The 72089-nt window shown below is 37.4% G+C and overlaps 6 protein-coding genes and 1 long non-coding RNA gene across 23 annotated transcripts; 5 read left to right on the forward strand and 2 right to left on the reverse strand.

Annotated features, from left to right (window-relative positions):
* Positions 1-6613: 6613 nt before the first annotated feature.
* Positions 6614-9621, reverse strand: LOC131014370 (DNA-directed RNA polymerases II and IV subunit 5A-like). The gene is made up of 5 exons (XM_057942332.1): positions 9492-9621; positions 8897-9104; positions 8007-8186; positions 7124-7237; positions 6614-6938 (listed from the first exon to the last, which is right to left on the reverse strand). Exons 2-5 carry the CDS (start codon positions 9095-9097, stop codon positions 6813-6815), a joined length of 621 nt encoding a protein of 206 aa, XP_057798315.1. The 5' UTR covers positions 9098-9104; positions 9492-9621; the 3' UTR covers positions 6614-6812.
* Positions 6835-7560, forward strand: LOC131014379 (uncharacterized). The gene is made up of 2 exons (XR_009098186.1): positions 6835-6974; positions 7157-7560. It is a non-coding gene; the product is annotated as an uncharacterized LOC131014379 (long non-coding RNA).
* Positions 9622-9717: 96 nt separating the features above from the next.
* Positions 9718-14026, forward strand: LOC131014362 (histone acetyltransferase of the MYST family 1). The gene is made up of 9 exons (XM_057942319.1): positions 9718-10003; positions 10422-10510; positions 10728-10787; positions 10922-11131; positions 11378-11446; positions 11870-12031; positions 12604-12697; positions 12922-13064; positions 13557-14026. Exons 1-9 carry the CDS (start codon positions 9718-9720, stop codon positions 13758-13760), a joined length of 1317 nt encoding a protein of 438 aa, XP_057798302.1. The 3' UTR covers positions 13761-14026.
* A 681-nt stretch (positions 14027-14707) lies between these two features.
* On the forward strand, positions 14708-17425 carry LOC131014385 (proteasome subunit alpha type-4-like). Its single transcript, XM_057942348.1, has 2 exons — positions 14708-14935; positions 16546-17425. The coding sequence occupies exon 2, from the start codon at positions 16546-16548 to the stop codon at positions 17290-17292; it is 747 nt and encodes a 248-aa protein (XP_057798331.1). The 5' UTR covers positions 14708-14935; the 3' UTR covers positions 17293-17425.
* Positions 17426-21277: 3852 nt separating this feature from the next.
* On the forward strand, positions 21278-23862 carry LOC131014396 (uncharacterized). 17 transcript variants are annotated; one of them, XR_009098204.1, is made up of 8 exons: positions 21283-21663; positions 22310-22391; positions 22550-22595; positions 22790-22865; positions 23063-23113; positions 23218-23296; positions 23407-23473; positions 23573-23862. XR_009098204.1 is itself a non-coding variant. In XM_057942364.1 (7 exons), exons 2-6 carry the CDS (start codon positions 22356-22358, stop codon positions 23458-23460), a joined length of 291 nt encoding a protein of 96 aa, XP_057798347.1. In that variant the 5' UTR covers positions 21284-21663; positions 22310-22355; the 3' UTR covers positions 23461-23473; positions 23573-23862. The 17 variants fall into 17 exon arrangements, 2 of the variants coding, with proteins under 2 accessions (XP_057798347.1, XP_057798339.1); XR_009098201.1 differs by having other exon boundaries at positions 21284-21663; positions 22992-23113; XR_009098196.1 differs by lacking the exon at positions 23063-23113 and adding an exon at positions 22992-23062 and having other exon boundaries at positions 21293-21663; positions 22310-22396.
* A 2609-nt stretch (positions 23863-26471) lies between these two features.
* Positions 26472-27277, reverse strand: LOC131014446 (uncharacterized). Its single transcript, XM_057942429.1, has one exon. The coding sequence runs from the start codon at positions 27118-27120 to the stop codon at positions 26674-26676; it is 447 nt and encodes a 148-aa protein (XP_057798412.1). The 5' UTR covers positions 27121-27277; the 3' UTR covers positions 26472-26673.
* Positions 27278-54830: 27553 nt separating this feature from the next.
* On the forward strand, positions 54831-59251 carry LOC131007877 (uncharacterized). The gene is made up of 3 exons (XM_057934791.1): positions 54831-55070; positions 55135-58921; positions 58986-59251. Exons 1-3 carry the CDS (start codon positions 54831-54833, stop codon positions 59249-59251), a joined length of 4293 nt encoding a protein of 1430 aa, XP_057790774.1.
* The last annotated feature ends 12838 nt before the right edge of the window (positions 59252-72089 follow it).

Genomic DNA, 72089 nt, shown 5'->3' on the forward strand with positions numbered 1-72089 from the left:
CAATCCTATAAAGGAAAAAAACTATAAGCTCGAAAATATTTTATAAGAAAAAATATTACCCAAACCGAACACCCTCTTTAGTTGCAAATGAGATCCTTTGTCTCAAAATATAGTGTGTATCAACGTGTAACACTCTTATTATGTTATAATTTTTAATTATTTTTTATTCAATTTTAATTTATTATGCTTTTATATAATATAAAGATAATTAACAAGGGTTCACTCATCCATTTAGAGTTTATAATTATTTTTTTATATTTATTTGAATTAATAATAGTTTATTTGGGTTCATTAATTCAAAGTTAGGGTATATGATTTTTTAAATTTTAATTTTTCAATGATAAATACTAATTAGAGTTTATAATATAATAATAATTTTTATTTTTATAAAAAATAATTTATAAAATAAAGAAATGAAAAGTGGTACACGTAGTACACACTATATCTAGGGATAGAGGATCTCATCTGCTCACCCAGCCCTATAAAGGAAAAAAATTGTAAGCTCGAAAATATTTTATAAGAAAAAATATTACCCAAACCGAACACCCTCTTTAGTTGCAAATGGTATCCTCTGTCTCAAAATATAGTGTGTACCAACGTGTACCACTCTTATTATGTGATAATTTTTAATTATTTTTTATTCAATTTTAATTTATTATGCTTTATATAATATAAAGATAATTAACAAGGGTTCACTCATCCATTTAGGGTTTATAATTATTTTTTTATATTTATTTGAATTAATAATAGATTATTTGGGTTCATTAATTCAAGTTAGGGCATATGATTTTTTAAATTTTAATTTTTCAATGATAAATACTAATTAGAGTTTATAATATAATAATAATTTTTATTTTTATAAAATGAAGAAATGACACTACAAGAAAACGAGACTCTAACGACCGAAAATTCGGTCGTTAAACTCGAAAATTCGGTCGTTAATATTGTAACGACCGAAATAACGACAGAAAAATGTTGTCGCCATTTTGTTCGTCGTGCAGCCTTCATCGACTGATTTTTTCGGTCTTTAAAATTCAACGATCGAAATTTATTATTAACGACCGTTTGTTAGGTCGTTAAAACAGTAGCAAAGCAATCCGAGGACGACAGATGAGGATATGCAACGACCAAAATTCGGTCGTTAATCAACGACCGAAATGGAACGGTCGTTGATTTCCAGCGACATTTAACGACCGTTTATTTTCCGGTCGTTGATTAACGACCGAATTTCGGTCGTTGGGTATAGGTTTTCGGTCGTTAATTACTGTTTTTTCTTTAATTTTCCATCGAATTATAACGACCGTTTACCGATTATCGACCGTAATTTCGGTCGTTAATTTAATTATTATTTTTTATTTTTTCAGAATTTATATTTCCTATTTTCAGTTATGTAGCAATATATAAATTATTCTAAATAATGAAAATGATCAAATAAAGTAGAAAGACATCAAATAACAAAGTAGCAAATCATAAAATATGTCTACAAGTTTAGAAATTCAGTATTCAAAGTAGCATCTACAACAAACGTGAGTAAATATAATCACAGGTCAGGGTGGGTCCCATCAGAGGCGTTGGAGAGGAATTGTGCTCGATATCCTCGCATGAGGAGCGCGATCTGGGCTTGCATCTCCTGTATCACCTTGCTCTGAGCCTCCTCATTCGCTCTCCTGGCCTCTAGCTCCCTTTGTGTGGAGCTCAGCTCTTCCCTCAATGTAATCAGCTCATCTCTCGAGGCAACAGGGAAAGGAAACTGGGAGGTGCTAGTGGAGTGCGTGCTCGACGACTCGCCGCTCTCAGTAATCACCTTGGACATCATCATGCCTAATCCCATGATCCACCCCCTCAGATCAGGAGTGACAACCTCTCGGAAGATGCGATCTACATCTGAGGACGTAACCTCTTCCTGTGTTTGGCGAAGCTCTGCCAATCGTCTCTCGACCTCCAACTACAATACAAAAAAAGTTAGAATAGTTGTAAAATAAATTATTCGAACAAAAGAATTTAAAGACAGTAAATTAACATCATACCTCGTGCTGCGCAGGTCGTCCAGCGGTATACTATCCATTCTTATAATGGATCCGTCGAAAAGTAGCACAAGAAGCCTCGTCAAAAGGAATATTGCTCTTCCGAGTCTTCCAAAACACATTAAAGATAAAATTAACAATTTAGTAGGCATAAAAACTTTAAATAAAAATATCTACAAGTTACCAGATGCTCAGCATGATCTATAGCACTACGCGACCCTCCATGATGGATGGCCATCCCTGTACCCGAACCTCATGGCTCTGAGCGACGATTCCTGGACGCCTGAGCAGACCTTGCCTGAGTCTCAGGCAAAGCCCAATAAGCCCTCCAAGCAGCCTCAATGTTAGGCTGAAGATAATCAATCTTCTTCCTCTGTATCAAAAGGACCTTCTTGCAATTGGAGATGTAATCCTTATACGCCACTCGAGCCGCCTTAACCCACGCTTTCTTAATAGCCTGCCTGGTATGTTGCGTTTTATCCCAACAAAATGCTTTCTGTTTAAAGATATTGCAAATAAGAGTAAAATTAGTATTGTGATTGTTAATTTAGAATATCACATTATTATATATCAGATGATCGTACCTCAAACTCTTTGAAATAAAAATCATTCATCTCCTCAGTTAAATTCTTCCAATTGGTGCCACTTTCATGTGGCATACCTTGAAAGCTATCAGTCGCCCTAGCCCGAATAGCTCCAGTCGACCTCAGAACACTTAAAGTTTTGAAATTAAATTTAGAATTAATGTACATTACATTTTGAAGTTAATTGATACATTGTGAAACGTACCTACGAGTGAAATACACCCATGTCTGGCGATCTCTAGCAACACGTTCCTCCTCCACATTAGGGTTTTCATCCTCGGGCGGCGTATCAGTGGTCGAAGGACCAGAACCAGATGGAGTAGAAGTAGACATCTATATCCAAATTTGAAGTAATTAATATATTAGTTTGTTTGTTTTATTGTTGACCACACTAAATATATAAAATTGACAAATATGTTTTATGTGAAGTAATTAATTAATTAATTAGATTTAGTGTTAGAAGACTCGGGGGATTGTAAGATAAGGTCTTCATCATCATCATCATCATCATCATCATCACATCATCATCATCATCATCATCATCATCATCATCATCATCATCATCTATGTCCACCTCGCCTCCATGTGGATGAACCATTGTTGGAATGTCATCTATATTCGTAAGAGATATTCTGCCTACGACTTCCTCTTGAAAAGGCAAAGACATTGTTGGAAGTTCAGTTGTGGAAACTTCAACAACTGGCCTTGCTTTCACTTTACAAGCACGCCTCCTTGTGGATGAACCATTGTTGGAATGTCATCTATATTCGTAAGAGATATTCTGCCTACGACTTCCTCTTGAAAAGGCAAAGACATTGTTGGAAGTTCAGTAGTGGAAACTTCAACAACTGGCCTTGCTTTCACTTTACAAGCAGCAAACCAATTTCTTCTGTTGTTACTTTGGTGATGTCAAATCTTTGAAAAAGAGACAAAGATCTGTAATTGCTTTCCACACATTGAATGGTAGAAGTTCTTTTAATGCGACCGGCAATACTTGTTGCATCATCACGTGACAGTCATGACTCTTCATACCAAACATTTGAAGTGTACTCAAGTTGACCCATCTACCCAACGAGGATACATAGCCATCAGGAAATCTAAGCCCTTCAATCCACCTAAGTAAGATTCTTTTTTCATCATTATCAAGCATATAACATGCTTTGGGGTACTTTCCTGTTTGTTCATTGGCTTGTAACTCGGGTCTGCGACAAAACCTATTCAATTCTTCGCGAGATTTGCCCGTATCCTTTGTTTTGCCTTTAGTGTTCATAATGGATAAATACTTCCAATCCATCCATGAACTCTTCTGTTAGACTACCTTGAGCATATCGCCTATACATCCACCCTCTATCTAAACTCATGTTTATATTTCCTGCATTCATATATTATTAATGTTTTAATTAGTTCACACATTTGATTTAAAATTAAGATTATGAATAAGAGTAGAGATTAAGATTAGAAATCAAGATTAAGATTAAGATTAGGATTAAGAATTAGGATTAGGAATTAAGATTAAGATTAAGATTAGGACTAGGAATTAAGATTAAAATTAAGATTAAGATTATGAATAAGAGTGAAAATTAAGATTCAAATAAGGATGAAGATTATGATTAAAGAAGGATGATTGAACATTTGACTTAAAGAAATATGAAGATTATGATTTGAAAATGATGACGATTAGGATTTGAAGAAGGATGATTGAAGATTGAAGATTGAAATTTCAACACAACAACAAAACCAGGGTGGTAGTCATTGCTAGTTACCGCCTCCGCCTCTTCTCCACCGGCGGCCCAAACTCCAATAAATCACAATCATACTTAATCGCCTCTTCCCCACCGACGAAACTATCATGCTTAATTATAATAAAACATGCTCAACGTAATTAATCATGCTAAATCATATATTTCGCCTCTCCCCCACCGGCGATAAAGCGAATAAAATAAATTTAAACAGTCTAAGGTAGAGATTAACCTAACTAAGTTCTTTAAATAGAAATGAACCTAACTAAGTTCTTTAAATAGATATTAACCTAACTAAGTTCTTTAACTAAATCTAATATATAGAAATCAACCTAACTAAGTTCTTTAAATAAATCTAATATTTAGAAATAAACCTAACTAGGTTCTTTAAATAAATCTAATAGAATCATACCTAACTAAATTCTTTAAATAAACAAATCTAATAGAAATTAACATATATAATTAGCATATAATTTCACATTTCATTCAAACTAAATTCACATATAATTCACATATACCATATAAATTTCAAACTAAATTTCACATTAATTCATACTAATATAATTAACCTAAATTTCAAACATATATAGCTTATAAATTTCAAACTAAATTTCTCATTAATTCACATATAATTAACCTCATGCATACTAATTAATTTGAATTCCAACATTAATTCACATATAATTAACCTAAATTCATATACTAACATACTAATATTAACCTAAATTCAAATTAATAGCCTAGATTATATAAGTTAGACGAACTAACCTACAATTGCTAATTCCGGCGACGGCAGGAGCGGTCCGGCGAGGGCAGGGGCTGCGAATTAGGGTTAGGGTTAATAATTGGTGAAATGTATAAAAATTAATTAGGGTTAGGGTTAATATTTAATTAACTGGCGTCGGACGACGAGCAGCGGCGTCGAGCGTCGGATGGAGAGCAGCGGCGTCGGGCGGAGAGGCAGCGGACGGGCGGACAACGTCGGACGGAGAGGCAACATCGTCGGTGGAAGTGGGCGTTCGTCAGCCAAGGAGGCGGCGACGTCGGGGACGGAGGGACAGCGGCTATCTCGACAACAATGGTGAAATCGGCGGCGAGAGGCGTAGAATCGGAGGAGGAAATGTGGAGAAGAAAATGGGGGAAAAATTAGAAAACCTAAGTTAAACCCGTAAACCCAACGACCAAGTTTCAAATTAACGACCGATTTTCGGTCGTTACAAAATTTAATTTATTATTTAAATTTCCGAAATCCAACGACCGAATACTCGGTCGTTAAAAATAATTATTAATTACTTAATTTTTATAAATATAATTTTAAGACCGAATTTCGGTCGCTAATATAAAAAAATATTAAAATAATTAAAACTCAACGACCGTTTTAAAAACGGTCGTTACAGTTTTGCGAAAAAATAAAAATTCATTTCTAAAATTATTTTAACGACCGGATAACGGTCGTTACATTAAAATTATATCGAAATGAAAAAAGCTAACGACTGAAATTCGGTTGTTAAGACGGTCGTTAATTATTAACGATCGTTTTTTTTCGGTTGTAAAATTTAAATTTAAATAAAATTGAAAAAATTAGAAAAATCGATCGTTATATTTTAATTTTCGGTCATTACGCCCGCCTTTTTTAAGACCGAAAATTTCGGTCATTAAATACGGTCGTTAAAAGCGCAGTTTCTTGTAGTGTGAAGAGTGGTACACGTGGTACACACTATATTCTGGGACAGATGATCCCATCTGCTTTAGTTGGAACTACACTTCATCAACAACTATAACATCTATTTTGGTGCAGGTATGTTTGGAGTTCAACTCAAATATGGTACGAACCAATAAAATTACGTGTAATTATAATTTATTATGGTTATATAATCTTCTTAGAAAAGTACTACAATTTAGGGCACTTTGTTGCATAAGTAGTGGAGCAAAATTGGTATGATATCACAACCACTTTTTCCCTATCACTTAGACATCATGATGGAATTCCAACTCAAATTTATTCTTTTCCCACGTCTCATATGGATTAATGAACATGATCACAATAATACTTTTTCACTACTTACATGTGCTATGTTATGCTGCCTTTGCGGCTTTGCCTATTCTTGCCGGTGCTAGTGTGAAATTGGTTCGCGATAGTTGAACTTAGTCGAATCATGAATTTCTTGTGAAATTAATCACTTTGTTATAGTACAAGATAATATCAAGGAAAGGATTACTCGCCTTAATTTAATGATGAATTAATAATTTATAAGGGACGATGAGATAATTAATTATATACTATGTTATATGATCGATCAATGATAGACTCAATGCGTCTCAAGTTAGCATTCTCAAATCTAAATTGATAAGTTTTTCCAACTATATAAGCACTACTGAGAATGAAACCAAGCAACAAGTCCCCACTTTTTCTCTCTACTACTCCTAAGTTTTCACAAGCTACGCTACGGAAGGTTCTAGAAAGTTCAAACGACAAATCTGTAAGTGACGTATCTTCCGGCAGTCTCACTTGGGCGGATGATCTTCACAACATCCCCACGTTTCAGCCCGTGATATCTGGCAATCGGGTCGGACATCTGAATACGAGGCAGCTGGTGCAACACAGAATGTTAAAATAGTGTCATTAGGTCAAGATCTCATATGTCAAGATCAAACTTGTGAATTTAACACAAGTTTGATGATTATGATTGTTTATGACATTTACAGTAACTATAGTAGTGTTCAAAAATGATTATTCCAGATGCTTATATGCATGCTACGATTACCATCCACTAACCTGAGTATCTTTGACTGTGTATCTTTCAAGCAGAGTTTTCTTTTCTTCAGGAGTGAGGACTTGATGCGTGGGGACAAGTACGTGTTGGTTTATGTTGACTAGCAACTCAGCCTCCTGCACATTGCAATATGCAGACATTAGTATCACCAACGTCCAAAAATGCTAGCTGCACCAGTAAAACACATAATATCTAAACAAGCATGTGCGGAAGGTGTACAAACTGACATCTCCATAAGTACAAATTGCTTACAACAGTCACAACTAAAGAGCTAATAACTCATTTACTTTGGTGGATAAGGTGAATTACTAGAACTTATCCAGTTGTTCAGAGTGATTACTTATCTTGATCTGGGACTTTGTTCTCAAATATCGTACAATTTGCCATACAGAGGAGTCCTATTCAAACTTCTTAAGAAAAAATTATCATTATACTTCCATTTCTTCTGGTCTTGCCTTTTTTAACTTTCATTTTCAATTTTGCATTTAAGCAAAAAGAATAAAATCAAGGAAAGAAGAAAAGAAGCATAGCAGTAGCAGATAAAATCTAGCAAAGCATAAGAAACGTATAGTTGTGAGTATTTGGTTCCCGGTACACAATTTCCAATAAGAATATATAAAACATGTGTGAACACAAAACCTACTTAGCAACTGCATTAGAAACCTGATATAGGCATACATAACCCTCAGAACCTCATCAGCTCATGGGGGGGGGGGGCACAAAATATCATGCTGTAGAGTTGTAATGATATGAAAATCAATTCATTATGGATCCCCCAAAGAAGCTGTGAAAGGCAATCTACCAATAAAAACTAAACCACATATATTTATCCAAAACATGGCACATATGTGTATTAAAGAACAATGGAAGCAGAGAGACATTTACCTGGAAAACTTCTAAGTGAAGTTTTGAGAATACTTCATGTATGGCGTTTTGGGCAAAAGAAGTTAATTTCTGCTGTGCAACTAGGATTGCCCTAGTAACATTGTCCTGAACCATTCGATTGACTAAAGTCCTTACTGTCGCAGCTCCAACCTTGGCCTCATCAGGAAAGAACACATATATCTGGAAATAAGTAGAATAACCTATAAATAGGTGGGGCAAGAATTACCCAGCAATCCTCAAAAAAATAAACAAGAAGAGAAATTACAGATTGATGTGCTCAAACACACCAAACAATACCGACCCATTTAGAGCCAAAATATCTCCTGAAAACCATTGTGTGTGCAAGGTTTGAAAGTGTACTGGAAGTCTGGAACACAAGTAGAGACTACAGATTAAAAGCCTAAAAGCCAAAATCCAAAAGACACCAAAGCTTTTTGACATCTCGCAATTTCACCCAATTTGAGAGGTTGAGCAGAGTTAAGAATAAGATGTGAAAATCTGATTTTATGGGTCAAATATCCACTGGCATTGCACCTTATGTAATATCCACTATTTACAGGACCACAAGAACACGACAAACAATACCCACAAGCGGAGATTATTGGCCCGATGCATTGCTGAATGTGACCAACTCAAAAGGAGGGCTCATTAGAAATATGTATCCTCAGGAGAAAAAAATTCTTCCCAGCCTGCCAGATCATGGCCAAACTCACAATTTTAAGAGGATTAACCAAACCAATGATATATCTCAAGAGTTCGGAATTTTTCTACAAAACAGCCAGCTTATTACATTTAATAGACATCCAATGCCTCAATCAAATCAGCATACATGGATATGTACTCTCAAGAACTCAAAAAATAAAAATAAAAAAACAGATCACAAAAAATACCTGATGTGCGCTGTTATTACGCATGACTTTGATAAGCATAAGGTCCTCTCTCTTCATATTGTGACCATACTTATCAATAAATTCAGCCTTGGTCATTCCAATCTCATCATCAGTCACCACATAACCCCTGTCCCTCAACATGTGCAGCAGCGTTTTCATGGTTCTGAACAACCGAGTGATCTCCTCCTCGGACATCACCATTTTTGCACTGCAATTTTCACATATTAGCCGAAGAGTCGTAGTTCGATAGTTTCCACAAAACACGGGCAAGAACTAAACAAACAGCAAGTAGCGTAGGCATGTCTTATTCCTTTGAGAAATCTAGCAGTGTGTTGAGCAGACCCGTTGTTCATAACCACAAATATTGAATAGTCTGTGTTAATCATCGTATGAAAAGTATCGGAACTGGGAAATTTTTCAGATACCCTAAAATTCTTGGTTTGTGATACAGCCTAAGTTAAAGTTGAAACAGATTTCCACACCATCAGGCGATTAAAGGACTTTGATTAACATTATTAAGAAAACAACGTATTAAGCTTTGTCCCGCATTGAATTGAGAAAGCGTTAGGATTCCGGCGGTGATTAAGAAACTAACCTTAGCGGGAGAGCGGCGGTGGCGGCAGCAGCGGTGTGGGAAGAGGGGTTTAAGGATTTAGGGGTTTTGTTTTATGTATATTTGAAAATTTGAAAATATGAGGGGTACTTATCAACAATCAAGGCAAGGGAGGGGCCTTTCTGGAAATACAAAAAGTAAAGGGTCCAAAAAAAAATAAACTCTATTCTTTACACCAATTTTACGCAGAAACTCAGGTGCCGCGAAAATGGTTTCGATCGATAACGGCGTAGCCACCGTCGCCGCCGCTAACGGCCATGCGATCGCCGCTGCGGGTGGCGGTGCATTTGCTCCGGCTTCACAGTCCAACGGCGCTCAGCCGGAGAGCGACGCTTCTCGGAAGAGGAAGATGTTGGTTCTGCCGCTGGAGGTCGGGACTCGCGTCAATTGCCGGTGGCGCGACGGAAAGTACCATCCGGTGAAGGTCATCGAGCGCCGCAAGCTTTCATGTGATGGGGTTAACGACTACGAGTACTACGTTCACTACACCGAATGTGAGAATTGTGTTTGATTATGTTTTTCATTTGCTGACAATCGTTAGGGTTAGGAATGGGGCTGAATTGCCTTTTCCTTATAATCGTGCCACTGCCTTATTTTTATGGTTTTTTTGTTTATTAGCTTCTCGAATTTTTTATTGAATTTTTGTTCAAGTTCAGTTATATTGAACTCCCGCAATTTTGACTCTATAAATAGAATTATGATCAAAATGCTTCTTTCAGTTCTAAAGTTTCAAGTGCTTTTGTCAGTTTGTGATAGCCTCTATGCTGATGTTGGCGGATTGCTTAACGAGATTTTGAATGATAAGAGCTGGAATGTTTTGCTTTCTGCAGGAGTTTGGATGAATACTGCGGTGCTGTATGTAAAATTTGATTGTGTCCTTATAATGCTACTTGTGTTTATTTTGTTGTACAGTTAACCGCAGACTTGATGAATGGGTAAAACTTGACCAACTTGATCTCAATTCTGTGGAAAATGATGTGGATGAGAAGGTTGAGGACAAGGTAAACTGCTGTATATATATTTAATTTCTGGCTTTCCCCCTTAGTTCCTATTGCGCTTTTATTTACATATCTTGGAAGGTTTTTGTGTCTTTGTGTAGATGGAAACTAATTTGTTGTTTGCCATTGCTATACATGATAAGATATGTCTGATTCATATTTGAACATCAATGCATTGCTTTGGTTTTCCATGTTCATCTTTGTTGTTTGAGCATTTCAGGTGACTAGTTTGAAAATGACACGGCATCAAAAGCGTAAGATCGACGAGACACATGTGGAGGTAATCCTAGATTGATTTTTGTGATGTAATCAATCAAAATAATGTTGATCCTACTGTCTTTGTTTGTACCTCTTCTTCATGAGGATTGTCAAATTTTCATCTGGATTATTACAAGGTGTTGTCGAATTATACAGGGTCATGAGGAACTTGATGCTGCTAGCTTGCGTGAACATGAAGAATTTACGAAAGTAAAAAATATTGCCACAATAGAACTTGGAAGATACGAGATAGAGACTTGGTACTTCTCCCCCTTTCCCCCAGAGTATAATGACTGTACAAAGCTGTTCTTTTGTGAATTCTGCCTGAATTTCATGAAGCGCAAAGAACAACTTCAGAGGCATATGGTAAGCTCTACATCTCTCCCTCTTCCTCTCTCCGATCCCTTTCATTACATAATCTTTTGAGTTATGATGAAACTCTAGTTTTCCTTACAAGAACATTAGTTTGTTTTTCAGCCTAGTTAAAAGATTCACTTTTGGCTCAGCTGATTAATGTCTCTTAAATTGTGTAATTATATGTGCTTTCTTGTATTTCTCAATTGAACGCAGCTTCAGTTGTGTTCTTTTAAAGTAATTACTTCTTACCTGCAGAGGAAATGTGATCTCAAGCATCCGCCCGGTGATGAGATATATCGAAATGGAACCTTGTCAATGTTCGAGGTGAAATGTTATTCCATTGTCTTTTCAGCCTGTAATGTTGGAAAACAACCATGTTTCTTAAAATGCAATGCCTTGGATTCTGAAACAACTTTATGCATGATGATGGCGTCTAAATATTTTTATGTACTTGAAGTTTACCCACATATTTCTTTTTGGAACTTGCTACCCACAAGGGGGTGAATCATTTTGTACAATTTTTGGTCGTATTTGATTTGGATTTCCCTCGCCTTTGTATTTTTGGAATGAGGCCAATAAGAAAAATCCAGCATCTTTTAGTTCTTCATATGTATTATTGTCCTTGCATTTACTCAAATCTTCATGACTTTGTCTGGTTTGTTGGGTGGGCTGTAACCGTTGGCCTGACATTTCTCTGGGATCTTATTAGGAAAAGGTGTTGTCTAACTTTGAAATGCATGGAAACAGGTTGATGGAAAAAAGAACAAGGTGTACGGGCAAAATCTTTGCTATCTGGCTAAATTGTTTCTTGATCACAAGACCCTATACTACGATGTCGATCTGTTTCTGTTCTATGTGCTGTGTGAATGTGATGATAGAGGATGCCATATGGTGGGATACTTCTCAAAGGTATTCTTTTTAGTGTTCAGGGTTTGCCTGATCTTTAGCTATATATTACTACTGGCATTTTTCTAGTTAATTATTAACATATTGCAAGTCCACTTTTACAAGTAAGCCTTTTGAACTACTTAATATTTTTGGATACAAGCTTGATACTCATTTGACATTTCCCATCACTTTTCAAAGGTATTCTTTTTAGTGTTCAGGGTTTGCCTGATCTTTAGCTATATATTACTACTGGCATTTTTCTAGTTAATTATTAGCATATTGCAAGTCCACTTTTACAAATAAGCCTTTTGAACTACTTAATATTTTTGGATACAAGCTTGATACTCATTTGACATTTCCCATCACTTTTCTTCCTGTGCTGTTGTTTAAATTTATCATTGAGAAGAAGAGCTGTTGTCTCTTCCTACTTTTGACATAGGTGCAATGAAACTTTTTAACACGTGATGCATGATCGGTTGTTGGGGATGTGCTAGCTTGACATTTCTAAACTCGAGGATGCCATACTCTTAATAGTAGCCCAAGAAAAGTTCTCATTATTCCCCTAACTTCTCTTGGATTCACATGATATGCAGGAAAAGCACTCGGAGGAGTCTTACAATTTAGCTTGCATTCTCACTCTTCCTCCTTATCAGAGAAAGGGCTACGGAAAATTCCTGATTGCCTTCTGTAAGCTTCTCGTTTATCATCCTCAGTCCAGTTCGTTGCATGCCATTATTCTGATTGCAGTAAATACATTGGCGTTGGACACGTATTATAATCACTGTGTATACTACCGTTTGGCATGATCTTTTATACTAGCATGATGAACTGTAGGAATGGGAAATATTTATTGCCATTTGGATTTATTTTTCTATAAAAATTGCATGTGATAACTCTGACCATCTGTACAGCATACGAGCTTTCAAAGAAGGAAGGTAAAGTGGGGACACCCGAACGGCCACTATCAGACCTAGGACTCTTAAGCTACCGAGGATACTGGACACGTGTACTTCTAGATATACTGAAAAAACACAAGGGCAACATCTCTATCAAGGTTCACATTTAAACTAGTTCTATCAAATTTAAAACTATGGTCGCTGGTAGAGCTCATACATGATGATACTCATAATATTTGTATTTGCTTTATGAATTCATAATCTAGTAATCTCCACTATAACTTATATTGGCTCTGAGATATTGTAAACAAAGGTGGATGGAACAATTAGTAGTGGCAAGATATTTTCAAAAAATTCTGACAATAAAAGATTGAAGTATGATATTCCACGTTGCAGCTGGCAACGGAGTGCCTAAGTCTTGAAGCTTTCAAATGGGTTGGGCTGTATCATCATAACTTAAGATAGAAGACCTCTTTTCGTTTTCTGATAATATAGCTGCTCGTATTGAGACTTCTTGTCTTAGCTCCCATAAGTCATTAACTTTCTCTTCCCCTGTACCTCTTGTTTTATTTTGACTCTCTCCCCGTTGATTCTCAATGCTTCTCGACTCATTTCATAGTTACTTTTCTTTGTATGATTGCCTTCTCCAGGAGCTCAGTGACATGACAGCCATCAAAGCCGAGGATATTCTGTCCACGCTTCAAAGTTTAGAGCTAATCCAATATCGGAAGGGGCAGCATGTTATATGTGCTGATCCTAAGGTCCTGGATCGTCATCTCAAAGCTGCAGGCCGTGGTGGTCTTGAAGTCGATGCAAGTAAATTGATTTGGACTCCGTACAAAGAGCAGGGCTGATCATATAGTTAACGATAGTCCTCTTCTCTCTACCTCCTCCGTCTCCCTTAACCTAGGACGTTGGATTTTATCGACCCGTATATAGAAGAAGAAATTGCACAGAAACCTTATGTTTCTGGTGGTATGTAGACATAAGTCTGACTACTTCTAACTGCTGTAACATAGCAAATGTATGTATGTAGACATAATAAGTCTGACTGCTTCTAACCTCTGTGGATTGGATTTAAATTATCCCTTGATTTATAAATATATATATTAGGTCCTTACTTGTGTGGCACATTTGATATTGAAATGCAGATTCTTGTGTTACACAGTTTCAGGTGAAATCCAGACAAGTAATTTGAAAATCGTGTATTTATATATTGAGTTTCGCATGGCTTAATTGTGGCGTGTGAATGGACGCGTGACATTGTATAATAATGGTAATTTGGGTGCTCTAAAAGTGCTTCTTCACATAACTATGATATGTGTATTCGCACAAAAATCTGTGTAATAATATAAGTTTTCGTGAAAGGTAGTAATTCATTATATGCTGTTGATATTCGAATCTAACTTTCGATGGGACAGAAAGAGTATAAAGAATAATTTTATTATCTCAATAAGAAAAAAACAACATTTAATTGATAAAATTCAAAATATACCACTAATTTAATTTGATCAAATTAAATTAATCACAAAAATAATTTTATATAAAAATATTTAATATGCTATCATCATAAAAATAAGTTAATAACATAAAGTAATAAATTACAAACGTAAAGTATGTTCCGTCGAATTTCGACGGGTCTTTAATATTATATGCGTTGTCTCGTAATTTAAATCGCAATTCGATTGTAAATCGGGCTGATCAGGCTAGTCCGTTTGGACTGGTGGGTTAAAGTGGGCCAGCCCGGCGGGTTACTGAAATTGAAAAAAAAATCGAAATTGAAATCAGATTTTAGGGGTTGCTTCAGCGTTCAGCGCGCCTCTTGTCTTTTCCATTCTTCCTTGAGATTTTAGGGTCACTCTGCATCTGCCGCCGTTTGCCACCGACCCGGCACCACCTCCAGCCACCGGTCCGCGTCAGCTCCTCCACTCGCGGCATCTACACCCGTCGGGGCGCCGCGCCGATCAACCAACGAACATCCTCCTTCTCCAAGTTTCACTCTCAATCACTCACCGGACGCCGCCTCAAGGTTAGTTTCACTGTCATCGGACGCCGATTGATTTGAACATTTGAACTCCGTTTTTTATTTTCTCCAATTAATTTCTTTTTCTCAGTTGATGGGTTGTCCTGTTGTGAATTATGATTATCTGTTTTTCTTAAGAGATTTGATTACCTCGCGAGATATGTATTCTGAAAAGGATTTCTGTATTGCTCTGATGCGTATTAGTAAATTCAATTTCAAGCGCCGAATAACTTTCGCAGAGTTCAATTCGATTTTTTTGTTTAAGTTGTTTGCTGTCAAAACAATTGCAGGTGGTGTAATGATATGTGACTCGTCATTTTCTCGTTTCCTATGCAGTCAAACCATTCAAACTCGAATTGTCACCTTTTGATGTCTGAATATGTTAATCACTTTGTATGTAGTTCTGATAATTTCTTTCTTTCTTTTGTTTGAAAAGAGGACTCGCAAACGGCTAAGGAAAGCAATAGTGACTTGAGAAAAATGAAAGACTGAAATGAGTTTTAAATTGACGTGCTTAGATTAAGATTTTAAATAGTATTACTTTTGAGACTAGCATTATTTTTGGTCTAGTATTTCGTTTGGGGGCTCTCAATTGCATAGTTTGAGTTGGTTTGATAAGTATAAAAATTTGCTACCTACTCTTATTTAAAACCTAACTGAATTAATATTTTTTGAACCTTTCATCTCGAATATATGTAGTCTAGTAACTCAAGGAATTTTAGACAGCTAAAAATGAAATTCATTTTCTTGTGGTTGAATTCCAAATCTTTGAAGAATAAAACGAGTAAGTGCGTATATATTTTGTTTGCATTTCATAATTTTGTTTTCCAGCCCAGAATGGACTGTAATGAAATAAAATTCGTTTTTTTTCTATGTTTTGTTTGTATTTGTTTTACCCAGTTTCTTGAAAACCAAGCTCTCTCGTTGTCGATTGCGCTTTGACTGGTGAATGTAAGTGCGTACATATTTACGTAAATTACTCAGCTTCTTGATTGTCGATTTAGATTTTACAATTGATGTTTTTGAGCTGAGAATGAGGTTTCAGACATGCTAAATTTTGTGTTTTGATGAATTCATTATAAATTGTTCTGCAATGATAGAAATTTTCTACTCTGGGAATGTAGGTAGTGTATTAATTTGATTCGCCTATTTATTGATCGATTTTTCTTAAATGTGTTAATTTAATTGAGATTAATGATATTAGTTATCGATTCGCCTATTTGTTCGAATTTGCTTAAATTGATTAGGGGTTTTGGTTTCGATTGTTGCGCTTCGTTTCCATTTACAATTTGTGTTGCTATGATTCTGAAAGTTTTTGCTTAGGATGCTGAATAACTTTTTGAGTGAGAGTGAATCATATTTAATTTTGTGGTTGCATATTATATCAGTGTTGCTTTTCATTTTCACTGAAGAATCATGCTCAAAATTAAGTGAGCTTGAACTTTGATTTTCCATCTCTTTGGCAAATTCTTCTGCAGAAATTTAGTACTTTGATGTCATCTGAGAAAATCTGATAGTAGTACATATTTCTTTATTATGTAGCCATATCTTTCACCTTAAATTATCAATTCTCGTCTCATAATGATGAATACTCATACTCGACTTCTAACTTGTAGATGTCTCGAAGATATGATAGCCGTACAACAATCTTTTCCCCGGAAGGGCGCCTCTACCAAGTTGAGTACGCGATGGAAGCTATTGGAAATGCTGGGAGTGCTATTGGGATTCTGGCTAAAGATGGAGTTGTGTTAGTCGGTGAAAAGAAGGTCATATCCAAACTACTTGAGACCTCCACATCAGTCGAGAAGATGTACAAGATTGATGACCATGTGGCGTGTGCTGTGGCTGGGATCATGTCTGATGCCAATATCCTGATCAACTCAGCGAGGCTCCAGGCGCAGCGCTACACGTTTGCCTACCAAGAGCCAATGCCACTCGAGCAACTTGTTCAGTCTCTATGTGACACCAAGCAGGGCTACACACAGTATGGTGGCCTCCGCCCCTTTGGTGTTTCGTTTCTGTTTGCAGGGTGGGACAAGAATTACGGGTTTCAGCTTTACATGAGCGACCCTAGTGGGAACTTTAGTGGCTGGAAGGCTGCAGCAATCGGGGCAAACAACCAAGCTGCACAGTCTATACTCAAGCAGGATTACAAAGACGACATCACCAGAGAAGAGGCCGTTCACCTTGCTATAAAGGTGCTCAGCAAGACCATGGACAGCACGAGCCTCAACTCGGAGAAGCTTGAATTGGCCGAGATATTCCTGTCTGCTGGGAAGGTGAAGTTCCAGATGTACCCTTCTGATAAGGTCGACAAGATGTTGGTGAAATCGGGATTAACGCAACCTTCTGCAGACTCGTAGTGAGCTTGATGTACATTTGCCTTGCATCTTTCGAGTAATGTCGCTTCTTTACCGTAGCTTTTTATGTATTTGTACTCTTGAAAACCAAGTGTTCATTGTACTGTTGAAATTTGAGCAATGGCCCTTTCGTGCATATTTTACTGCTTGTGATCGTCTTAAATGTTTTATACAGGCAAAACTACTATTATGGAGCTATTGAAATACACCAGAATAAAGTCCATAAATCTCATTTGGTTACATTTCCATAATCTATTATGTTATCTGAAGTATATTTTATTTTGACGTTAAGAGGGGTGTTTGGCTCGGCTTATAAGCTATTTAAAATAACTTATAAATTTCTTTATTATTCGGCTGATACAGTCATGTGTATATCTTTTTATTTTCTTTTTTTATCTTCTCATTTTTTATTTCTTTCTAAATTTCTGAATTCAACTATTTATAAAATATTTAATTTGCATATCGAAGTAAAGATCAAGATAAGAGCTTTAATTTAATATATTTTACATAAATATTTGATTTAAAATGTAAATATTATATTTATTTAAAGATTAAAAGTAGAAAAATTATATTTCATCTCTCATTTTTCTGAATGAATCTATTTTTCAATTCTTTTTTATTTTTATTTTTATTTTTATTTTTATTTTTATTTTTATTTTTATTTTTACTCTTTTTTTGCCTTTTCATAATATCAAATTTTATTATTGTGAATTCTTTATTTTTTTTCAATATTAAGCTCAAATATATTCAATTAAAATTATTTTATACTATATTTATAAATATAATAATTGAATTGGTATCAATTTTATATAAATATAAAATCATATCCCGTGCATTGCACGAGATACAAATCCTAGTATTAAATTTAATGAGTAGTGTATAATAATGATTAAATTTATAGATTGTAAAGCAAATAATTAAATTAAATCTCATTTTGAGAAAAATAACAGTAAATCATCAATATAACAAAATTAATAGTTGTCATTTAATATACCAATTTTGGGTTCTTAAAATTCCAAACTATATTATTATTAAAAGTTTGTATTTAAATAGCCCAAAATTAATTAAACATCAGAAAAAATACAAATAATATAAACAAATAAACAATATTCTTACACATAACTAAATAAATCTATATAATAGAACAAAAATTAATTATGACATTTTAAACGATCATAACCTATTCGTTTCAAATTTTCTTTGTCACAAAGAATTAGATAATTAATTTATAGATCCACGTAATTATTATATGTATATTATTATTAAAACTCATTCTTAATATTGAACTAGTACGTACTCTCGTGCGATGCACGGTGATCATCGAAATTGAACAATATATATAAATAAATAAATATAAATATAAATATAAAATAGAATCATACTATAAGCAAATTTAAAATATTTCTTTAAAAAAATAAAACAATCCACATCAATTATTCAATAAAGAACTAAAATATGAAAACGCTTAAATTTTCAACTTTGTATAAAGTTTAATGATAATATAGTTATTAAATTATTTAAATATATAAAAATTATCATTACATGATATTATTATTACAGATATAAATAAAAATCATATGTGAAATTCTATTTTTATTATATATAACTAATTATTCATCTACAAAGTTACATTAAAATTAATACAAAAAGTTTATTTTTAAAAAAGAGCTATAAAATGAATCAGTATATTTTCCTTCACCCTTGTTTCATTCTAAACTATTATAACTAAAAAAAAATACAAAACCTTATATATATATATATAGTTATTTTCCCTTTAATATAAAAACATAAAAAAAAGTAAATAGAAATTAATAGCAGAAAAGAAGAAGAGGTAAACATGACAATAAGAAGAGAGGATATTTAAACGAAACTAATTTATTCATGTCCTACAATCTAGCAGATGGAACTATTTGTCTAATAAATTTTCTATGCAATATGAAGCATCCACATGCTATTAGTTTAGCCAGCAAATTCAAAAGGATTGTATACTTTCTTGGGTTAATTATCAATTTCACAACGTGGAGGCCCTTATTACGTTTAGCACTCTATGGGCAGGGGTGCGTCAACTAAGCCCTTAAAGTAACTATTTTCTTCCAATTAAGTCCTCCGACTTAACAGAGAATTAATACCGTTAACTATTTTTATTATTTTTATTTTTTTATTTTGTTGGTGATGGGACCCACCAGGGCCGGTCCTGAGAAAAATGAGGCCCCGAGCGAAATTATAAAAATGGGCCCTCATCTTAATTAATTAATTTTTTTCTTTTATTAAATCTTAACATATTAATTGTTATGTTTACTGCTTTAAATTTGATTAACTTGGTCAGAAAAATGAGGTCCGGAGCGAAATTATAAAAATGGGCCCTCAATATATTAGCGCATCAATATCTTGAAAAATTAAAATTTCCCTTACTTATAAAAAATGACTTCATCTAGTATTACTCCCGTGCGATGCACGGTAAAAAAAATTATATTTTTTAGAATATTATATTTAGAAAATGAAATTCTATAAGTTAGTCATATTATTATACTCTAATAAAGATAATAGCATTAAAATGAAGATAAAATCATCTTATAATTGGAGGATGTAAAAATGAATGACCAAGATCTTGACAAAACCTTTTTAACTAACGATTATTATTATCTATTTAAAAAATTTCCACCAAAATATCTAGATATTTTTCTTTCAAATTTTCTATTAGTTTCGAAAGGGTTTTTGGAACTTTTAATTACTTTTTACTGATTTGCATTTCATAATATATTTTTTTGAGGCGTTAATTGACTGTAAATCCACAAACTATTAGTGAATTTTGCTATTTTTTTCAACTATATAAAGTTGCAATATAAATACATAAACTTTAGCTCATTCTGGAATTTGCCCTGAATTTTAATTTCGTTCATACATGACAAAATTAAAGATGATATAATATATACACATTATATTAAAATAACTTATACAAAATTTCTACTGAAATATACATAGTACTAATATTTATATTTAATGAATATATAGTTTAATTTTAAAATTTTTATTTTGATAAAATTAACAAATATAACCTAGCAAAGATGAAATTTAAAATTTGTCATGATCAAGAGTCATAACATTTTAAAATTTGTTTATTTTATTTTATTTTTTATATTTTTTCTGTATAGTATTATTTTTATATTTATATTTTTTATTATAACAATTTAATGCAGTTACAAAGATTAAACTTATATTTTTTTCATTTTAGAACTCTTTAGCTTAAAATATAAATTTGTAGATAAATACTCCCTCCGTCCACCAATTAAAGGCATATATGAAAAAACACGGGTTTTAAGAAAAAAGTGTATTTTTATTAGTTGAGTGGAGAAAGGGGCCCACTTTTTTGTAAAGAATCTTTGACTTTTTTGATTAAATAATTAATAAAAACTTACCAAAAATAGGTAGGCCTTGTTTTTGTGGACGAACCAAAATGGCAAGTAGGCCTTGAATTGGTGGACGGAGGGAGTAATTGTATATATATATATATATATATATATATATATATATATATATCTCTTAAAAATAGAATTTCTAATATGATTTACATTTATTAAATTTTTAGTGCATTTTTGTATGAATTTTTATTATTATTATTATTATTATTATTATTATTATTATTATTATTATTATTATTATCTAGAGTAGACGAAATTGATAAAAAAAAATTAGAAAGAACACTACAACAAAAAAGGCCTATTACTACACAACTTTTACAACACCATAATATATATGTCTCTATAATGCCTCTATTACGACATGATATCTTTTATATTCATTAATACAAAATTTCTAAACACTATTAAGGCATAGAATGACACGGGTCGTAATAGTGCGTCAATTACAACACTATTAAGTGTCACACTGCAATCTGCAAATAAAGAAATATATTTCTCCTCTTAAATTAATCTAATAATTATAGAAAAAGTAAAACAATTAAATTGTCGTCCCACTACTTTTTTTTTTTGGATTCCCCACTAGTTAAAAACTTAAAACTTTTATGTTCTGAAATTTGAACGTGGCAAATTCCCCAAATTTCCCACTAATTAGCGGCAGTATTTTTTCAAAAGGCAAAGATAGTAAGAGAGGGAAATTTTCATTCTCCTGCCCTAGCCTCACCTACGAAGAGAACGAGAAGAAGAAAAATTGCTCGAATTTCCTTCCCAACCCAATGTCTATAATTCCCCTCAAAATTGATTTCGATTTGTTGGTGATTGGGAAAATCAAAGACGACCTTGGACCTTGACATCGACAACGAAGAGGAGTCGATGTTGATTCAGCCCGACGCCTTTATCGTTCTTGGCAGCCGGCCCGTCCACCAAATCTCTTTGGGAATATCTGCATCTGCACCAGGTAGTTAGCGAAATTTTTTGTAGGTCTGAAATTATTTCTTTATTTTGGCTTCTAATTTTACTTGTAATTTGCTTCGAGTTTCAAGTTGTTCATAACATATCTTTGTCTATTAGAATTTGATTATTTTAAGCATTCAGTTTTGTAAATTTATAATCTAGAAAAATTAAAGTTTTTCAACGAGTTCTCATGTTCTTATTTTTCGTTCTCATGGCATATTTAATTTATACTATGATTTTAGTTCTCATGTTCTTTAGAGGTGATATACATATATAATTAGATTATTAGAGGTTATTTTTTTGGGAATTATATGTTGTCTAGTTTCATAGTTAACTACGAAACTATTTCATAATTAAAATGAAAGTATATATTTATCATGGGGTTACTAATTTGAGGGAATGACTTCTAAAATTATTGTAATTGTTAGAGATCTTTCAAGAGAAGATTTCATTGTTTAAAGAATACTCTAATGTTTGGGCTTTTAAATCTAGGAATTGGTTCTCTGTATCTTATGTCTCTTTCAGTGGAAAAGATTGTGTTAATTTTTTAATGCATTGCACTTTGTAAACCACTTTCTTTTGAATCCATCTGCTAAATATATATTCCTAGTAATTTTTCTTGTTAGCTAACACATGTAAAATATGTATAGTTGGTTTTCAAGTGATGTGAAGCTTCTTTGTTACTCATTTCAATACATGGAGATTGTGATGGAAATGCACAGGAAGTATAAGGTAAGGTAGGATATATTTCATGTCATGTAAGATTCAATGGATCTTATGTCTATTTCTGTTTCTTGCAATATAACCACTTATTTGATTTATGTTTCAAAACATGGGACGATTGAGCTGATTTTGTTTAGTGATGCAAACAACTTTTCTTTTTATTGCAGTTCGTGCAACTGGATTTTTGGTATTCTTGCTGGCTAGCTTCCTGGGGTAGCTTTTTTTTTACTTTCCTATACAAATACGCTTGTTCATTCATTCATTCATTTTTTTATTTTTTTATTTTTTGTATCTTGGGCATGTCAATATCTGTCAATCATGTGCATTTTGCAGCTCCCATGATAAATATTATAATCATAACTTTGTGGTTGTTTACATTTTGTATATGTGACTTCCTTATTTCTTAGGATTGGAGCTTCTTTGTGCCATACATAGTGGGGAGCATCTCTTTTTGGTATTTCTTGCAATATGGAATCTCCTGAAGTAAGTAGTTGAAAATCTTGTTGTTTTTGTTTTATCTTCTTTCTGTTACATACTTACCTATAGAAATGTAAATAGGTTAATGAATGATAGCAAGTTATTATCTGAGTCTTTATCTATTGTCTTTAGGCTGCAGTAGGAGAATTTTCGTCATTCTTCCCAGATTGGATTGCTATACATGACAGCAACCTATTTATTAGGTAATGAACATGCATTTTGCTGAAGTCTTTGATGGGAGATCATATATGAGGGTGATTTTTATTTGAAACAATATACTTTATTTGTGTTTACAACTTTATATGCTTTCGTCACCTTAACTGAGTATACTAACAAATCTTCTTGCATATACATTTAGAGGATATCCAGTAAATCTATTGATCCGTTGCGAAGGAGAAGACAATGTAAAGTGGGGCTTTATTAATGCCCTAAAAGAGGTTAAGTATAAGTTTCAGTACACTTTTCGTTATAAATTCTTTGAGTTCAGATTTGTGAGCTACATGAATTTGTTTAATACTTTCCACTAAAAGAGATTTGCATTTTGCAGAGGACATCAGAGAAGCAGCTATTCCACACAACTCATTTTTCTACTAAGTGTTGAGTTCATGTGTTGGGTATATTCAACAATGTTTGCTATAAATTCTGAGTTCAGAGATTTGTGCCTACATGGATCTATTTGATTCTTTTTAATAATAGAGATTTTCATTTTGCAGATACTTTTCGACAAGAAAGATTTGGATCTTGCAGAACACAGTAGAGATTTGGAAGAATAACACAGTTTTATCTTGCAAAAGACAGTAGAGATTTGGAAGAATAACACGGTAGCATGAGAATTATATCTTGGTTTTAGTTTTAGCTATCTCATTAGATGGTTGTTATGTTAGTGCTACTTCAAGAGCTCATAAGATTCTATAGATTTTTTAATTATTTTTCGATTACTTTTTTATCGATACTACTTTGTAATTTTTTCAAATTTGAAATAAATAGAAAATATTTCATTTCATTTTAATGTTTTTTAATTATTTGTTCTCTTTGTTCTAATTTACTCAAATAGGAATCGTAACTAAAAAAATGGTAGAATATAAAAAGCTTATAATGTGAATTTAAATATTCAAAAGTAATTTTTCAATGCATTAAAGCGTCCAATTTAATTATTGAATCGTGTTTCCAGGAAATTTAAAGAAATTACTAATACAATATAGAGGCATTTAAAAATGTCACAATAACTTAAAGTTATGAAAGTCAAACAACACCTGAAATGACACTTTCTACTGTCTTTATACCTGAAAAGGCTTTTGCTACACTCTAACACGCGACATCTAAAATCACTGTGGAGATAGATCAAATGTTGTTATAGGTACTTATTTAAGACATTTATCAGTGTCCTTAAAAGCAAAATTTGTTGTAGTGGAAAAAATTATTTTCAAAAATAGTAAGGTGATTTTTGGCAGGAAAACATAATTTACTATTTTTTAAAGTGATTGAGCTTTTATATATGTATATAGATATTGTCAAATCATTCAATCTCTCTAGGAACATTGACGATTTCAAATACGTTTTCAACAATTTTAAATTTGAGAAGCTCCTTTTAGAACAGTAAGTCAGTGACTGACATTGTCAGCATAATTTTATATTTCGATTTGAACTTTGAAGTTTTAATATAATATAAATTTAACAATAAGTTATATTGCCTAATATTTTTTAGTATATATAAAGTCTATAATTAATGAGATATATTTAAAATTTTGGGACCTCAAAATTATGTTACAAAATTATCATCAAATTAATTTGAAATTGATTTTAAATTGAACTTTGAATTTTTGACAATAAATATTTTTTAGTATACATAAATATTATAATTAATGGGATATATTAAAAAATTGGGCCCTCAACTTTTTGGGGCCCTGGGCCGTCGCCCATGCCCGCCCACCCTCAGGGCCGGCCCTGGGACCCACACCTTCTTCTTCACCAAACACGCCGGTCCGACCCCTACGCCATGAACCACCGCTTCATGTGAAATCCTTGCTTGTGTGGCACATTTGATATTGAAATGCAAATTCTTGTGTAACACAGTTTCAGGTGAAATCCAGACAAGTAATTTGAAAATCGTGTATTTATATATTGAGTTTCGCATGGCTTAATTGTGGGGTGTGAATGGACGCGTGACATTGTATAATAATGGTAATTTGGGTGCTCTAAAAGTGCTTCTTCACATAACTATGATTATCAAATGTGTATTCGCACAAAAATCTGTGTAATAATATAAGTTTTCGTGAAAGGTAGTAAATTCATTATATGCTGTTGATATTCGAATCTAAATTCATGTTCTGTGTCAGTGATATATTTTAAGTATTACTACTAACTAGTACTTGGAAGTATTTGGATTTGAATTTTGATCCATATGTTAGATCTTAATCTTTTAGGTAGTTTGATATAAAACTCAATTTTGTGTATTAATCTTGTACTATAAATATATAATCTAGTATATTATATATATTGAGTGATATAGTGATAAATATAGGCTTTCTAAAACAATAAGAATCGGGTCTAATTTCGAATATTTTATAGCTATCTTAATCTCCGATTTATTTTCTATGATATATGTGCTACAAATTAAGAATGTATATTTAGACTTATATTGGACTGTCTTTTTTTTGGAAGATGACTTATATTCGACTTTGTTGAACTAAAGTTGATCGTGGCCAGACCAATTATTTATCGTTTAGTTGGATTTAAAAATAATTTGTTATATACAAGACAAAGTAATTATACATATACGCAGAATAATTGAAGTTATACCGATATTTATTTATCATAAAGCAATCACAATAATACAGTTTGAAGTTGGCAAAGTTCTTGCATGCTGTCCTGTCCTTGCTTATATTTGTACAGTAAAACAGTACCAATATTAAATTCAAAAACACAACTTCTTAGCTACATTCAACTCACCTCTGCTTCTTCACTTATTTACTTCAACTTCACTTTTAATCCTATTATAAGTTTTTTTCTTTTTTTTTTTGAAAACAAAATAAACAACGGGCTATACAAATCAATAAATAACTAATACTTCATCCATCTCATCACTTATCTTAACTTTGAGCACGGAGATTAAGATCGGAAATTACCATAGGGACTATGTACATAAATTGAAAAGAAAAGTGTGTTAAGATAAGTGAGACGAAAGAAGTAGAAGTGTGATAGTTTCGTGATTAAGTGTCCTATTGGTATATTAATTTTATAATATTTTGTTTCATAATATGGATACGACTCGATAATCAATCTTAAAATATTGCCACGTAGTACTAGTATTGCCTTATAAATTTTGCCCTTTCCTATAACAAATTTAATCTTAAAACTAATTCAGTATCACGTAATATCGTACAATTTAATTAATCTTGAGTTATCGAATGTCCCTTTTGAGTATAAATCTGAATAACTATCTCATTTCAGAATTTTAAGCTCAAACGATGCAAAGCTTCCCATTTTATCCTATTCCCCAATGCAAATTGTTTACTGTTTTAGTTTCTTTTGCAATAATTAGATATTAAAAAAGAAGAAGGTAAAATTGTCCACAAGTCTTGACTATAAACACTTATTTGGACACGAAATGAGTAATGAAACACTAAGATGGAGTGATTAAAATTGGACAATAATTTTATCAAAAAAAATAAAAAATAACATCCATTAGATTTTAGCATAATCTTTCAATCACTGCTCAAAAAAAAAGAAGAAGAAAAAGAACCTAACATGCTTGAATCCATTTACATTCTGATTAATAGAGCATTAGATCTGTGACTATTATTACCTCGAATTTTTAAAAAAATTGATCTGTTGATACAGTTGGCGCTACAGAAACAATTTCGATCTGTAACGTCTTGAGCGCCGCCCCATTAAACCTCCTCTTCCACAGATTCGGCGCCGCCGCCTCCTTCTTCAGCACCGGCAGCGGCGGATCAAGCTCGGCGACGTCCACCACTTCGGCATCGCAATCTTTCTTGAAATCGTTGGTCTTGGCGGGCAGGAGGGCTTTGGAAGAGAAGAGCTTCTTGAGCTTGGAGTAGGTGTGGTTTGGGGTTGGGGCGACGCGGTTGCTTCTCTTCTTGACTTGGCCCATGCAGCTCACTTTAGGGGAGGATGGCTCGTCGGAGGGAGCCGAATGCCGCTTTATGTCTTTCAGAGATAAGCGGCAGAAGAGAGGTATGAAGATGGTTTTGTGATGGAGGAGCTGCTGCTGCTGCCGCCGCTCGTGTACGCTTCCCATCTTAATTTCTTTTACTTTTACTCTCTCTCTCTCTAATTTCAGATATATATATATATATGTGTGTGTGTGTGATTGTCTCGTTTGTGAGTGTGAAATGCCTGTTTCTGAGAAGTGAAGTGAAATGGAGAGAAGGTCAATTCAAAGGGAGGGCTCGGTCGAGACAAAGAGATCTACAGAGAGAGAGTGAATATAGTACTATTTTGTGTGTCGATTATTTAAATATGATGAGTCCGACTCGTGTCTCGAAGTGAAGTTATCTTAGTCTTTTTGGGGCATGAAAAGTAGGAATACATCATTCCCTTCCAAACAATAAACTACAAAAATTGTAATGTTAATTGTTAATGGAGACTTGGATTTACATTTATAAATTCTTGACTGGACGTCGTGTGAATGGATAAAAACATCGTCGCTATATACACATCTTAAATTTCATTCTCTAATTAATACTCTCTTCGTTGCACGAATCTTGACACGTTTGATTTCGGTACAAGAATTAATGAGTTATAAATTAGTGTTTTAAGTGTATAGGTACTAAAGTATAAAAGTGATAAAGTAGGAAAGAGAATGTGATAAAGTAGCAGAAAGAAGATAATAAAGTGATAAAGTAGAGAGAGAAAGGTAATTAACAACCCTTATTGTTTAACTAATTGTTACTATATTTAAAAACGTGTCAAGATTCGTGGAACGACAAAAAAAATACGTGTCAAGATTCGTGGGACAGAAGGAGTAGGTCAAAACTTTTAACGTATGTTTTTAACCTTCTAATTAATAAAGTATCAACTTATACAGATTGAAAATCTATCTCTATATATATAAAAGAGGAGCCATTTTCAAAAATAGCAAATTATATTTTTCCGTCAAAAATCATCTTATTATTTTTGAAAATATTTTTTTATTTATAATTTTTTTTATTCATTTCGTCTACTCTAAATTATACAGATAAATTTTTTGTTATAATTTTTTCTATTGATACAATTTGTCACATTTTCATAGTTTTTACCGTATAGTTCTTATTTAATAGGGTTAAGTATCAAATAAACCCTTAACGTGGAAACCTTTATTACGTTGCCGACCCTATGGCAAAGGGGGTATCAAATAAACCTCTATCGTAATTGATTTTGAACAATTACACCCTTAGACCTAACGTCCACTTAACAGCCGTTTACTTATTATTATTTTTTTATTTTTCTTTTTTTGGTGGGTCCCACTTGTAACTACCCGAAATCCCCTTTTTTATTTGGGGAATATGTTTGAGTTCGAAGAACCCTAGCCGGCGATGATTTCATGCAAATTCCCGATCATCTTTCGGGTTTTTCTGAAATTAGAATAGGATTTCTTCGTGTTGTTGGATTTCTTCACCCATGAGTTTCAATTCCGTCTCCGGTGGTTATGGATCGAGCACATCGCGCGGTGGACGTCAGTTTCAAGACAATCAAAATCACAGGCTTTGTACGTGCGAAATTGAAGGTAGAAGGTTGAGGGTTGTGATAATGACATCGTGAACTGACGAAAATCCTGGTAGGAGGTTTTATGGATGTCGAAATTGGAAGGTATCTTTGTGATTTTGCACTAGTTTGTATTTTTTGAACTTTCTTGCTTTAAATGTCTGCAATTTCGTGTTTTAGACGAAGAACTGTGGATTTTTTTATTGGCTTGACGAACCAATTAGTGAAAGAGCCAAGGAAGTTTATCAATGAGTTGAAGCTCATGAAGATTAAGGAGAGCTCAAGCTCGGTACCCACTGATATGGAGCCGGAAATTGTCAAGCTTTGGGATTTTGTTCAAACTTTGAAATCAGATTCAAACGAAATTAAGAAGAAAGTTAGACTAGTTACTGCAATGTTGCTTGCTTCTTGGGTGTTATTTGCATATTTTGCACTAGTTTAACATGTCTTTGTAAAGTTCTATGAACTCTATTGTAGATCATGTATCCCTTTGTTTTGGTTATGAAATTGAAGCACATTTTGGATTATATATTGGTGTTTTATTGCTGTCAAAAATCTCATATGATTAATGTTGTAAACAAATGATCCATCATTCAAACATAAAATGAAAGCTGAATAACTTAAATGAACAAAAGAGAGGATACAAAGATGAAGAAAGGATGCAGTCTATAACATCATAGTGGGACATAGTAGGATTCAAACAAAAGATGAACAAAACCATATCATTCCATCATTCAAAAATTCGAATAATACCATACATATTTCAGTCTATAAATATTCCATTGTTCTTATCCAAATATCCATCATTCAACACCATCCAAATATCCATCATTCAAAACCATACATATTCAATCACAGTCTAAACATCCATCATTCAAAACCATAGTTGTAAACAAAAGAAAAATATCAAAACTTTCTTGGGCTTGTTGTAAACTGAGGAAGAAATATCATGCTTCAACTAGTAGTTGTAGAATCCACAGTTGAAACAATATTTTTCCCTCTTGGGGATCTTCTTAGGACCACTTCTTCTTTTTTTCCTCGTGGAGCCTTAAATGGCTTTGAGGCCACCTTCCTAAGCTTTGATGGATCAGTCACTGTATAAGTTTGTTTTCTCTTGCCTTTCCTCAATTCACTTTCATTTGGTATTGCAAACCGTGTGTTTGGTTCAGGCTCCATGGACCTGCCCTCATTTATGACTAGTGATGCAGACATCCCGGGCTGTTTTATGGCATAGAACAACATAGTCTTAGTATAAATGTAGATCTAAGCTAATGAAGAATAAAGACTGACAGTTATCATAATTGAAATCTCACATTTAGAACATTCCTTCCAGTTTCAGTATTGATGTACAAGCCCATGCCTTGAGAACTCCTCTTTCTCTTCACCTTTGTAGGCAAAGCTGAAGTTGAAGCTTGAGTATCTTGTGCCACCTGAGTAGTATGTAAGTCAATCAATAAGTAATAAAATCATTAACATTTTCATTTATATATTGGGAGACATATGAATACCTCACTTGGCCTTTGAGGGCAATGTCTTTTTTTATGACTTGAACTCTTACAGATGCTACAACGTTGTAGCTGACCAACCCTTGACAGTTTGGTTCCCTTCCTAGGCTCGTTTGGAGCTCTCACCCTCATCTTCTTGGGCCTGTCAATCTTTTTTTCCACTGGAGGAGGTTCTACTCCATCACATTCTTTAACATTCCAGAATTTCATGCCTGGAATCGGCTGGATGGAGTGTTCATAGCTTTTCATGTAGGTTGACTTATGGTACCAGCTGGAAATGACTCTTAGAGGGTCCAATGAAGAGTAAAATAATGCAGCTAGTGCATGGCAACATGGAACCCCTGTCAATTCCCACATCCTACATGTACAACTTTTCCTATCCAATGACACAGTGTGTTTGTCCTCAAACTCCCCAATTTCATACCCATCTTCCCCATTCCAGATCACATTGCATGTCAATGCTTCAGATTTAGCTGCCTCAAACAATTTCATGCATGCAGGAGACCAATCAGACTTCCACTGATGCACACTATTTCTTCTATCCCTTATTCTAGTCATCACAATCACCCTAATGTCGTCTAGCATACAGATAATTGGTTTGTGCCTAGCTTCTAGAATGCTTGAATTGAAAGACTTAGAAATGTTGTTATCTACCATGTGAATGCAGCATCTGTCACTTTGATATGCCCTACACTAGTTCTGGGGTGGATAATGAAGGAGATCCACTGCAGCCTGCTTCTTTATAGAACTAAGCTTGGCCATGTTCAGCTTGTACTCTTCTTGGAATGAAGACCAAGCTGCCAACCAGAACCTCTTCTTCAATTCCTCACCTCTCCACTTCTTACTCCAGTTACCATAGATGTGTCTTGCACACCATCTATGCTCAGCATCTGGTATTTGGTCATTTACTGCCTCCATCAAGCCCTGTTAGAAGTGTGAAATTAGTTTTCATGAGTTATAGTTTTCAATAAAACACTAAGACATAACATGAAGAAATACTAACCTTCTGCATATCAGACATAATAGTCACCCTTGATCCATCACCAAGCTGTAATTCACTCTTCAACCAACTTAAAAACTAATTCCAGTTGTGTTTGTTCTCCTTATTCACCACTGTCCATGCAATGGGGCAGACTCCATCATTGGCATCCTTCCCAACAACTGTAAGAAGCACCCCAAATGTAACCCCCTTTAGATGACAACCATCTAAAGATATCAATGGCCTACATCCCCCAAGCCAGTTCTTCCTACATGCATCAAGTATGACAAAAATCCGTTTGAAAACTCTTCTGCCATTTGCTAGTTCATCTCTAGACAGTTGCATCTCCATTTTTGAACCTGGGTTAGTCTCCTTTACCTTCTCAATATAACCACAAAGCATATTAAACTCATGCATGTAGCTGCCTTTCATCTTTGTCTGAATTATTCTCTTAGCTCTCTTGCACTTCATCAAGCTAACATGAATTTTTAAATGTTCTTTCAAATGCCCTTGCATATCCTTTGATGAAAACTTAGGATTTCTATACAATGCCTCCTTAAAATAGTTGGCAAGGTATGATTGAGAGCAACTAGACACCTCCCTCTGCCTAGTACAAGTATGTTGGGATACCAATGTTTGATGACTAGCCCTTCTGCCTCCCTATCATTTGAAGCCAGCATCACAAATGGATAAGAACTCTCACTAGTGCAAATAACTCTAATTCTCTTTGGTTCATTCTTGATAAACTTAAGTTTGTACCCAAATTTGACAGCATAGGTATTGATAGCATCTCTACAATCCTTTGCTCCAGCAAAGGTCATACCAATTTCAAACTTACACTGCTCCCCAACTTCTAATGCATCACAAACATCTTCATCATTAACCAATTCATCATCACTATCAGATTGCTCATCACTATATATGATGGAGTCCGTCTCTGAGGCAATACCAAAACTTAGGTCATCTCTTTGGTAATCATCTCCATCCTCACTTCCCACTTCATTAACTCCTATAGCATTATCTTCCTGTTCTTCATCCTCCCTCCTTTCATTTACCATAATGTCCTCTATCCCAATGACAATCTCAGTCTCTACCCCACTGTCTACTGGCACTCCCTCCTCGGCATTAGTCTCTACCCCACTGTCTATTGTCCCTACCCCCTCCACAGTCTCTACCTTATCAGTAACCTCACCATCATTAGCAATCCTCAAATCATGCACATCCTCTAAATCACCACTACCATCTTCTTCCTCAAACATACATAAAGGTATAATTTGGGGCATGGGATCTGTTTCATGGTCAGCAAACAATAAGACCTCTGCTTGTCCAACTATATCAAAGTAGTCAAAAACTTTTTTACAATGTTGTGAGTCCCTAAGGAGAACTAAGCCCTTCTCAAAAGTGTAATCATCATCTAAGGCATAGACTTTCTTAGGTTTACTACCATAGCAATTAGCAAATTCATCAACAATGCGCTCATAAGTCATTTTCTCATAGGATTCTTCAATTTCTACAGAATTGTAGCCATCGTACATTAGTTTCCCGGAATCATCATTTTTCACCCATAAACCCTATAAATTAAAAACGAATGTCAACATGTTGCATCACAGACAACAAGAAAACACAAAAAAATTCACAATCAATAATATGTATATATCATACTTCTAGAAAAATCGACATAAGAAACTTGTTTGTAATAACCCTTGCATGCAATACTTATTGCTACTGTCGACATCCCAAACTTCAGAAAAACGATCATGAAAACTTATCTTTCTGTCGATTTTATCAATCCCACCGGAGTAGATTAGCTTCGTCTCTCAATGGCGTGGCGTCTGTGATGTTGGAATGGCGTATGTGATGTTGGAAAGGGGAAGAAACGATTCATATACCAAGGTTGTTAACAACACCCGCCTAAAAATTACAAGTGGGACCCACCAAAAAAAAAATAATAATAATAATAAGTAAACGGCTGATAAGTGGACGTTAGGTCTAAGGGTGTAATTGTTCAAAATTAATTACGATAGAGGTTTATTTGATACCCCCTTTGCCATAGGGTCGGCAATGTAATAAGGGTTTCCACGTTAAGGGCTTATTTGATACTTAACCCTTTAAAATAAAATCGTAGCTTAACACTATCTTATATGACCAGTATTGCATGTTTATTTAGTGGAATATGTAACGATATATTTTTATCTAAAATCATCATAAAATGTTCAGTTAATAAATATATAATATTTAGTTACTTGTATATTTAATGAAACATGTAATCACATATTTTTGTCTAAAATGATCTTAAAATGTTGTACAAAAAATGCATTTTCTTTTTACAAATCTGGTATTTTCACTACCTCACTCTCCACCCCCTACCCCTCAAGCCAATTTTTTTTTTATTTTTTTTAACGAAAATGCATGACTTTTTACACAAAAATGCATAAAGTTTCATACAAAAATACATTGCATCTTTACAAATTCTGGTATTTTCGCCACCCCACCCCACCCCCCCAAGCCAAAAAAAAAATTTCATCGCTGGCGCACCCCCTTCCCCCCCCCCCCATCCCGAGGTGAATTTTTTAAAAAATATTGAAAAATAGAAAGAAAAAAAAAATTGGCTTGGGGGAATGGGATGGAGTGCGTCAACGGTGAAAAAAAATCAAATTTTAAAAAAGTGGCTAAAAAGAGTGGCTACTCTTATAAACAATTTTTAAAAAGTGGGTAAATTTTAATTTTAATATATATATATATATATATGTATATATATATATAGGGGAGGACTAAAATAAAAACACTTCTTAAAATATAAAATATAAATAATTTTCAGCCCTTAGATCATCAAGATCTACGGTTGATTCGTAACCGTGTTGAATGAATTCGTGGTCCTGAGTTCGAATCCCAAAGGTAGCAAAACTTTGTTTTTCACAAATCGTAACCCTGTTGGATGAATTCATATGTGTTCTACATATACAGGGTCAAATCCCACAACTCCCAAAAAATCAGCATTTATTCACGTCATGTTCAACGGCTCGTTGAACATATCAATTAATTTCGTTGAACATGGCGTGAATAAATACTGATTTTTTGGGGATTGTGGGATTCGACCATGTATATGTTCAACAAAAAAAATCGTTGAACATGGCGTGAATAAATGATGACCGTTTGATTAGATAAGATCAATGGTTGAGATTTGGTCTGTGTTATTTGAATATTGAGTGGTCTCCATTAAACTCTTTCCTATATGAATTAAAATTACAATAGGTATCTGAATACAATCAATTATACAACCCGCACGCAGGCAAGACCTCAACAATACACAACGGTGGGAAAACTACACCGCACGCAGGCAGAATTGAACCCAAGACCTCTCACAAAGGAGAGTTTTTGGATGCCTCATCTTTGTCACTAGAGCAAGGCTTCATTGGCCGCTTTTTATATATTTATAATAAGGATAGTAGCACTTTACACATCTCTAGTTTACACATGATGAGATGAACTTGCAATCCTGCATTTAAATTCACTAATTTTTTTCTTATTTTTTTTATTTTGCATACAACGAACATTTTTAATAATGAATGCTGAGGTGGAATTTGGAACTTTCTACATGGATGATATGGAAGTAATTTTCCTAGATAATGTATCTTTGCATTAGGTAAATTACATTATAGGAATTTTAAAATATATTAACGAATCAACAAGAAATGAGATATGTAGCACTTTTTATGGTTGTATGTCTCATTTGTTGATTTGTTAATATATATATATATATATATATTTGTGTTTTCGTAGTGTAATTTATCTAGAATGTCCAACTATATTGTTTAAGAGAACTTCCGTTAAATCATGTAGATAGTTTCAAACTTTCGACTTTCACCTTAATATTTATTAATATTTGGAAAATATTCATTGTATACAAATTTTTTTGAACAAATAATCTATCTAGAGATTAAATTTTGAATTTATTGTAAAACCAAAAAATATATGAAAATTTATATATTTAGGGGGTGTATTAGTTCAAGACTTTAATAGATTTATGCAGACTTTAAAGTCTGGGTGTATTAGTTCAAGACTTTTAAAAGTCTATGAAAATCTGGGTGTATTCGTTCAAGACTTTTAAAAGTCTATAAAAATCTGGGTGTATTCGTTTAAGACTTTTAAAAGTCTATGAAAATCTGGGTGTAGTTCGTTAATCTATGGACTTTAAAGTTGGAATGACTTTCACTGATTTCGTTGAAAATATAGGCATGAAAAAATTCGAACACAGACCACGAGAATTCACAAATCCTACAAAATCCCCGCGCTTGCTGGGTTCCAGCGCCCGCGGCCGCTGGACCCTAGCGCCCGTTGCCAATGATTCCAGCGAGTGCTGGGGCGCCGCGGCCGCTCGAAAAAGCCAGCGGTCGAATATATATATATATATATATATATAGGCCAAGGTTCAATGAAGAAGGCCTAAATGTAAGAAAGAAGAGAGAAGTAATCTCATCCGTTGATCCTATCTAATCTAACGAACATGATTTGTTCACGCCATGTTCAACGGATTTTTTCGTTGAACATATGGGGGGTCGAAACCCATAACCCCCAAAAATATTGTATATGTTCACGAATGTTCAACGAAAAAATCCGTTGAACATGGCGTGAACAAATCATGTTCGTTAGATTAGATAAGATTAACGGATGAGATTACTTCTCTCTTCTTTCTTACATTTAGGCCTTTTTCATTGAACCTAACCCTATATATATATATATATATATATATATATATATATATATATATATATATACCACAAAGCCAGCGGCCGCTGGGTCTCCAGCGGTCGCTGGGTATCCAGCACTCATGGGCCCCTAGCGGCCGTTGGAAGTAGGTCTAGTGCTCGTTCAATTCCCGCGCTCGTTGGGTTTGTGGTTTTCAAGTCCGAAAATATCACGCCAAATTCTTGTTAATTCATTAAAAATCCAACCAAAAATTCATTCAAAATCATGAATCCGTGAGAATTCTATAGACTTTTAAAATCTACGGACTTTTAAAATCTACATAAATCTTGAACTAATACACCCCCTTAAACGTTGTTATCCCTTTATTATATATAGACAATACAAGCAAAGGAGAAAGAAAAAAAGCTCCAAAGTTAGTGAGATTTAATTTAGGGGTGAGCAAACTCAAACAAAACCCGTTAAACCGACACAGACCGACGGGTTAAGTTCGGACCGACCCATGCCGTAAGAAGCATTCGATCGGGTCGGTCCACATTTTAGGGACCGAAATTATTTTGGATCGGTCCAGATCCAAACCCGCTCGAATGCGTTGAACCCGGGTTCAGTTCGGACCTATAAAATATATATTTATTTTTTATTTTTATAATAAGAATTAAAATAATATAGTTAATACTTATTTCATTTTCTTCTCAATTCCACTTTTCCACTCCGCCGCCCACCAATTTTCCACTCGGCCCTTCCTTTGGCCTCCTCACTTCTCACTGTCACCAGCAGCCTCCCTCCGACCTCTAAACTTCCCGCTGGTGCTAGCCGCAGCCGCAGCCGCATCCTCACGCGTTAGTAGATCGGCGCCATCAGCCTCTCATCGCGTCGTCACCGCCTCTTATCGTTGCGACGCCGCAACACCGCATCCTCCCCTCGCCAGCCTCCTCCAGGACCTCCACGACTCCAGCCACTAGTTCACGATTAAGGTCCCCTCTCTCCAAGATCCCACTCACAAAAACGGTGTAGTTGACTAGTTGAGTGGCAATCAGTTCATGGATAAGATCTCCCCTCTCTCCCTCATTTTCAAGGAATGGGATTAAAGGATTCACTGGCTGATCCATTGTTGAAGACATATTTGAATCTTGACCTGGGGGCCGAGGGGCCTGTGCAATTCCCTGCGGGAGATGTCGATTCTTTGGTTTTGCATATTTGTTGAGGAAATCAGTAACCTAGGGCTAAAATTAAGGTGTAAAACATGGCAAAATAAAGTTTGTACCTAGTTTTCGGGTCGGACCCGAATCGAACCAAACTCGTTGTTCGGTTTCGGGCCGATCCAGGTTCGGTTTTAAGCATTTGTTCGGTCCGGATCGGTCCTATTTTTTAAAAAAAATCAATTCTTCGGTTCCACCGGGTCGGTCCGGGTTGGACCCGATGCTCATCCCTAATTTAATCACCCCTTTCGAGAGGCCAATCTTCCCCTTATTCGGGATTTCGACTTTGGGGTGTTCAGTTCCTAAATTTGGATAGGATTAGTAATGAAATATTTTGTTCGATCGGGTAAATAGGGCCTGATACACCAGATAATATCACATAGGAGTTATAGCTATAAGTCGTGATTTACCTTTGTGACAAAAGTAATTTTGGATAATTTCATATCAATTCAATTTTGGATAATCTGAGAACAATTAGTTATGAGTTGTGGTTACCTTTATGACAAAAATAATTTTAGATAATCTCATATCAATTCAATTTTGAATAATCTCATAACAATTCAATCTTAGTAATTTAATGTCCCCTTAATGATTACATAATTGAAAATTTAATTCAACCGAATAAATTGATTTAATTTTAAATAAATCAGAATTGAAAGTTAGATAATCATGTTAAAAATCATACTAGTAATTAAAAATTTGGGTATTTAAAATCAGAAATTTTTAATTTATATACAAGAGCAGAATTTAATAGAAACCTGTAATTTAGGCCAAGTTAGAAATTAGACTTGTATATAGCGTTGGAATTAGGGATGGCAATCTACCCGCGGGTAGTGGATATCCGTGAAAACCCGAGCCCATTAGGGTGGGTTTGGATACCATTTGATATCCACGGATAGTTTCGTGGGTACAATTCACTATCCATTTAGTTCGTGGGTATGGGTTTGGATACTTATTATCCATACCCGCGAAACCCGTTTACCCGCGAAAAATACCCGTCAATTACCCGTCAAATATCCATAAAAAATTCTATAAAATATGGGCTTTAAATACATATTTTGAGATTATGGGCTAGTATTTTATATTTTAAAATAGGCCCAAACAATAAGGCCCAAAGTCTAATATTGAGCACCGCAGTCGTCTCAAACCAAAGCTATTAGAAGCATTAATGTGTACTCAAAATTGGCTACGAAATCAACTCGAAGGTATGTAAATTTATAATTATAATTAATCTTTTATTTCATATATCTAATGTAAATAATTGCTTATTTCATAGGTCAAGGAAAGAATGGAAGCTTTTGGACTTGTCTTGAAGATGAAGAAGAAGAGTTTAATGAAGAGGGTTCTATTTCTACTGTCGAGCAATTATAGACACTGTTCTTTGTTGGATTTTATATTTTAGTGATGAATTTAAACATTGTTCTTTGTGAATTTGAATTTAAACATTGTTCTTTGTGGATTTGAACTATGTTATTTGTGTTGATTTTTTTTTTCTATTAAATTTGTTGTAAATTTATATTTAAATTCTATTTCGTGGGTATCCAGCGGATAGTGGGTATCCGGCGGATAGCAGGTATCCGTCGGATAGTGGGTGACGGATACCCGTCGGATAGCGGGTTTCGCGAATACCCGACGGGTAGCGGGTATCCGCGGGTAGCGGGTTTGGATACCATTTGATATTCATGGATAGTTTCGTGGATAGCAACCACTATCCATTTAGTTCGTGAGTATGAGTATGAATAGTCATTATCCGTACCCGTCGTACCCGATTGTCATCCCTAGTTGGAATTGAAGTTACATATTTATAGGGTGTGTGTGAGTCGGGCACATGGTGGCGGTGGACACGCGTCTTAACAGCCGACATCATTGTTTTTGCATGTGGACAACACGTGCATGATTAACTACACGTCACCAAGTTTTAACCTTTCCATTGTTTTTCTAAAATTATTTAAAATATCATTGCTTAGTTTGAAATAGGTGTGAAATTTTAAAAGGCTCAGATCCATTGAGCTTATATGAAAAATATTCACTTTTATAAATATATAGTATATTTTATGTTTAAATTTAACTAAAGTATTTATAATATGTTAATTATTATTATTATATTTAAAAGATAATACTTTACATATTTCTGATATATTCTAAAATGAAAACGATAACTAGATTATTTAATCATCCGGCCAAATGATTTGACCATCGAGCAATTAGATGGTTTAAACAGCAATTAGATGAATTTCTTACCAATAGCTATTAAACCCAGTGGCGGATCCAGGGGGGGGGGGGGGGGGGGGGGGGCTAGGGGGGGCTTCAGCCCCCTCCCAATTTTTGAGTTTTTTTTTTTTTTTAAAATTATAGATATATATTATTTATTATTTTGTTTTATATCTATATATGTGTATATAAATAAAAAAATACAAGAAAAAATATAGTAATACATTATTTATAGTATCCAACTATCCATATTAATTGCTCAACACATTGAGTTGTTACATTTATATTATTTTTATCATTTTTTCTTTCTTAGTGCATAAAAATGTTAAATTTGAGTCAATTCTAAAGGTAAAAGTAAAATTACTAATTACTAACAATGAAAATTAGTTTATTTGTTTAGAAGATGAAACATTTTTTTTAAGAAAAATGAATAAAAGTACGTCTTTATATGCTTTCAATCTACTTGATGTTGAATTAATTGAATTGCGAACAATTATCTTATTATATTAAGTGATTGTTGAAAAAATGTATGAAAATGAAGTGTACGGAATGCTCAAAAAAATTTGCTTCGGGGGCTCCCGCCCCCGAACCCCCGTGTAAATATTTTCAAGCACCGTAGTCCAATAGATTCAGCCCCCCCTAACATTGAATCCTGGATCCGCCCCTGATTAAACCGTTCTCCTTTTTACATATTTTTTACACAATTTTGACATAATCGTATTTATATAAGATTTTTCACAAAAAAGTAAATAAAGTCATCAATATCTAAGAGTATTTAAGTATGTTTATTTAATTTAGGCATAAAATATTTGTGTTTATAAAAATTGATACTACTATTTTTCATATGCACTTAACAAATGTGAGCATTTTTATCTATTAACACTTGAAGCAAAGCCTAGGTCATGAACATTTTGTTTTTTGAGGAAAGGTTACGAATAACTTAAATAATTGAACTTCCCACAAAGATTATGCCTAACGGAACTTGATTTATTAAACGATACTTATAGGCCAATCTGAATTAATAATCAATGAGTATATTTATATTATAACTATTTGAAGGGTAGGGTTAATCATCATAAAATTAACGTCTTTTAACCAAAATCGAGTTTTTATCATGACTTTTAAAATTTGAAACAAAATTCATGATCGTTCAATTTAAGTATTTAATTTTAATAGATTTTGAATATATTTGAATGGTTTAAATTAAAGTTATATATAGACAGGGGCGGATCCGGGATTTAATGTTAGGGGGGTTGAATTTGTTGAAGTACGGCGTCTGAAAATATTTTACATGGGTGTTCTCGAAGCAAATTTTTTTTAGCATTACGTACACTTCATTTTCATGCATCTTTTTTTTAAAAAATATTTCATCTTCTAAACAAATAAACTAATTTTCATTATTAATAATTTTTAACTTTACTTTTAATTTAAGAATTGACTCAAATTCAACATTAAAAATTAATAAGAAAGAAAAATAGGATAAAATATACACATATAAACTAATGTATTATATTTTTTCGTGTATTTCTTATTTATATACACATATCTACATAATAAATAAATGGGTTATTAGCCTGTAAATACACGAACTTTTTATATTTTCTAAAATTTAACATGACTTTTATTTTTAGCCCACAAATACACAAACTTAGCATTTTTTCTGATTTTTGACATCGACAAAAAAAAAAAGTTCTAATTTACTAACGTGAAGGCCGATATATATTACCATGTCATTCACTCTCTAATCAAAATAATGAATCAAATTACTCTATTCAAGTGCATATTTCGTAGTCCACGTCATGTATTCCAGCCTCCACCTCAACAATAAATAAAGTTTTTTCATGTCTGATGTCAAAAATCAGAAAAAATGCTAAGTTTGTGTATCTGTGGGCTAAAAGTAAAAGTCATGTTAAATTTCAAAAAATATAAAAAAATCGTGTATTTACATGCTAATAACCCTAAATAAATAAATAAATTTGGGAGAGGTTGTTCGCGGTAAATAACATAGATCGAATTTACCCTCTATTAGCACCGGAGTATATAGAAAAACTTAAAAAAAGTTCCATTCCTTAGGTAAGAAAAAATAAAAGAAAAATATGTGATGCCTGGTTTTGGAGAGGCCAAAACTGACACGAAAATTAAGCAATAGTTTCTTGTGTTTGCAGGTTGTCATAGTGTTGTCTAGTAATATTTTCAATTCTGCTTGCAGATCCCAATGGATTAATCAAATCGTAGGAACATGAATTATTTTGTCACTTTTCTTTATTTTTTCAATAAAGAAAAAAAATTATGGTACCGTGAGTCTGTGATCCAATTAATTAGCAGACAAGTGAACGTGAAACAGTCAAAATTGTGCAGGCAGCAAAACAAAATACTCCTTCTTTATACAATTTTTTTTTGTTAATTGGTGCGTTCTCTTTAATTGCAAATTTATCATAAAAAAATGAAAGATAAACAAAATTTCATTCTTTAAATTATTTTTTTTTCTCATATTTTCTACTTGATTCTTACTCACAGGGCCTGTCTTTGAGGGCGGGCGAGCATGGGCGATCGCACAGGCCCATCATTTTCGAGGACCCAAAAAATTATAGTATATCCTTTTATATATACTATTATTATTATTGGCCCATTTTTTTATATATTTTAGTAGCATTAAAAAAAATTGGGACCCAAAAAATTATATCTCCAAAAGAATTTTGGAGCCCAAAGAAAATTGCATAACTAAATATTTTTGGATACTAGCGACATAGCGTGACTGCGTAAAAATGACAAACATGGTTTTCGTACCTCAATTCCACATGATTTGTTGTCATTTTCCTTCATGTTTTGTTTGCCAATGCGTGTTTGTACCATAATGTTGAGTTTTATGAAGATTTGATGTCTTGGTGTAGTTTTGGAGTAATTTCAGGAAAAATCAAGGATTAATTGGAGGATTTTGAAGATATGAGATTGAAGTACGTCTCGAGAGGAATCCGTGAGCGCAAACGGCGACCAAATCCGAGTCCGGACGAGGGAGAACGGAGCAAAACGAGCGGACTGTGCAAAACGCCCAGTACCCCGCGGTCACCACCCGCGGCCGCGGGGTGGGACCGCGGGTCAGCTGTTCCCGACTCCAGGAGTCACCCGCGGTCACCACCCGCGGCCGCGGGGCGGGACCGCGGGTCCCCTGAGCATCCCCCACGTTTGAAGGCCGCGGACGCGGGCCGTGACCGCGGGAAAAGGGCGGGGCTTCCCCCAAGTGGGCCCCAGACGCGATTTTAGCCCTAAAACTCCATTTTTCCCTTCTTTTCTAACATCATTCACCACACACACCCACTTCATCTTCCCCAACTCTCCAATCCCAAACCCTAGCCTCCATTCTCTACCATTTTTTCTCTCTTCCACACACAAAAACAACACCAAAATCAAATAAAGAAGGGGAAGACTTGGAAAGGAGCTCATCAAGACTACATGATTGAAGATCAAGATTATAGGATTTGTCTATGAATCTCTATCTCTCTATATCTTTATTTATGTTTTCTTATGACTTGAGATTTGCTTTTATTATGAATATGCTTGGCTAAAATCTCTTATATTAGGGATTAGATTAGATGGATTTGTAATGAATTGATTTCTTTGTTCAATATATATCTTGATTGTGCTTATTGTTATCTTTTCAAGTCCTAGATTTATCTCTTGTATGATTGGTTGGCCACCTTTTGTGCATTTCTAATTTGTGATTTGAATCGGGAGAGGATAATTACAATAGATTAGGAGTTTGATACATATCATCTCAATAAACCGGGAGGTTGAGAGGTGGGTGAGGGCTTGTTGATCTTTTGTGCTCTTGGGAGTTATAGGTTAGAAATTGACCGGGGACGGCAATTATGACCCGTAATCTACTGTTTTAGTCGTCCGGGAGGGGGCTAAAACTAGTGGGGAGATCGCCCTAGATAAGTAGGCCATATCAAGATTTATATTGATTTAGATTGAAGTTCATTACGATCCATCGAAATCTAGTCCCTAGGATAACTTTCCTTCGAGTCATTCCCCAATTTATTAACTAAGTTTATGTTATTGTTATTTACTTTGCTTGCTTTAATTTAGCTTTGTTTTAGTTTTCAATACCTCTTGAACTTTGGTTGTCTAAATAGATTGAAAACAACTTATTAATAATATTTAGAAGTTTAAATTCACCAATCCTTGTGGAATACGACCTTGCTTCCATATATTACAACTACCCGTATACTTGCGGCGTGGTGAAAATATTAGCGAACAAAAAATCATTAATTCTTTTTTTGCTGCGACTCTTCACCTCTCGAGCAGCCGACTCTTCATCTCCTTCTCCAAAGAACCGTTCTCACTTCTCACTTCTCAATTCATTGCACTACAAAAAAGCTCCGGTTTACTGGCGAGATTTACTGGCGGCAGCTTCGCCGCCGGAGATTACCGGCAGCTTTCCGACGGCGGAGCAGCCGACCCATTAATTTTAAATTTACGGTATTTAACATCGCCACCGGCGATCACCAGTGGCCACGGCGCCGGCAAATATTAAGGCCGCCGGGTCGATGAGGTCTACTTGCTGCTAAGACAGGACGAGAGGACCGACTCGATGAGGTCTACTTGGAGCTCGTACATCCCGGTAGGTCACGACTCTACGGCACTGGAAGTGCCAGTGTGAGCCAGTTTAGTAGGGGGTCTACTAGCAATACAGGCTCTTCCCAGATGTCTCAGCGGATGTATGAGACTCGGATCTCCACACTGGAGGAGCGCCTCCAAAGGGCTGAGGAGGATACGGTGGCCCCAAAAGCAGCACGTGAGGCCCTTGAGCAGCGGATGAGTCAGTTCGAGGAGATATTGAAGCGTTCGGGTCAACTACCTTGAGCAACACTTCTATGTATCTATATCATGTTGAACTATTTTATTTATGTTATGTTTTTTAACAAACAAAATTACACTTGCACTTTGTTTAACATTTGTGTTTTGTTGAACAATTTAATTATTTTATGTTTTCAAATCGTTCTCCATCCCCTATTTATTGTGAGTGAATTCAAGGTATGCAAATGAATTCAAAATACATTATAATTACAAAATGAAAATACTTATGCTCTATAACGTAGATTGATAAAAAAAATTAATAACATATTAATTAATTAATAAATAGATATATTATTTCGACATAAAAATAAGGATATATCATATATATGCAAATGAATTCAAAAATACATGAAAATTATCAAATTAAAATACTTATGATTTATAAACTATACTGATTAAAAAAATTAAAAAAAAGTTAAAAATTAAAAATAAATTAAAAAATAAATATTTATTCGCCATAAAAATAAGGGAGGAAACGAGACTGGTCCATAATAACAACATCACTTGGATATCATCTCGTCATATTCTAATGTTATGAATATATGATATATATTGTACTCCCTCCGTCCCAGCTTTTATTATCCAACTTTCCTTTTTTGGTCGTCCCACATTTTAATATCCATTTCTATTTTTGGTAAAAGTAAGTGGGACCCTTACTCCACTTTAATTATTTTAACTCTCACATAAAATGTGGGACCCTTATTCCACTCACAACACATCAATCACTTTATTAAAACTCGTGCCGTTCTCAACTGGATACCAAAAGCCGGGACGGAGGGAGTATATTGAAATAGTCTTTAAATGATTTAATAGGTAATAGATATATCAATTATATGAGTGTTCTCTACCGGGGACAATTCAAAAGGAACTTCAAAGTTAAGCGTGCTTGACTTTAGAGCACAACTAAGATGGGTGACCCACTGGGAAGATCGTCTAAGGTTTGAAATATTGTATAAATACGAAAATACTGGTGGAGATAAATAAATAAAATAAATAATTAAAATAATTATATAATTATCGGCGGCACGCCCGCCGGTAAATGTCTGGACAAGGTCCGGCATCGGCGATGGTCGCCGGCGGCGTTAAGTGTCGCCGCCGCCGGTAAATGTCCGGCCAACCACCTGACATGGCCGACAACAGCTATCGGCGGCACTGCCGCCGGTAATCTCAGCCGGCTTCATTTCGCTGCCGGCAATTACATCTTCGACGAGATAATTGCCAGCGGCAACGGGCCGCCGGTAATGTCATCCTCGGTGGCCTCCTCGTTTTTACCGGCGGGAATTGCCGCCACTAATTTCCTTTTTTTTGTAGTGTTGTTTCAAAAAAATCTTTTTCTAATAATTTTTCAACCATTAGAATCACAAAAATAAATATGAGAAATTACAGATTTTATTATCCTACAGTTGTATCTTGTTCTTGAAATTTCAATCTTTAATTCCTTGCCCAAATTCTGAAATTCATTGGTCCTAAATTGTAAGATTTCTTTTATTATTCTATTATTGTCTTATTGATTGTTTGATTTGAGCTATATCAATAATAATTATTATTATTATTATTATTATTATTATTATTATTATTATTATTATTATTATTATTATTATTATTGCGGTTTGAGTACTAAGCATGATTCCTACGAATCACATGCATGGAAGTGAGAAATTGAAAAAAAAGAAAAAGACTAGAAGAACTCATTAAATCGCAAAAATGTGATATAGATAATTTTTTTGTTAAAAGCAAATGTAAATAATGTTGAAAAAGATGTGAATTCGGACGCGTTATTGTGTGTCTTTATGATGGTGGATAGAAGCTCAAATTTATCGTTTCGCCCTAAACCCATTTTCGATCAGAAACGGTCCTGCTTACTCATTACTCATTTATACTACAAAGGAGGGATAATATTATCCCTTCAAAAATAGCGTGATAATATTATCCCTTCTTTGTAGTGTAAATGAGGAATGAGTAAGGTAAGTAGGAAATGTGGAAAAAGAAATGAAGGATTTAAATATTGAAATTTTGTTTATCCTTCATTTTCTCGTGATAAATTTACAATCAAAGAGAGCGCACCCATACACCCATAGTATTAATTTTAGGGATAAATTTTAATCCCCAAAAACCAAAATTAAAATGGTTAGCGAGACGTTATTATTATCAATAAAATAATGTGGTAAAATAATATTTATAGAAAACAATAAACAAATGCACGAAACAATTCTGCAAAATCGCCTAAAAAAATCTGCCATTTATACGAAAAACAGTTATAAGCCCATTAACTAACAGGGCCCAACTCTTTTCTCTTTAATAAAACTCAAATCTGAAACCCATTTGTGTAAGTCAGTGAGTGTTTTTTTTTTTTCCTTCTTTCTCTTTTGAAACAATCAGTGAGTGCAAGTCAGTGATTGTTTCTTATTATCGCAAACTAGTGCTCACCTGCGCCAAAAACAATTTATGAGATGAAATCAAAATACTCTTTCGATCCACGATATTACTTTCACTTGATGGATGAGACGAATTTAAAAAAAATAATAATTAATAATAATGAGTATTATTATAAATGAAACTTGAATTCCATTATTATTGTGAGTGAAATTTATGGATCCTAATATTTAGAGGTGTAATCGAATCGAGCCGAACTGAATAGTGGTGTGCTCAAGTTTGGTTTGTTTAGTATCAAATCGAATCCCGAACTCTACGTACCGAATACTTTGAGGCTCACGAGCCTAATCGAGCCTATATGAACTTTCTAAATTTATATTTATATTCAAAATATTGATTATTTTATTTCAAAAATAAAATATTTTATTCAAAATAATAAATATATTAATTATTTTCTTATAACAAATAAAATTAATTAGAGATTTAATATAATTATTATTAATTTTAGTGGATAAATATAAGTTGTATCTACTAATAATTTATATTTTTCAAGTTGAATCACTTGACGAACATGTTCACGAGCTAACGAGCCGAATACTACTGAGCTCAAGTTTGGTTTGTTTATTTGTCGAGCTTCTCTAAACGAACTTGAACGAACTTTTTTCGAGCCGAGTTCCGAATAGTTCGCGAGCGGCTTAGTTTGTTTACAGCCCTACTAATATTATAAATAGAAGTAAAAATAATATTATAAACAGATTAAAATGACAAAAATAAAAATGATACTGTGCGAGTAGGGAGTATCAATATAAAAGATAATGGTAACATGAACCTAAAGTTAAATATCACCGGTAACAAAATTTGTGAAAAATAATGAATTGATTGACTAACCATTTATAAAAAGATTATCATTTTTATATTTTAACGTTATTTTATGTGATTGATAAATTTATTATGAAAAAATAAAAAATAATAAAAAATTATTTTCTAAATATATATTTTCTTCTTTCTTATTTTCTAAAAAAGATCATTTCACCATTTCTTATTCATTATTTTCACCTCAAAATTGGATAATATTATCCCTCAATTTTTGGTGTGATAATATTATCCCACATCAAAGTGAAAATAAGGAACGAGAAATAGTAAAATTCTCTTTTGTAAAAAATAAAGGAAAAAAGAAAAGAAATGATTTAAAACGATAATTTTTTGTTATCCTTTATTTTTACATGATAAATTTATCAACTAAAGAGAATACATTCTAAAGATATTTTGATTACACATTCATTTATATGTTGATGGTGCGAAATATTCATTAGGATAGAGAAAATCAATAATTATTCATCCAACATTATTTTAATAAATCATAATCAATTTTAACTGTTTTGGAATGTATAAAAAATACTAGCTCTCTCACTTTTATTTGTTCTTACTTTATTTCTCAAACTTTGATTCTCCTGTCGCGCGGCCATCACTCTGAAACCGTCAGCATCTTCTCGAGGTTGAATCTCTAATCCTCCTGCTGCGCTGCTGAATTGCTCTTTTTTTTCTTTTCTTTTTTCCTTTATTCCTACGAGCTTCTCTCTATATCCGACTACATCTTCTACGAAATTCGGTCAACTATGAGTTACATGAGTTCTAAATCTACGAGAATTATGAAATGCAACACAAATGGACCAGAGTTCATTCAAATGCAAATTTAAGAAGCTATGGAACGAAATGGTACAAACTCGTATCATCCATTCCAAGATCTGTCGTGTTACTGATAAAACTCATTTTGCATAGTTTTTATAAACTATATTTTTCAAATAAACCCGTTATCACCATTCATCTTGTATGTTCATAGATATATGGCCCATATGGGTAACACAAATGAAATGAAATGTCATTTCGCACCTTTCGGGGATGTCTAAGCAAACAGATACTATCCAACATTCCCTATAATACATGCACAACCACGTAAATGACACGTCAGTTTTGATTTCGCCGGAGACCCTCGCTGTGGGACAATTACGAATAAATTATAAATTATAAATTGATGTATTTTGTGGTCAATTTAAAATGTAAACCAGAAAATGAAAAAATCGTGTAATTTTTGGCTATTATTATTAGAGGAAACTAATAAACAAATACCAAAATTTAAAAAAGATAAATTTTTTAGCCCCTCTTTAAAACTAACTCTTTTGTATACCAAAATCTGTGAAAAGACTAAAACAACCCTTACGGTCCCCACCACTTGAAGACAAAGTCAAACCCGTGTCCACGATCGCGGACACGATGGCCACGATCGTGGCCATGGGGGCTGCCGTGATCATGATGGGGGCTCCCATCGTGGACACGATGGCAGCCATCGTGGGCCACGGTCGTGGACACGACGGCACCATCGTGATCACGATGGGGGCTCCCATCGTGGACACGATGGCAGCCATCGTGGGCCACGGTCGTGGCCACGACGGCACCATCGTGTCCACGATGGGAGCCCCCATCGCGTCCACAACGGGCGACGACGATGGCACGACCGAGGTGAAGGGGGCTGCGGCAACGAGGCACGACGACGGCACGACCGTCGCCCATGTCGTGCCCACAATCGCACGATGGAGAAGAGGGCAATGGGCGATGGCACGAACGAGGGGGGTGCGACCGGCGAGGGGCGATGGGGGTGGGAAGGGGGCGAAGGCCATGATGGGGGGCGAGGAGCGAGGGGACGACGGGGAAGGGGGCGAAGGCCACGACGCGAGGGCACGATCGTGCCCTCGGTCGTGCCCACGATGGCAATGTCTCAGCCGATAAGACCGTCCCCCGACCATCGTGTCCATTGTGGGCAGGGGGCACGACCGTCGATGTCCATCGTGGGTGATGAGCCCAGGTTTGTGCTCTGTTTTTGTGTTTGTTTTAAGTCTAGATCGAGTCTTTTTCCTTGTGTTTGTGTCGTTTGGTCGCCTGGGAGGGCGTAGTTCAAAGGCAGGACCAGCTTGAGGGGAAAAGGTCAAAATGCCAGAGAAATGGAGTACCAGAGAATTCACAAAGGCCAGAGAAATCAAAGCCGCCAGCGGATTCAAAAAGCCAGAGGAATTAGGCTGCCAGAGGAGCCAAAATGCCGGAGAAGAGAAGGCCAGAGAATTTAAGGGGTCCAGGGAAGAAAAGAGCCCGAGCGGAGGTCATTCCTCTGGAAGCCAGCGGGGAAGCGATTCCTCTGACGTCAGCGAGGAAGTCATTCCTCTGGAAGCCAGAGCTGAAGCAATTCCTCTTACGCCAGCGGGGAGAAGTCAGTATGACCAGAGGGATCATCCGAGCAGCGGAATCTTCCGACCAGAGGGATCATCCGACTAGAGAAATCATCCGAGCGGCGAGATCATCCGAGCAGAAGAATTCTCTGAAGCATTCCAGGGGTTGAAAGCGCTGTCACCTCTCGTGAAAGAGGTATGTGCCAGAAGCAAAGGGATTGTGGAAGTAAGATTTTCCCTTATGCCCATAAGTACCGCACGAGAGCTGGCAGGCAAGAGAAGGAAGAAGGCAAGAGAAGACGGAGGCACAACAAACGGGCGAGGAAGGATTGCAAGTGGGAGTCCGAGAAAGGCGGAAGGCGGTAGCTATCCAAAAGAGACCGATAAGGCCAAACCACAACCTTATCCAAAAGGAAACATATCTTCACGAAGATTAGGTTTGAAAAATGATACGCATCTCCATGCTTGCATGGATCCGGCCGCAAGTCATGGGCTGGGCCTTCGAACCCTAATGACTCCTATAAATACCCGAAGAGCTTCACAAGCCAAGGGTGCTGAATTACCGTTCTGTTGTGCATTGTTTGAGAGTTAGAGCTAACCCAGGCTGTGGGCAATTTCCTCGTACTTTACCATTTTATGTTTTGCACGGCACTTTCGGCCGTAGGTACTTTCTTTTGCATTTAAGTTATTTCAATTTCAGTTATGTTTTCTTTTAGATCTTTTGCTTGTGTTATTTACTTTATGTTCGCCTAAGTTTATATTCTGATTTGGGGTAAGATGATCTAAGCATGAATGAATAAACTCGAGAGGTCTAATTTGAGCATAACAACTATATGAACATATTCCCGATACACTAGGTTTGATTCCAATAAGACTTTAACAACTTGGTTAATTAATTGATCACTAGTTAATTAGGGAGTTTTGGTCACAAGTAATACTTTGGGTAAAAGGCGAGTTGCCATCGACCTCCAAAATAGTACAACTAGTGTTGGAGCCGTGACTGCTGTGAAATATCGGCGTAAGAGTCAAGTGGGTCTATTTAGTTCTTAAAGCATTCTGGGCAAATCACAACTAGCGATAGGCCATCGCAGAGAGCGTGGATGTTGTCCGGGGTAGTTGATTTTCATTAGTTGACCCTTCTAAGGAATCATAAACTGAAAGGATAGATTGGGCAGGGGATTCATTGTGTGCGTGACAAGTGACAATAGGGGCACAACAATTCTTATGCCTATAACCACTGGTATGTGAATATAGTGATTAATCTTTGCACCAATGATCGAGTGTTAATTCATGTTTAGTGATTCGAACCCAAGTCAGAATTGTTTTGTTATTTGATTTATCTACTTTTGTTATTTCAGTTTAGGTTGGATACCCGTTCTGCCCATAACCACGTTTTGGTCAGAACACTGCAGAAAACAAAACTTTTTTAGTGACACCCTTGCGGGAGAAGTTACTGCTCAGTTCCCTGTGGATTCGACTCTGGACTTACCGCTAGCTAGTCTAGTTGTGGGCACAGGATTATTTTATTTGCACAAAGCTCAAACGACAGCTTCGTCAGTGGGCACGGTCGTTGCACGATCACGGCTATCGATGGGCTGAAGGCACGACGGGCCGAGAAGGACGGGGGACATGACGGGGAGAACGGGGGATGGAGGACACGACGGGACCGGGGGGACGGGAGGACACGATGGGGAGAAGGGGACGAAGGACACAACGATGGGAGGGCACGATGGACACGATCGTGACCACGATCACACCATCGTGTCCACCGGGTACACGATCGTATGTTATTATTGTTTGAAATTTTTGAAATTTATGATGTTATATTCGACTAATTTAAGTTTGAACATGTTATATATCTTCTAAACAACATTTTAATACATAGTTAATGAAACCATTTAGTTTTAAAACACATAATTTAAGTGTTTTTGTGAAATGAGTCATGACAACTATATAACATTCCATGAAATGTTATAAGTATTTTCCAAGTAGATATTCATAGATCTCGATGTATATAACTCAACTCGTTTAATTTTGATTACAAATCAAGCTTGATTGCTAAATTATGATTTTAAACATAATATAATACATTAAACAAGTCAATAATCATATTTAAATTCAAAATTAAATGATTTTAATAACCACACGATGACTCGTGAGAGCCATCGTGCCTATGGTCGTGAGTCTACCATCGTGGACACGATCGTGCCCACAATGACACCTCACGATGGAGCTCACCGTGGGCACAACCGTGGGCACGATCGTGCCCTCGCGTCGTGTCTTCCCCGTCGTTACCCAACTTTGAAACTTATTGAGATTTATTCCATGTTATTTGCCGAGATCACGATGGAAACCTCCCATCATGATCACGATGGGAGGCACCCATCGTGCCCGCGATGGGTTCGGGCGGGAGAAACGGAGGGCACGATCGTGGTTCACGATGGCCATGATCGTGACCACAATCACACCATCGTGTCCACGACCGGGTACACGATCGTGTGTTATTATTGTTTGAAATTTTTGAAATTTATGATGTTATATTCGACTAATTTAAGTTTGAACATGTTATATATCTTCTAAACAACATTTTAATACATAGTTAATGAAACCATTTAGTCTTAAAACACATAATTTAAGTGTTTTTGTGAAATGAGTCATGACAACTATATAACATTCTATGAAATGTTATAAGTATTTTTCAAGTAGGATATACAAGAAAAAATAGGTTTCCTCGCACTGAATGGTCAATCACGATAGTTACTGTAGCATGAACAGTATTTTTTTTGAATTCGTTCTCGCCTCAGAGTTCGGACTCTCTCGCGACCGGCTGGTGAAGCTCACCGCTACCAGACCTTTGTCCCCACGGTACCGGCGCCGGCGCAGCTGCCCACCGGCAGGCGGCAGACCCACTCCCAGACGCAGCAGCTCGTCCCAGAAGCAGCAGGGCTCGCTCGTCCGGTCGTCCCAGCAACAGCGGCGCTCGAGCTCGACGCCTGAGCTCCACGCCGACGTGCAGCTGCCACAAGCCGCTGGAGCTGCTGCTCGCCTGGATCGATGCGACTCTGGTAGGTGAAATCAATTTCTGGATTTATTTGTGTTTGCCTATAAGGTGTTTGATGAAATGCCAGTGAAAGCTTTGTGGTTTCTTTTTCGCATTCCGGCGTCCTCTCTTGCTGAATCATGTCGGGCAAAGGGGGCCTGAACCTTCCACTCGTTTCTAACAATTTTAACCCGAATGCTCGTGATGTTTCTTCCCCAAGGAAACACCCTAGTTTGGCTTCGCCTGCTACTTCTGCTAATCCGAATTTGGCTTTGAACAACGCCAACGAACAGTCTGGAATGATGGTCTTTTCTCATGGCTCAAAGGGACCTCAACGTACGCTTGTGGTTCCGGATGGTACTTCCCTTACGCAAGCACAAGGGAATCCCAATCCTAACCCTTATGGGGCGGCGGCTTCCTCTTCGACAACTATTCCCACGAATTCGGTTCGTCAACAAGTTACTGATATGGGAGAGAAGATTGATGCCCACAAATCCTATGCGGAGATGGCTTCTAACAGGGGGCAACGACGCTCTGACGTAGCTGCTCATAACTTTCATGCACTATGTCCCATGAAGGAGGGTGATCAGTTCTGTTTCAAAATGCCCAAAGATCTTCTTATCAAACAAGTTTCGGAGTTTCAATTTGCTTTGACAGGAAGACTTTTGCTTCGTAAAGGTGAAAAACCGAAGCCGGCAATGATGTTAAAAAAGGAGTTGAATGATTTATGGGGAATTGCTTCTTCTTGGCAACTTATTCCCCTTGGAAAAGGCTACTACACTTTGGTTTTTCAAAGTGAGGCGGACAAAACCTGTGCCAAGGTTAAAAACACTTGGGAACTTCTTAATGGTCATCTTCGACTCAGAGAATGGTCAAGGAATTTCGATCCCTTCAAGGAGCATTCTTCGTTGGCTAATGTGTGGGTGAGAATACACTATTTGCCGATAGAATATTGGCACGCGGAAGTGCTGGCTGGAGTTGCGAGATTTATTGGGCATCCCATTAGAATCGATGCAGCTTCAGTGAAGAAGGATTTTGGACAGTTTGCGAGGGTCTTGGTCGAGTTAGATATGTCTAAACCTCTTCCTACTACTCTTCTTTTTGATGAAGGAGATTTCGCTTTTTATATTGAGTTCACTTATGAAAAGCTCCCACTTTACTGCAACAGGTGCAAAATAACAGGACACTCTCCTGATAGATGTTTCAAAGCTATTCAAAAGGAAACTGACGAGACAACTACTCACGTCAAGATTGCCACGCAACAGCCAAGGGGAAAACAATGGCAAGAAATTGAGCATATTCAGACTACGAACAACGGACATGAAGCCGCCTTGCATGAGCATAGAAATCAACCTGTCGGCGATCAACAGATTCAGCAACATTCGGTTAAAGATAAGCAGTGCTCGGGGACTACGATTGGAAACACTTTCGCTGTGTTGGAAAACCTGAGAGGTGAAGAAACTGGGTTACAAATCTTGGAGGCTGAGCAGATAACTGATAAATCCGAGCGCGTACAGCAGCAAGGTTCCGGTGAGGACAATGAACCAAGATCTACACCTCAGAAGGTTGCGCAGCCTTCGCATCGAGGCTCTTCGCCTCATCTGTTGGAGCAGGAGGAAAATGCTAAGAACATAATCAGTGGTGAGAATGTTAGATTTCAGTTGAGGAATAATGAGGATATCAGAGGGCCGGATATGTTGGACGCTATCACCAACAAGGTGGAGACATCGGTGTACGATAGGCCGCTTGAAGTTTTTGTTTCTGAAAGTTCAGAAGAGGAGGAAACAATTGAAGCGGATGTTATAAGTGAGGAAATTCATTCCCGACAGCAACCAACTGATGCGGTTGCTTTTGAGAATGCTATGAAGGCTCAGAGATTGGAACAAATTCTGGCATTGGCTAAGGAGCCAATTACTTCGGGTATGGCAGCTAAGCGGCGCGGTAGGCCTTCAAAAAAACAGCTCGCAGATCGTGCAGCGGAACAAATCTCAAAACAGGCAGAGGAGAGTATTAAACATCGTCTTCGAAAAGCTGGAGATGCTGGCAATAATCCGGAAGATTTTGTTATTGACAATAGTAAGAAAGACTGTATTCAGGCGATGGAGAATGTCGCCCGTGAAAGCTGGTCGGTTGAGGTGGAAAGATGCGGAGGCTCCTCCGCCCATTTCAATCAATCTTCATGAATATCATCGCCTGGAATGTCCGTGGTTTGACGGACGAATCCAAGCGGTTACTTAAGGAGCATTGTAGCTCATTTTCTCCTATTATCTTGGGTTTGATTGAACCTAAGAAGGCGTTTCGTAAGGTTAGGCAGAGCTACTGGAATTCTTTAAATATGGTGCCTATTCATCAAAATTGTCGAGCATCTAAAAGTTCGAACATTTGGGTTCTTGCTCATCCTGATGTGATTGCAACCATGGTTTTTTCCTCTGACCAATCTGTGATCGTTGATTGTATTTGGCAAACTTACAACTTCCGTGTAGCTATTATACACGGAGCCAATCACCAGATCCTCCGCCGTCAACTTTGGCATGATCTTCTCCATTTCACGTCGGGTAATTCTGTCTTTATTGGTGATTTTAACGCAGTCAAAGGCTCTAATGAGAGGATCAGTTCTAGGTCCCCTTCAAGAAGCTCATGCTTGGACTTCTGCGCTTTCAATGATGATTCTCAATTCATTGAATCTCCGACTGAAGGGATTCGCTTTACCTGGTCTGGATGTCGGTTTTTTCCCCATCATGTTGAATCTATCCTTGATAGAGCATTTTTTTTCCAAGGGTTTTGCTGATTTATGCGATTCTATTGTTACCACGGCGCTTCCGAGGCTCACCTCTGATCATTCTCCGTTAGTTCTGCAGTGCCGTCAGGTTACTCCATCTGGCATAAGACACTTCAGATTTCTGAATATGTGGACCCTTCATCCTTCGTTCTTAGATATGGTGAAGAATTCGTGGACGGTTGCTGTTAACACTAGCTGCCCTATTCTGTGTGTTATGTTGAAACTCAAGAGGCTGCGTTATGATATTAAGGTCTGGAATAAAGATGTTTTTGGCAACGTAGATAATTCGATTGGTCTATTTCAGAATCATTTGGCGGTCACCCAGAACCAGATTTCTGAAACTGGATATACTGATGAGCTCTTCGATGAGGAGATTCGTTTGCAAGCTGAGCTTAATGTTGCGCTTTCTAGAAAAAATAATCTTCTTCAACAGAAAAGCCGTGCCTCGTGGTTGCAAGATGGGGATAGAAATACGACTTTCTTTCACAGAATGATAAAATTCAAACGGAGGAATACTTTGATTACTCGCTTGAATATTGATGGTGTGGATGTCTATGATCCGAGTATTATTGAGCAACATATCATCGGGCACTTCTCGGCTCTTTTCATGGATGATGGAAGCCCGAGCGCTGACCCTTTGGAGATTGAGGCGCTTTTTGATCTGGCGGTTTCAGATGCTCAGAATAATTTTTTGGTCAGTATACCTGCGGAGAGTGAGATTGCGGCGGAGGTCTTTGGAATGGACGCTAATAGTGCCCCTGGACCTGATGGTTTCTCTGGTTCCTTCTTTCAGACTTGCTGGGAAATTATTAAGACGGATGTTGTCAGTGCTGTTCAAACTTTTTTCCGGTCTTCTTATTTACCTACTTGTTGCAATTCCAGTACAATGATTCTTATCCCAAAGAAGAAGGATGTTTCAACTGTTGCTGATTTGAGGCCCATCGTTCTGTCGAACTTCTTCTTTAAAATCATTTCCAAAATCTTGGCGTCAAGGCTTAGCAGGATTGCGTCCACTCATATCTCTAATAACCAATTTGGTTTCATTAGTGGTCGCAACATCCATGATTGCATTATGCTCAGCTCTGAGGGATTCAACTCGATGCAACGTACGAATCGGGGTTCGAATATGGCTTGCAAAATTGACATTCGTAAGGCTTTTGACACCATTCGCTGGGAGTTCATTATGCAAGTTTTGAGAGCGAATGGATATCATGAGAAGTTCGTCAATTGGATTTGGATCATTTTTAGCTCTGCCCGGCTCTCCATTCTTTACAATGGTCAGCTTTCGGGGTACTTCTCTTGTTCTCGTGGGGTTAGGCAGGGTGATCCGTTGTCGCCGATTTTATTTGGGATTGCGGAAGACGTCCTGAGTCACCTTATCAGCAGTTGTGTGGAATCGAGACACCTTAGTCCGATGGGTTTCAGCCGGGCCACTAATTTTCCAACACACTTATTTTATGCTGATGATATTATCCTTTTTAGCACTGCTACGGTTCGTAATGCTCGAAAGATCAAGGAAATTCTGAATTATTATGGTTCGATTTCTGGTCAGGTTTGCAGTCAGGAGAAATCGAATCTCTACTTCGCTAGGGGCGTGACTACGGATAGGAGAAGGGCGCGTGTCATGGGTTTCTCTGTGGGGAATCTTCCGATGACGTATTTGGGAGTTCCTATATTTGTTGGTCGTCCGCGGGCCTCGTTTCTCATGCCGATCTTTGATAAAATTGTACAAAAGTTTGCAAGGTGGAAAGGTCTTCAACTGTCTATCGCAGGCCGTTTATGTTTGGTGAGGTCTGTGATTCAGAGTTCGATTGTGCATTCGATGATGGTTTATAAATGGCCTAAATCGTTATTGCATTCGCTTGACCGTAAATGTCGTAATTTCATTTGGACGGGCAGCATTGATCAGCAACCGCGTTGTTCTGTTAGTTGGAGACGGGTGTGCGCTCCTAAAGAGGAAGGTGGTCTTGGCATTCGTTCTTTTACCTTAATGAATAAATCTTTTTTGATGAAGCTGGCATGGAAGATGATAAAAGGTGATGATTGGGCTCATCGGATTATGAGGTCCAGATACCTCACGACCTTCAGCTATGCTAAGCAAAATATTGCTAATTCGACTATTTGGCTCGGCGTGAAACAGGAGATTGATTCCTTGGTGGTTGATTCTTACTCTTGCATCAATAATGATGCTAATACTTATTTTTGGAAGGATGATTGGCTGGGTTACATTTTGGTGGATAAGCTCAAAATTCCTCACCACATGCATGATTATCTCCATTTCTCTGTGAAAGATTACTACTACGATGGTCTGTGGCATTTCCCGCCTTCGTTTGTGAATTATTTTCCTGAGGTGGTGGCTGATATTTTATTGATTCCTATGAGCGAGGAAAAAGATTCTAGATATTGGAAGCATTCGCTCAAGGGGGATGTCTCGGCGGCTTTAGCCTTCTCCAAGAATTGTCAACGTTATACTATGGTGAAATGGGGGACATGGATTTGGGAACCGTACATTCCGATTCGTCGTTCGATCTTATGCTGGAGGATTCTTCATGGGCGTCTTCCAACCTTGGATACTCTCGTTAGACAAGGTATGGTCACTCCTAATGGTTGTCCCTTTTGTTATATGGATGCTGAAACCATTGAGCATATCATGTGGAGCTGTCCTCGGATTAGTTACATTTGGGAAACGTTTCTGGTCTGGTTTCATAAAACGGATCTGTTAAGTTGCTTGGATATTCACACTTTTTTAGTGCTGGGTTGGAATGCTTGCTTCAGCCCCCAAATTTTGGCTTTTTGGAAAGGAGGCATTATTTCGATCCTGTGGAAGATATGGGACTGTAGGAATGCGCTTGTTTTCGATGATCTCCGTTTTGAGCCTCGGTCGATTCTTACTTTTGTTAAAGCTTATTTTAAAGAGATGGATTCTAATTTTTCACGGCTTGGTACCATCAAGAATAATTGGACTGACTACGTGATTGTTAGAAGTCTTGGAATTGGCAGTCGAGCTGCTCCTCCCCCTCGCATGGTGGAGGTTTATTGGTGGCCTCCGGTGACTCATTGGATTAAGGTCAACACCGATGGCTCTGCTAAAGGGGCTCCTGGTCGTATTGCCGCGGGAGGAGTTTTTAGGGATAATTTTGCTTATGTCCGTGGCTGTTTTCACATCAAGGGTGGTAGTGGGTTTGCTTTTGAAGCTGAGCTTCTCGCGGTTATTACTGCTATTAATATTGCTCATGATCGTGGCTGGCTTCATCTTTGGGTTGAGTCCGATTCGATGTATGTGGTGCGGTTGTTGGAGAATCGCTCCACGAATGTTCCCTGGCGTTTCTTAGCTTCCTGGAAGCAGGTTCTTCGTCGTCTTCATGGTTTTTCTTTGATTGTTACTCACATCTTTCGGGAAGAAAATCACCCCGCGGACATAATGGCCAATGATGATAGACAAGAGGGATGGTGGCCATATGCGATTGACGATATTAAACATGCGGTGGCTCGTGATTTTTCTACCCATAGCTTTGTTAGAATGGTGCTTTAAGGTGTTAGTGTTGTTTCGAATAGGTTGGATGCTTCTCGCGACAGGTGCGGTTGCTTCGTTGGGGTTTCGGTTGTCTGTTGGTGTTGGGATGGTTCCTACTTCTTCCGTTTACATGGTTTTTCTTGGTCTGCTGATTTTCCTTTTAGCTTCGCTAGTTGTGGCTGGTGTCGTGCTGTTTCTGGTTTTCATTTTGGTTCCTTTTTGGTTGGTTGTGTTTTTGCTTGTTCTTTGCTTGTTCTCTTTTGTTGGTTTGCTTTGCTTTGATGTGTTCGGGAACCGAGCTGCTTAGGGGTGATGGTTCGGCCGGAATCTCTGAAGTTGTCTCACTTCCGTTCCCACACAGCTCCTTGTTTAGACGAGTACTCTTTTTCCCTTTTAAGGATTTTCCGACCAGGTTTGCCTTAAAAAGGGTTTTAATGAGGCTCGGCCCTTAGTTTGTTGTTTGTGCACTCAAGGGTTCTTGGTTCGTTTTTTCTCTTTCTCTTTTTAATAAAAATTAATTTAAAAAAAATAAGTATTTTTCAAGTAGATATTCATAGATCTCGATGTATATAACTCCAACTCGTTTAATTTTGATTACAAATCAAGCTTGATTGCTAAATTATAATTTTAAACATAATATAATACATTAAACAAGTCAATAATCATATTTAAGTTTAAAATTAAATGATATTAATAACCATACGATGACTCGTGAGAGCCATCGTGTCCACCATCGTGTCCTACCATCGTGGACACGACCGTAGGACACGATCTTGCACGATCGTGTCCTACCGTCGTGTCCACGATGGTAGGTGTCACAAGGTTTTCTTTCGGACTAGAATTTTTCGCCTTGTGCGGCGCCGATCACTCACAACCGGCCAGCCAACACTCCCTCACCAACACTCGTGTTTAGATTTGGGTGAGTATTCGTGTACTCGCGCAAGCAACAATCAAGAACATGCACAGCGGACATAAACGTAAAGCACGCATCAACATACGGGACAACTCACTCCCAACCTTTGCATTACTCACAATTCGTACAAAGGAAACAATAGGCTTGCACACACGAATCTCTCTCTAGTGAGATCCGCCCAAAAATGCCCTATCTATGTGATGGACAATCCCCCATCACTAGGATAACCGTCGGGTCAAACATCTAGCCAATCAGGAGCTTTCCACGTCGTGGGCGGTTATGGCCGTCAAGAACCGCCCACTAACTCTAGCCTTGCCAACGAACTTGCGCCCAACCGCCCGGATGCCAACTTCCGTGCCATGCCTTGTTGGCCCGCATAGCCAACTGTCGCCCGCGTGGCTGCCGGGTGGACTTGGCGCCAATTCCTCGTGGTGGCGGGAGTCCGCGCGCGCGGCCTGCACGCCCATCGCTCGGCGCGCGCGCGCACGTCTCCCGTCGCCCATCGCTAACCGTCTCGGTGGGCGCCCGTGTCTCGGCGCCCCGCACGCCCGATGCACAATGCCCGGCATCACCCGGCGCACTCGCTCGGCAGCGTGCGAGCTCTTGACACGGCGCTCGTCTGATGCTCGCCCGACACTTAGTCTCGGCGCCCCGCATGCCCGATGTGCGGCGCCCGGCATCACCCGGCGTGCCCACTCAGCGACATACGTGCCCGACGACCCTTGCCCACATTCCGAACCAGCCGAGTTGCCTAGGACGGGGGCAACCCGACACCATCATGCCGAGGCGTGCCAATTTCTCGGCACGTCTCGGCGCCAACGCTCAAGGGGCTAACAAACCACCCCCACCAGAGCTAGACGACGCCCTCGTCGTTAGGGGTGCTCCTCCATCTGCCTTCTCCCAATATTCGGCAATTTGTTTCTCGAATTGCCATAAACCAACAGCTTTCTCCCAAGTCGCGTCTGCCACTGATTCTCCAGCCCACTGGATCAAATAATCAGTCCTTCTATTTTTCTTGCTTTGCCCCATCGTACATTGGTCAAGAACCTTCTCCACGGACTTAGTATATTGCTGCCTGATCACGGGTGGCGCATGTCGCGCCTGCTTCCTTGAGGAATCCAGCAAATCCGCGCTGAACTTCTTCAAGAACGATACATGAAATGTTGGGTGTATCTTTAGTCTATCCGGTAACACCAATCGATACGCCACTCGCCCAACCTTCTTCATGACTTCAAATGGCCCGTCATACTTCGGTATCAACCCTCTATGCACGGACTTGGAAGAGATTTTCTTCCAAATTTGGGGCGTCAACTTCAGCAATACTTGATCGCCCACCTCAAATTCCACATCACGCCGGTGCTTATCTGCATATTTCTTCATCCGGCGTTGTGCCTTGGCGAGGCTATCTCGTGCCTCATCCAACAACTCTTGCTTCTCTCGAGCAAACCGGTAGGCCGCGGGACAATCTCCACCACTCCTCTGCACCGCAATCTCGTGTGGTGCTAAAGGCTGCTGCCCATACACTATCTCAAAGGGACTCTTCCCCGTTACCGACGATCGATGTAGGTTATAACTGAACTGAGCCACGTCCAACAAACCAACCCAATCCCTCTGACTTGCTAACACGTAGTGCCTCAAATACTCCTCCAACAATTGATTCATCCTCTCCGTTTGCCCATCGGTTTAAGGATGATTAGCTGTAGAGAATTTCAGATCGGTCCCCAACATATTGAATAGATTGGTCCAGAACCGCCCTGTGAACCGAGTATCCCGGTCACTGATAATATCCTCCGGAATACCAAAATATTTCACCACGTTCTTCACAAACAAATCAGTAGCAACATCGGCGGGGCAAACATTCGGACAAGCAATGAAAATCCCATACTTTGAAAACCTGTCCACCACCACAAAGATTGAGGCCATTCCATCGACTTTCGGGAAGCCCAAAATGAAATCCATCGATATTGATTGGAAGGGTCTCTCCGGAATAGGCAGCGGCTGTAGCAACCCGGCCTCCTTCTTTCTTTCGAGCTTGTCTTGCTGACACACAAGACAAGTCTTGACGTACGCCTCAACGTCATCCTCCATCTTTGGCCAATAATACCGTCGGGACAGCAAGGCATACATGCGCTCAACACCGGGATGGCCTGCCCAATGAGGGTCATGTGTCTCCCTCAAGAGTTCCCGTCTCAACGCACCCGCTGGCACATACGCCCGACTGCCACGAGCAAATAAGATATCATCATCCAGCCAATATTTTCGCACTTTCCCTTCCTTAACCTGCAAAACAAGCTTTTGATAGAGGGGGTCAGTCTTGGAAGATTCTTGAATCTTTCCAAGGAAATCAGACTCCACAAGAGTCAATGCAGCCACAAACTCGCCCACCACTTTCCGGCTCAAAGCATCCGCAACATCATTATACTTCCCGGGACGGTGCACCCAATCAAAGTCGAACTTCCCCAAGTATTCTTGCCAACGAGCTTGTTTTGGAGAGAGCTTCTTTTGGGTTTTGAAGTAGGTGTTGGCCACATTATCCGTCACCACCGTGAACTTCGTGCCCAACAAGTAATGCTTCCACACCTCTAAGCAATGGACCACGGCTGTCATCTCTTTCTCGTGAGTACTGTACCGGTACTCACAATCCTTCAACTTGCGGCTTTCATAGGCAATGGGGTGTCTATCTTGCACGAGCACACCCCCAATGGCTCTATCCGAGGCGTCAACCTGTACTTCAAAAGGCTCATCAAATAGGGGCAGCCTTAGTACGGGTTCCGTGGATAATTTCTCCTTCAACGTGTCAAACACATTCTGACATGCCTCGGTCCACTTCCACACAGCATCCTTCTTGAGCAAGTCCGTTAAGGGGTTGGCAATTTTTGAGTACCCCTCAATGAACCGCCTGTAGTAATTAGCCAAGCCTAGAAACGATCTCATCTCCGCAACCTTGGACGGAACGGGCCAATCCAGCACGGCCTGCACCTTCTTCTTGTCCATCATGATCTTGCCATGCCCAATAACATGACCAAGGAAAGTGATCGAATCCCTACAAAATTCACACTTCTCCTTCTTGGCATATAACTTATTCTCGCGCAATTTCAAGAATACAGCCCGCATATGCACAACATGCTCATTCAATGATTCCGAATAGATAACAATATCATCAAGATACACCACCACAAACCGATCCAAATACTCATATAGCACATCATTCATCAAATTGCAAAACGTCGCATGGGCATTAGTAAGACCAAACGGCATCACCAAGAACTCAAATGAGCCATACCTCGTCACACAAGTGGTCTTAGCTTCATCACCCGGCGCAATTCTGACTTGCCAATATCCGGACCGTAGGTCGATCTTGGTGTATAAACTCGCCCTCGACAGCTTGTCAAAGAGATCTAGGGCATTCGGAATAGGATACTTATTTTTGATAGTAACCTTATTCAAAGCCCTATAGTCGATGCAGAATCTCAAAGACCCATCTTGCTTCCTTTGGAACAACACCGACGACCCGTAGGGGGCCTTGGAAGGCTGCACGAGACCCGCAAGCAACAATTCATCCAACTGCTTCCTCAACTCCGCCAACTCCGAAGGTGGCATTCGATAAGGGGCTTGTGCAGGCGGTCTCGCACCCGGTTCCAACTCGATCCGATGATCCGTTGCTCGCCTCGGCGACAACTCTTTAGGTAATTCAGGGGGCATCACATCTTTGAACTCTTCCAACAAGTCCGCCACAGCATCAGGGACTTCGTGGGATACACCGGGTTTGATCTCAACCAACGCAGCAAGATAAGTAGGCACACCCTGCTTCAAGCCTTTCTTTAGTTGAAGGGCTGAAATCAAACCAACGGACTTCCTCTCGGCCAAGAACTCTCCTTTCACGAACGTTGGACAGTGTTCGTCAAAGATCATAATCCCGCCCACGTGGGGCATCACAGCAACCTTAGCCATCTTCAAGAATTCCATCCCAAGAATAATTTCGAAATCATCTAAAGGAACCGCCATCAACGAGCACGATCCCTTCCATTGGTCGATCTGTAAATCAACCTTTCCCATGCCTTGAATAGGCTTCGCCTTTGAATTAACAGCTTTGATTCGGCTAGCGTACGGCACCAACTGCATATCAAACTTACTCACAAGCTTGTCAGCAATAAAATTGTGGGTGGCTCCGCAATCCACCATGGCCATCACCTTCCGGCCATTCACAGCACACTTGATGTATAACAAACCATAATCCGACTTACCATCCCCTTGAATTGCGGATAGTAATTGCAAAGGGTTCATCCGAGGGCCTCCGGACTCATTTTCTTTCTCCGACTCAGCAACAAGGGCGTTCAACTTCCCCTTCTTTGGGCAATCACGTATCCGATGGTCTCCGTTGCAAATAAAGCAACCACGCCGCTTCTCGCCACCCGCTTGTTGGCTAGAATCTTTCGCAGCACCACTTGCCTCACCGGACTTCTTCTTATTTTTCCAATCGAACTTGCCCTTCTTTTCCTTGCCTTTGCCTTTGCCGACATCCTTCTTTTTCGACCCGGACTCGGTAGATCCCACGGTCTTATAATCCACCAAACTATCGGCAGCGGCAATGGCGGATTGCAAATCCTTCACACATTGGCGCCTCAATTCAGTTTGAGCCCAAGTTTGTAACCCGGCAAGGAAGTTGAACAACTTGTCTTCCTCGGACATCTCACGGACATCAAGCATTAAGGAACTGAATTCCTTCACATAATCACGAACGGTGCCACTGTGCTTGAGTTTCCTCAAGGCATCCCTTGCGAGCCATGATGTATTGCAAGAGAGGAATTGCTCTTTCAATTCCCTTTTAAGATCTTTCCACGTCTCAATCCGGTTCCGGGCATTGTTCTCCCCGGATTGTCTTGACCGCCACCACAACTTTGCATCAGCCGACAGGAACATGGTGGTGATTGAGACCTTCTCTTCATCAGCAACGTGAGCCGCTTGGAAATACGACTCCATATCCCATAAGAAGTTCTCCAACTCCTTAGAACTTCGAGTTCCCTCGAACGATTTCGGGTCAGGGATCCGGACTTTTGATGTAGAACGCATCGCTTGCTTCATCACGTACAATTCATCAAGGAGGCGTTCCACTTTCATGGCCAACTCCTCCACCTGATTGTTCACGTCTTCCTCACAAGAGACAACTCGACTTTCCACAAATTCGGGCAGATCCTCCATAGACTTCCGCACATCCACAACCGATGCTTGAATGGTGTCAAGCACGATCTCCGCTTCTCGCATCCGCTCAAAGACATCAACCCGTGCGGAAGTTTCAGGAGGCGTCCCCAACAAGCTTTCCAACCGATTCACCCGCTCCTCAAGAGCGATGAACTCACGATTTTGAACCATCTCGGCCACAGCAACGCAGCAAATCCGATAGGACCAGAGCCAACCTGGCTCTGATACCAAATGTCACAAGGTTTTCTTTCGGACTAGAATTTTTCGCCTTGTGCGGCGTCGATCACTCACAACCGACCAGCCAACACTCCCTCACCAACACTCGTGTTTAGATTTGGGTGAGTATTCGTGTACTCGCGCAAGCAACAATTAAGAACATGCACAGCGGACATAAACGTAAAGCACGCATCAACATACGGGACAACTCACTCCCAACCTTTGCATTACTCATAATTCGTACAAAGGAAACAATAGGTTTGCACACACGAATCTCTCTCTAGTGAGATCCGCCCAAAAATGCCCTATCTATGTGATGGACAATCCCCCATCACTAGGATAACCGTCGGGTCAAACATCTAGCCAATCAGGAGCTTCCCACGTCGTGGGCGGTTATGGCCGTCAATAACCGCCCACTAACTCTAGCCTTGCCAACGAACTTGCGCCCAACCGCCCGGATGCCAACTTCCGTGCCATGCCTTGTTGGCCCGCATAGCCAACTGTCGCCCGCGTGGCTGCCGGGTGGACTTGGCGCCAATTCCTCGTCGTGGCGGGAGTCCGCTCGCGCAGCCCGCACGCCCATCGCTCGGCGCGCGCGCGCACGTCTCCCGTCGCCCATCGCTAATCGTCTCGGCGCCCCGCACGCCCGATGCACAATGCCCGGCATCACCCGGCGCACTCGCTCGGCAGCGTGCGAGCCCTTGACACGGCGCTCGTCTGATGCTCACCCGACACTTAGTCTCGGCGCCCCGCATGCCCGCTGTGCGGCGCCCGGCATCACCCGGCGCGCCCACTCGGCGACATACGTGCCCGACAACCCTTGCCCACATTCCGAACCAGCCGAGTTGCCTAGGACGGGGGCAACCCGACACCATCATGCCGAGGCGTGCCAATTTCTCGGCACGTCTCGGCGCCAACGCTCAAGGGGCTAACAGTAGGACACAATGGTGGACACGACGGAGCGAATGGCGGGCGTGGGCGAGGGCGGGGCACGACGGGGGCGAGGGCACGACCGTGGCCTACGATGGCGCTGTCGTGACCACGATGGCTGCCATTGTGTCCACGATGGGAAGCCCCCATCGTGATCACGACAACCACCAACATTTTTTGTGTTTTTCTTTTGTTTCTCAAGACAATAATATACAAAAATCAACATAACAAATAGAATGAACAACATACCAAACTAAAAATAAATAACATGGAATATGTCTCAATAAGTCTCAAAATAAGTCTCAATATGTTTCAAAGTTGGGTAAGACAAAATATTCTAGATCCTACAAGCCACCTATACTTCTTGATAGGACCTTCAATATCAAGTAAAATCTTCTTCACATCCTTGAATATTTCGGCCCTCAAATAAAGATTAACCCATGGGTCACATAGATCAATGTAGGTCTTTTCCAATCACAATTAACCTACAAAATCAATGTATTAAAAGCAATTAGAAAGAAAATCATGAATTTGAAAGAAATAATACAACAATTGAAAAAAAGGTGGGGGAGGGGAGGGGGAAGAGGGCTGTCGTGATCACGATAGGGGCTCCCATCGTGGACACGATGGTCGCCCCCGTTGCCCCCATCGTCCCCAAACAACAAATCTCATCGGAAACCACCGAAAATTTTGAAAAAAAAAAACTTCATTCTCAATAAATTTTCAATAAATCTCAAGAAACTCAAGTTATTTACCAACTAAACATGATTCTCAAAGTATTATAACACACATACATGCATTTAACAATGAATTTAAGCTACAATATTTTAAAATTTTGAAAGGGGCGAAAATTAGGGTTCACCGGAGGAATAGGATGCGTCGCACACTCCTCATCAGAGCTTTTTGCCGACACCGACGCCGACTCCTCGTCATTCCGGTTGCGGTCGCCCATCTCGATGTCGTCGTGAGTTGGTGATCGGTCGTGAGATTTCTCCGATCGTGAGTGTGTCGTGAGAGAGATAGAGACGAAAATTGAATTTGAGGGTGGGGGGAGGGCGATTGACTTGGACGAAAATCTTGATTCCCTTTTTTTTAATGATATATATGAGGGTGTTTTAGTCATTTAACTCATTTTGGTATACAAAAGAGTTGTTTTTAAGTTGGGGCTACAAAACATATCTCTTTTAAATTATGGTATTTAAAATCTTGGACCCCATAATTTATCACCAATAAGAGACAAATATTACAATCTTCACAATATATGAAATCCTCAATGGTATTTAAAAATAAATATTCAACATCTTCCAAAAATTCAATAAATAATCGTTAAAAGTTATAACTAAAAATAAATAATATACATATATATAATTCGATATTGTAGAGGTTATTTATCAGAAAAATTCCAAGCCGACAGGAAAATCGAAAAACTTCAAAAGAGAAAGCCATGAGAGTATAAGCCCCGTTCAGTTAGCCCAATTAGAATAGAGGACCAAGTGAATAACTTCGTAGCATCGGCCAAACTTCACCCATGGCGGCGGCGCGAGGGCTCCACACGCGTCTCAGCCCCTCCGCCCGAAGGCGAAGACCACCGGCTCATGGGCTTTACTTGTTTCCAAGCCCGCATCTCTGCGGATTGAGGCCCGGGGACTTTCCTGGGTTAAGCCCACTTTAGCAATGGACAACAACCCAATCACTTCATCTCATGGCTTGTTATCACATGTAAAAGTGTAGACATAAATATCGAGTCTCAAATATGCTTGTTTCTCCGATGTGGTAACTCACTGCCAATTCTCGGTCTCCAACATCTATCTATCTATCTATCTATACTAATATTAAAGCAAAGATTTGTGGGGGAATGTGTTTCCCGCCAAAGCACACTTTCTTTTGTCCAATGAGTATATGTTGGATCATCCTTATCTGCTGGGTAATCTGATTCCATGCACTTTTGGCTCCAATTTGTGGAGCCCAAATTTGAATTTGAATCTACTAAGCCCTATTTACCATCTATAAATAGATTATCATTATCTGCTAATTTTTCATCTTTACATTGTGCAGTTTTAGATTTGTAATTCTTATGTCCTATATTTTCGAAAAATCTACTCTTTTTTTGTTGCAGAAAACTTGTGTTGGTTCGATGGCGTTGGCAGCAAATCGGCCGAGATGATGAAGTGAAGAGGAATAAATGCTGAAAAGGAAGAAGCTACTGTGAAGAAGAAACAACGTTTTTTTTTTTTTTTGAGAAGGTTTTGAGAATGTAGCAATGTAAATCAAAATTTATTTAGTTAATCAATATGTGAATTATATTATTTTTGTACAAGATATCTAATGATTCATCCTCACTTATTTATAATAATATTAGTAAAATAAGTAATTACAAAGATATAAACCATAGAAATGAAAAATAAAATGGTTTGATTCAAAAAAGCAAACTATAAAATTTGAATTAAATAAAAGGGTGCATGAATGGTATTTTTTCATAATTTTACGATTTAATTATTTATTAGTTAAAAAGGATTGGATTCCAACTTTAGAAATAAACAAATAATTCATGAATTAACTAAATAATTTAATGAAAAAAATAATTTATGGATCCAAATATTTAGAGAAACATGAGAGATGAGTATAGAAAATTTAAGGTGTTTAATAATGTGGTAGGTGTCGCTGCACAAAAATATGATTTTCTTCTAAAAATGAAGAATTTTGTATTTATTGTGTATAACTATTAGAGCATAATTCCTGTCAATCCTCCATCACTATGCGAACCGTGGCTTCGGGCGTCGCCTTGATTTGACCCGTCATTTCCTTGCCCCGCTCCGTCCAGTTCATTTATATAACATAAATCACATTTAAACTAACAAAAAATGATACTTTCATCAACAATTTAACACATCAATTTTATACCTCATTAACACTCCACATTTACAAAAAAAATCCAATCGTTTAACACATCAATTTTGATGGATCCTTTATCCGCTCAATTATCAATTATTAAAACCCATGCTCTTAGATCGCATTGTAATTTTCGTGGATATAGAGATTATTTTATTATATATATATATATAATATTATTTTTTATATCATTATATTTATTTTTTTACATATGTTTATATATTGATTATTCGTGTATACAAGCAAAGAATTTTCCTCCAAAGCAACACCCAAAAATCTATTGGGTAATACTTGTTTTGTTGTTTAATACACATTGTAATTGTTAATTGTTAATACCCATTAATGATTTTATGATTAAATTGTATATGAATTTCATATCGACGAAATTTTTGTTATTTTGATCGTAAATTTATTTTTATAACTATAGTAATTCACGCTGCTCAATTTAAATTAATCCAAAATGTTCACTTTAAAAAAAATTACAGAAAAAATACTTATTCAATGAATTGTTTTATGAGATATCTCAATGAGCTAAATAACTTATTCATTTATAAAAATGTACGAATTATTTTTGTAATCAATTGATCTTGATTTTTATAATTAATAATAAGTAGCTCTTATATTTTAATTTGTATAAGCGTACATTATAATTTAACTAAAATATATAAATATCCTTTATAGGTATAAATTCATTTTTTTTAATTGAATAGACATTAATATTAGAGTTAAGGAAATATTCGTCAATATTTATTATTTAAAAATGGTTAAATATTTATTTTTAAATAAATATCACTATATGACCCATCTGGGAAAGTATGATCCGTCAAGTGACCAACTACGATAGCCACTTGATGGTGTCACTTAGTACTGCATATAGTTGAAAAAGAATATGCATAAATGTAAACATAAATAGGGATGTCAATCGTGACAATCCATGGGGTTTCGGGCTAGCCTTATCGGGTTACGGGTTATTCGAGTGGGGGCTAATCGTGTTGAAGTTTATTTTGAATTAGAAATTTTCAATCATAACCCTAAATGTTCTGGTTTCGGGCTATAGCCCATTGGGCTAATCGGGCTAAAAAATTACATAATAACTTATGCATGTCTTAGAGATATAAAGATGCAACATTTTTATGTTAGGTATTGAATTAATAATACAAATAAGTAAAATGATGAGTAACATTGAATTTCTAATATTGAAACAAAATATATTTTGCAAACTTTTGAAAAAAATATTTTATTATACTAATTTTCATAATCAAATTAATGAAATTGAAAATCAAATACGAAGAAAATTTTCATATAATCAAGTGAATACATTATTTTCGGGTCAATCTAGGGTTAGTTTCGGATCGACCCTATCGGGTGTCGAGCTATTCAGATTGTAATTTTTATTGGGTTGAAATTTCCAGCCCTAACCCTTTCAGATTAGCGGGTTAATCGAATAAGCTCACGGGTTCTGGCTGGATTGACATCCCTAAACATAAATATGCATAATGTTACACACAAATATGTATAGTAATATTCGACTATATGCATAACTATGGTGGCAATGAGCAGCAGAGAGAGGCACTAGAGGGTCGCATAGTGATACTTTTCCAAGCATATTTCTATCCAACGTTATACATATTTGTGTTTATCTTTATGTATATTTGTGTTCAATTATAAGCATAATTTTGATGGCGGTCGTGGGAAATTAATGAATTTTTATTAAAAAAAATTAAAAAATTATTACTATTTTTTTTAAATTTTCAAAATTGTTATTCCTATTTACCCCTGTGTGTATTTTGCCATGGAAGCCCTTAGAAGGCATTTGCAACATGTCACATCCCTAGCACGCCACATATACATATTTAGAGCTGGGAATCGGGTCGGGTTCGGGTACCCTACCCGAAAAAATCGGATACCCGAACCAGAAAATCCCCTAAACCCTATACCCGACCCCGACCCCGAAATTGAAATCGGGTACCCTAATACCCGACTCGGGTACCCGAGTCGGGTATTCGGGTACCCTACATTACCCGATCTGCAACTTTCAAATCTGTACATATTTAACATTACCCAATCTGCAACTTTCAAATCTGTACATATTTAAAAAAAAAAAGAGGAAGAAGAAGAAGCAGCAGCGCCTGTTGGAGGGTCGCGACGGCGAGGGGCGAGGGTCGCGACGGCGAGGGTCGCGACGCGCCGACGCTGGGCTGGGACCTGGGAGTTCAGTTTGGGAATTGGTTTGGGATGGATGAATTGATTTGGGAAAGTGAAACACAATACAGGCGGGAGTTAGGGCTGGGATTGGGAATTTGGGATTTGGGATTGGATTTCAATTCAAAATTTAAGGGAAGGGAATTGGATTTCAATCGGCGCCGCGCTGCTGGGATTGGGAATTTGGGAATTTGGAACTTGGGAAATGGGAATGGCCGAAGGGATTCAAGGGAAGGGAAGGATTGGATTACAGCTGACAGCTGCAGCAGCTTAATTAAATACCCGATACAAGGGCAGGGAATTGGGATTGGATTACAGCTTAATTCGGGTATTTCGGGTATACCCGATACCCGATTTTCTAACACCCTAAATACCCGATCCCGAACCCGAACCCGATTTTTTCGGGTATAGGGTATCCGATACCCGATTTTTTCGGGTCGGGTAATCGGGTACCCGATACCCGATCCCGAACTTCCCAGCCCTATACATATTGCATGGTCCATATTTTAGATCTATTTTGAATTTTTAGCAAAAACTTTGAGAGGTCGAAATAATGCCATCAACCTTCAATTTGTTATAAAAATAAAATCTCCATTCTTTTTGTTATTGAAAGTTGACACATCAAACGTATTACTAAGTGAATCCAAAATATCGAAATCGTGCAACAACAATATGTTAACACTAACTTTATTCAAGCAGGTTACGTAAACTTTTCGACGTTTGAAAATATTTGGAAATGTTAAGAGTTCAACCACTTAAAAAATGATGACATAACTGCAATATTTTACGAACAATA

The sequence above is a fragment of the Salvia miltiorrhiza genome, chromosome 1, assembly GCF_028751815.1.
Source record: "Salvia miltiorrhiza cultivar Shanhuang (shh) chromosome 1, IMPLAD_Smil_shh, whole genome shotgun sequence".
Taxonomy (NCBI): domain Eukaryota; kingdom Viridiplantae; phylum Streptophyta; class Magnoliopsida; order Lamiales; family Lamiaceae; genus Salvia; species Salvia miltiorrhiza.

What these genes read in the sequence shown, in the direction of transcription:
- LOC131014370 (XM_057942332.1), bottom strand. Translation starts at nt 9,097, where the DNA reads ATGGTGATGTCCGAGGAGGAGATCACTCGGTTGTTCAGAACCATGAAA. An exon ending in GTAATAACAGCGCACATCAG is followed by an intron (nt 8,187 to 8,896) that starts GTATTTTTTGTG and finishes ACTTATTTCCAG; the next exon opens with ATATATGTGTTCTTTCCTGA. An exon ending in TTCACTTAGAAGTTTTCCAG is followed by an intron (nt 7,238 to 8,006) that starts GTAAATGTCTCT and finishes TGCAATGTGCAG; the next exon opens with GAGGCTGAGTTGCTAGTCAA.
- LOC131014362 (XM_057942319.1), top strand. Translation starts at nt 9,718, where the DNA reads ATGGTTTCGATCGATAACGGCGTAGCCACCGTCGCCGCCGCTAACGGC. An exon ending in TGGTGGGATACTTCTCAAAG is followed by an intron (nt 12,032 to 12,603) that starts GTATTCTTTTTA and finishes CATGATATGCAG; the next exon opens with GAAAAGCACTCGGAGGAGTC. An exon ending in AAAATTCCTGATTGCCTTCT is followed by an intron (nt 12,698 to 12,921) that starts GTAAGCTTCTCG and finishes CCATCTGTACAG; the next exon opens with CATACGAGCTTTCAAAGAAG.
- LOC131014385 (XM_057942348.1), top strand. Translation starts at nt 16,546, where the DNA reads ATGTCTCGAAGATATGATAGCCGTACAACAATCTTTTCCCCGGAAGGG.
- LOC131014396 (XM_057942356.1), top strand. Translation starts at nt 22,356, where the DNA reads ATGGAGATTGTGATGGAAATGCACAGGAAGTATAAG. An exon ending in AAATGCACAGGAAGTATAAG is followed by an intron (nt 22,392 to 22,549) that starts GTAAGGTAGGAT and finishes TTTTTATTGCAG; the next exon opens with TTCGTGCAACTGGATTTTTG. An exon ending in GCAATATGGAATCTCCTGAA is followed by an intron (nt 22,866 to 23,217) that starts GTAAGTAGTTGA and finishes ATATACATTTAG; the next exon opens with AGGATATCCAGTAAATCTAT.
- LOC131014446 (XM_057942429.1), bottom strand. Translation starts at nt 27,120, where the DNA reads ATGGGAAGCGTACACGAGCGGCGGCAGCAGCAGCAGCTCCTCCATCAC.
- LOC131007877 (XM_057934791.1), top strand. Translation starts at nt 54,831, where the DNA reads ATGAATATCATCGCCTGGAATGTCCGTGGTTTGACGGACGAATCCAAG. An exon ending in CTGATGTGATTGCAACCATG is followed by an intron (nt 55,071 to 55,134) that starts GTTTTTTCCTCT and finishes ACTTCCGTGTAG; the next exon opens with CTATTATACACGGAGCCAAT. An exon ending in TATTAAACATGCGGTGGCTC is followed by an intron (nt 58,922 to 58,985) that starts GTGATTTTTCTA and finishes TGTTTCGAATAG; the next exon opens with GTTGGATGCTTCTCGCGACA.